Source organism: Rattus norvegicus, chromosome 10 (genome assembly GCF_021556685.1).
Source record: "Rattus norvegicus strain SHRSP/BbbUtx chromosome 10, alternate assembly SHRSP_T2T, whole genome shotgun sequence".
In the NCBI taxonomy this organism is placed as follows: Eukaryota; Metazoa; Chordata; class Mammalia; order Rodentia; family Muridae; genus Rattus; species Rattus norvegicus.
In genome coordinates this window covers 45,080,987-45,145,000 of record NC_141543.1, presented here as the reverse complement: position 1 = coordinate 45,145,000, position 64,014 = coordinate 45,080,987, and the positions used below count along the sequence as shown (strand labels likewise).

Here is a 64,014-nt window from a genome sequence, read left to right as displayed (position 1 = left end):
TAAAGGCCACAGTAGATTTCCAGTCAGATGCTTGCACACACTCACTCCCCACTTGCTGCTTACTATAAAGCCTTGAGCCCCGATAGACTTTCAGGACTCCATCACCAAAACCATCCTGAGTGATAGTGGTGCACTGGGGGAACCCAAGCTAGCTTGAATAGAATAAAGACCCTGCTGTGAGTTGCATCAGATCATCTCTTGTCTGTGTTTTGGGGAGTCACTAACATTTCTCTGGCACTACATATGTTTTCTTTTATATTTTATGGATATGAGTGTTTTGCCTGTGTGTCTATGCATGTATCAAGTGCAGGTTCAGAAGACTTACAGATGCCTGGGGGCCACCATATAGGTGCTCCTTTGCAAGAACTGCCAATGCCCCTAACCACTGAGGCATCTCTCCAGACCACATTCTCTTTTATTGTTGTTGTTTTAGGGTTTTATCTTCTTTGGGGAACAACGTTGATTATAATTATCTTCTTACAACCATGAAAAATCCAAAGGATACCCTAACCCTAACCCTAACCTTATTTTCCCCACCTCTCTTTTATTTATTAGCAGGGGTCAGGGCTCTTGTGTGCCTCAGTGCACACGTGTAAGTCTGAGAACAACTTGTGAGAGTTACTTCTCCCCACCAGGTCGGCCTTGGGAACCAAACTCATGGTGTCAGGCTTGACAGCAAGCACTTCTAATCATCTTGCTTCCCCAACACTGTGTGTGAATGTGTGTGTGTGTGTGTGTGTGTGTGTGTGTGTGTGTGTGTGTGTGTTGGTATTTTTTTGAGATGGATCTCACTATGTAACTCTGGTTGTCCTGAAACTCACTAATGTAGATCAGGCTGGCCTCAAACTCACCCATATCCTCCTACTTCTGCCTCCAAAGTGCTGGGATTAACGTCATGTGTCACCACCCAGTCACACTCTTAGGACAGGGTCTTCTAGGTATCCTAGAAGTCAGTATGTAATTCAAGCTGAAACATGAAGCAATCCCCCTGTCTCAACCTCCCAAGCACTGGGTTATAGGAGTTACCTAATCTTACCTAATCACTTCTGGTTATTTTGTTTCCAGAGTTTCTGTTACATTTGTGTGTGTGTGTGTGTGTGTGTGTGTGTGTGTGTGTGTGTGTGTGTGTAGAAGGAAGTTGGAGTGTAGCTCAGTGGTAGAGCGCCTGCATGGCATGAACAGATCCTGGAGTGTAGTGAGGACTACTAGGATTTATTTTAATGGAATATCCTGTAACTATCCAGTTTTAGAGAAAAAGAAACAGAGATAGGCTTTCCCAGGGCCACTCAGCAGCAGGGCCCAAAGTTCTGGTCTCCTCACCTCAGCCACATCTGGGGGCCACCACAAAGCAGATAGGAGTGTAAACCCCTTATCATCTCAAAAAATGACCTGACCCCTGAGAGCAACTGGAGGCCTGACAGTGCCACTGGGAGCTGGATTGGGACTGGTTGAGTAGGCCAGACAGGGAGGGGAAGGAGCCCTGGAAGCAGTGTCCCTTGGTCTCCTCAGCCATGGTGGGAGGTGTCTGTACCATGGAACACTGCTCTGATTCACAAAGATTCCCATTTCATTAGGGCCTTCCTTGACACCGTCATACGTACTTCAGGCTATACTGGCATCACCTAGAGCCCCAGGCAATTCTTTTGCCCAAGCTGTACCCTGGGGTGGAGATGATAGATTGGCACCTTGACTAATTCCCCTGGAAATTCCAACGGCTTCCTAACCTGAAGATCCACTGTCTACAGAACTAGAGCATGTGCATAGCACCCATGATCTCGTTAAAAACGCATCGAGCCATCAAACAATCTGAATGGAGACCAATAATTTGCATTAAAAAATAAAAATAAAAAAATAAACCTTCCCTGGGCTCAGCCCTGTGGGCAGTGGGTCACACCTATAATCCCTGTAATCCAAACACTTAGGTGGAAACTTGAAGATAGGATCCCAAGTTGAGGACATCCTTGACTACATTTTGAGATTAAGGCCAATCTGGACTACGTGACAGCTTATCTTAAAAAGCCAACAAATCATGCGCAAGGCCCTGGGTTCGGTCCCCAGCTCTGAAAAAAAGAAAAGAAAAAAAAAAGCCAACAAAATGTCATAGAGAGAGAGCCCTCCATCCCCAGGAGCCAGTACTAAATACCAGTTTCGGCTGTGTTTGGACTCAGAGGTAACGCCCCAAGGTATGGCACTTTGAAATGCTGGGCACTTTGAACTGAAGGGCGCTGGACCTGCCGTGATGTTCTCCTGCTCTTCTTCTGCTCAGCATCTTGTCCAAAAAGATGGAGCATAAGAATAACCTTTTACCCAAGGCACTCCCTAGAACTAGAGCCGATCCCCCCCAAAGCGACCCATAAAACCTAGAAATGCAACCGTCTCTTTCTCCTGCCTTCCCGGGGACCAGGTCAGAGAACACACAGTTCTACCACTTACCTTATTTGAGGATCAGAAGATCCTCATTCCAAAATGGTTCTTTCCCCATACTTGGGAGGACAGAAAAAATACAGAGCTGGGGATGGGATGTGTGAGCAGGTCTTGCAGATTGTCCAATCTCTGTCTTGTTACTCATAAGTAACGACGTAGATGGGTCAGACCCGAAGGTCGTGAGGATGGACCCATCCCCTCATGAGCAACTGCTTGTAAAGCCAGGAGCCAACCTGCAGGACTTCCATTGCTGGCCAAATTAATGGAATTTAGGTCCTATCTGCGGATCTGGGTAAAGGCATGACCCTCTAAACAGCCTCCAATGATTACTATCTAACCAAGCATCTCTGGACATAGCATTTGTCCCCTCCCTTGAGATTTATTCCAAATGGAATCACCCAAACAGAAAAACACCCCCAGGAGTACCTGTTCCAAAAACTTCAGTTACAGTTGTCTCTGTGGGTTTGTTTGTTTTTTTTTTTCTATTTGGTCTGTCTGCTCTCGGGTCTTGAAGGTGCCTCTCTTTGGTGTAATAAACTACATATCTTCTACGCCACTATGAGCCACGGCTTTCATCTGAATTCTCTCTACAGACCAAGGAGCCAAAGAGATGCCAGGGCAAGGTCCTGCTGACATTCCAATTAGGTAGGCAGTTCCGTTTCTGTCCAGTCACACCTCTGAATGGCTACCTGGCTCTCCACTCCTTACCCCAGACAAAGGAAAAAAGAAAGGTCCCTTTTTAAAGAGGATGAGGGGGTTTGGTACCAGAGACTGAACCCAGGCCTCGAATACCAGATGAGCACCCCACCACTGAGCTGCACCCCACACTCAGCCCTCTTCTGTGATTTTTGGGTTAAGACAGGGTTTCGTTTTTAAGATTTATTTTTATTGATGTGTGTGTGTGTGTGTGTGTGTGTGTGTGTGTGTGTGTGTGTGTGTGTGTGTGTGTGTGTGCTGGAGTAGGAGTACCATCTGTAGACAGGTGCCCAAGCATACAGAAGAGGTTCTCCAGATCCTCTAAAACTGGAGCTACAGACAGTTGTGAGCCTCACAATATGGATGCCGGGAACTGAATTCTGGGCCGCCAGAAAACATCAGGTGCTCTCAATCACTGAGTCATCACTCCAGCCCTGAGACAGGGTCTTTGCAGAAGGTGTTTTTAGGGCAAGAGCCCCACTCTTGCGGCTCCAACTGCCTAGGCTCTGCCACCTGCCTCACCTATTAAGAAAAAAGTAAGTAACATGCTGGGTGGTGGTGGCACAGGCCTTAAATCCCAGCACTTGAGGAGGCTGAGGCAGGTAGATCTCTAAGTTTGAAGCCAGCCTGATCTACAGAGTGAGTTCCAGGACAGCTGGGGCTATACAGAGAAACCATGTATCAAACAAAAGAAAACAAAACAAAGCAGGAGAGGGGGGGAGGGAGGGAGGGTGGGAGAGAGACAGAGAGAGAGACAGAGAGAGAGAGAGATAGAGAAAGAGAGACAGAGAGAGAGAGAGGTATAATAGTAGAAAACAGATTTAATCAGTGTGTCCATACTCATTAGAGTTAAAAATAGTGGAGTCCAGTTAAATGAACTTTAGGTTTGAGAAGAGGAAGAGAGCTGGGCTGGGTAACATCCTGGGCAAGGTGTTGTCTTGTTCCTCAAGGTGGCCTTGAGGCAGTAGTCTGGCTCCAAGATGACTACTGCTTCTGGGTATGGCCCTGCCTTCATGGAGAGCTGTTCTCGGGCATGCAAGGTGACTTGGAGGGAAGATCAGGACAATGATGTAGTTCTGGGCCCTCAGCCACAGTGAACGAGACAGGCAGGAAAAAGAGGAGATGTCGGGCCGACTGGTCACTATGGCCCTGTGAGGTCACTGCTTCTTAGAGGAACAGATGGTAAGCGCCTGTATGCCCACTCAACTACAATCCAGCCGATGCTTTTCTCTCATTAACATGTCTTTCAATATGGGATCTAAGTTTTTCTTTTGTATGTTGAGATACAGTCTAATGTAGTCCAGGTGGGGTTAGGGTTGTCCTGAGATAGCCCCCTCATCCCCCAACTTTCAACTCTGCTGTGACTGGGAGGTGACAGACCTGTGTGCTTCCTGCACTCCACTCAGAGCAAGGCTTAGGCTCAAACCCAGACCCTCGGGTATGTCATACTGGCCCTCTACCAACTGAGTCACCCGCCTACCATCATCTTTGACATGGGAGTGTAGGCTGTGACTTTTATGGTGGACTAGAACAGTATTCTGACCAGGCAGTAAGTAGCAGATGTCCAAGTTCAACTAGCTGTGACACTCTTGGATGAAATCACTATTTCTTCCCAGAAAAAGCCACTGGGCAACTGTCCCTTCCCCCTCTGCTTATGACAACAGGCAAGAAGGATTATTCCTCAGTCCTTCCCAGGTCTCTGCTTGGTGAGAGGAATGAATTCCTGCTTGCTTCAGAAGGGGTCCAGGTCAGTACTGTTAAATCAGATCAAGAATCTAGCTCTGACAAGTTGCCCAAGAAGAGATGGGGTGCCCAGGAATCTAGCCCCCTCTGTCTCTCTGTCTCTTTCTGTGTGTGTGTGTGTGTGTGTGTGTGTGCACGTGTGTGTGTGTTCACAAGCACACACTCTTGAGCACAAATGTGCTTACTTGTTTGGGGGTGCACATGCCCCTGGGCATTGGTTACCATTTTCCCATTTTTAACTCTCATCTCCCCAGACCCCAGACTCAGCTGTTTTCATAAAAATCTGGGTTGAGCGTTAAGAAGTCCCTTCTTAAGCCTTGAGAGCAGGATACCAAGACAAACCATACCAATTTACCAACCAATAGTAGTAAACCCTTTGCAACTCCTCTACAGTTTCCGGAACAATACACAGCTTGTCTCATTCATTCATTCCTCACGCATTTGCCAGGCAAGGCAATACCAGGGCATCCGGCTCTGAAGTTGCACAACAGACAGTGTCCCAACAACTTCACCTGCTGTTCAGGGATGCAGGGAGTCAAGCCTGCTCACAGCCACCTTCAATGCACATCATTTTCCAGCAGGGGGCGCCAGCGGCCCAACTCTTGTCTTATTGGCTGAAGAACACTATGGCCTAACCAGATTTTCCAAGATTAAGAAGGAAATCTGAATTCTTACCTGAACTCTCCAAACTTAAGGATAAGCAGCTTACTGCAATCGTTACGAAAGACTTCATGAACTAAAATAGGTCCTTGGGACAGACAAACTCTAAAAATCCCAGTGAAGGAGAGAGAGAGGCTCATTCACTCAGGTTTGGGAAGAGACCCTCAACTCCTGACTTAGATCCTGGTCCTCTGGTCGTTTTGCCTGTGTGGTCCTCAAAGGAGACCTGCCTTTACAGCTCCACCAAGCACGGGCTTCAAAGAGCCAGTCCTACTGTGAAACCAGAACAGGAGACACACTGTTAAGGATACCTTATTGCTAAGTCCCATCTCCTACAATAGGTATCTGTCTGGACTGGAGAGATAGCTTTTTGGTGGCTTATCCAGAGGACCTGGGTTCAGTTCCTAGCACCCACAAAGTAGTTCACAATCACCTGTAACTCCAATTCCAGTGGATCCAATTTTGGACCTCCTCAGGCTCCTGCAGATATATGGTGTGTGTGTGTGTGTGTGTGTGTGTGTGTGTGTGTGTGTGTGTGTGTGTGTGTGAGTGTGGGGGGGCATAAACACATAAAAATAAACCAATAGATAATTTTTAAAAAAATATTCTATTTCAGACTGGAGAGATTGCTCAGTGGTTAAAGCACTGACTGCTCTTCCAGAGGTCCTGAGTTCAATTCCCAGCAACCACATGGTAGCTCACAACCATCTGTAATAAGATTCGATACCCCCTTCTGGTGTGTCTGAAGACAGTGACAGTGTACTCATATAAATTTAAAAGAAGTTTAAAATATTCTATTTCTAGTTAAGGGTCTCTGTTTCCTAAATCTGATGTACCCTGCAAAACCTGTTTTTAAGCTAGGCCACTGTAGCACACCCCTTCTATCCCAGCATTTGGGAGGGAGGCAGAGGCAAGCGGATCTCTGTAAGTTCATGGCCATCCTGGTCTCCAGAGGGAGCTACAGACCAGCTAGAATTACATTGCGAAACCCCCTTTCTCCAACAACACCCAACAACAAGCAAACAAACAAACCATGTTTTTTGTAGCTCTGGCTGTCCCGGAAGTTGATCCGTAGACCAGGTTGGCCTCAAACTCACAGAGATCCACCTGCTTCAGCCTCCCAAGTGCTGGGTTTAAAGGTGTATGCTACCACCACCCGGCTATCTTTGCTTTTATTCTTGCTTTTTTTTTTTAATTGTCTTTTTTTTTCCTAACAGCCAACTTATCTCACCCCTGTAAACACACAGTTGTTTTTTCTTTTAACCTTGTGGCTCTTCCCCACAAAAAGGACCTCAAAAACCCAGCCCAAAGCTGTTCTCTTGAATCCTGACTTAGGTTGTATCTCGAAAATAAAGCTTGCTTTCATTGGTCAGTTGTGGAATTGGTCTTTCTCCTTGAATATTTGGGATTAACACCACCACCAGGAGTCCTGTGGGCTGGGGAGGTCGCCAGGCGGGAGGGGGAGCAGAGTTTATTTTTAGCTGCCTACACTGAGCCTCAACCTTATTTAGACATCAGGCAACGGGGTGAGCTGGAGGCGCAGGCTGGAGGGGTCTCCAGCTCTTCTTACCATCACTCTGCCCTGTCCACCCCCGCTTACCATCCTCTCTGGGAGGCTAGAAATAGCAGCCCTTGCTGGCTGTCCTGAGTGGCATGATGTTCTGCAGGCAGGCTTGCCTTTCCACGGACGCTTGGCTATATCCTCTCTCCCACAGGATCCCACAAAGAAACTTTCAGAGGAGCACAGGGTGCTGTCCCTTCTTGTTCTAGTGGTTTAGAGTGCTACTACAGATCTGGGTTCAAATCCCCTGGATGACTGTAAGAGATCTACCCTCTTGAAACCCAAGTACAAGTTGACTCTACCCCCTCCTCTTTTTTTTTTTCTTTCTTTTCTTCTAAGTCTCCTCCTCCTCCCCCTTCTCCTCCTCCTAATTATTAGACAGAGACTACTGGGGATCACACATAGTAAGCTTCACACGTGCTAGGCAAGCCCTCTGCCACTGAGCTATAGCCCCAGGACCCCCAAAGACTTGTGTATTCACACAGCAATGTGCTGAAAAGGGGATCTGGAGGAAGTGATTAGAACATGAGGCCCTGACCTCACCGGTGATAGAATCCACTGATGGATTCTTATTCTGCCTATTGGCAGGCAGCGGGTATGGAAAGTGAGACCTGACTGAAAACCAGTGCTTGGAGGCTGCTATGATTTGAATATGAAATGTCCCTGCTGAATCAATGTTTGAATCCTCATTCCCCAGCTGGTGGTCTTGTTTTGGTCTTGTTTTTGTTGTAGACCATTCAGGATGTGAGGCCTAGAGGGATTGGCTAGCTGGATGATAGGCCTTGAGGGTTATGGCGTGGCTCCACTTGCTGCAGGAACTTTCAAAGCTTCTTGATCAGTCCCCATGTAGGGATTGTAGCCACCGTGAAATCTGCTGTGCCTTCCTTGCCATGATGAATTCCGTCACCATCACTGTCTAACAGGAAAATAAGGGGGAGAGAGAGAAGATTCTGCTGTTAGTAGCAGTGGCTGCTCTTCCAGAGGACCAGGAGCTTGATTTCCAGGACTCATAGGGTGTCTCACGATGCCTCTAACTCCAGTTCCAGGGGATCTGACTCCCTCTTCTGGTCTCTGAGGGCACCAGACATGCACATGGCACACAGAAATACACGTAGGCAAAACACCCACACACATAAAATAAGTTAAGTAAACCTCGAAATTCAAAAGAGAAAAGGAGAAAACGCGCATGTGCATGTTTGTGCATGTATAGTGTGCATTCATGTTCCCATGTGTGCATGTCAATGCGTATGCATGTGGAGGTCAAAGGTGTCATCGGGTGTCTTCCTTGATCAGTCTCCACCTTACGTATTGAAGCAGTGTCTGTCACTTGAACTCAGAGCTCACTGATTCAGAGAGTCTGGCTAGACAGCTTGCTCTGAGGATCCTGTGTCTCCAAGCACTAGAATTTCATGCAGCCGCGATGCTCACCAGGCATTTGTATGTGTGCCAGTTAGTTTTTGTCAAGCTAACAGAAACTCGAGAACCTTGGAAAAGGGAACCTCAATAAAAAAATACGCCTCAGGGTTGGGGATTTAGCTCAGCAGTAGAACACTTGCCTAGCAAGCTCAAGGCCCTGGGTTCGGTCCCCAGCTCCGAAAAAAAGAAAAAAGAAAAAAAAAATACGCCTCCTTCAGATCGGCTTGTAGGCAAGTCAGTGGGGACATAGTTTTGGTTACTGATTGATGTGGGATGGCACAGCCCGATGCAGGTAGTCCTGGGTTGTAGAATAAAGCAAACCAGCAAGCCATGTAAGTAAACAGTTTCCTCCATGACCTCTGCTTCCGTTCCTGCCCCTAGGCTCCTGCCCTGACTTCCCTTTATGACTGTTACCTGGAAATGTAAGCCAAACAAACCCTTTCCTTCCCGGGATGCTTTTGTTACAGCAGTAGAATGCAAACTAGGACAAAGTGAGCATTGGGGAGTCTAAACTCTGGTTCTCACTCTTGCTCCGCAAGAGCTTTCTACACTGAGCCATCTCCTTGGCCCTAAGTGTGCAGTTCTCTGGAAGCCCGATGCTATTCCTGGAATTTCCAACCCCAATAAACCCGTATTAAAAAAAAAAACACTCAATCTGGTTATTATAATTATAAGCTATAAGCCTTGATTGGGTAGATCTAATACTGTACTCACTTATTCCCCGGCTATTAAGACTCCTGGCTACTTGGGGTTTCTCCTTGCCATGTGGTTCTGCTCCACCATGGTTTCCTCTTCCTCCTCGTCCTTCTCTTTTGTCTTCTCTCCTCCCTTCTTGTCCTCCTCTTCCCTCTACCTGCCCCCACTCTCAAAGACCTCCTGTCCTACCTGTCCTCTCTACTGCCCAATCACAGGCCTTTCTTGACCAGTTAAAATGGGGAGAAGGTTCACATGAGATCATCAGTTGACTGCCCGGCCACTCTTGAGGGGTGGGGGTAGAGCTCTTGAAGCAGAATTGACATCAGAATACAAACAGTATCAGGACAACCCACAACACTTTGATGACTCATTTAAGGAGGAATATCTACCCCCTGAAAAGAGACCAAACAAAAAAACCCTGTCCAATCTCAACTAGGTGACTCTGATTATCCATTCCCTGGGGATCCCTCCCCAGGCTGCCCCTTGCATAGTTTTGGAAACAACGCTGTCTTGTATTACCTCTGCTCACACATCTCAGTCTGTACTGTTCTCTGTTACAACACAGCCCTGAGTCAATAACAGGTCGGATAGTCTCAGGCAGCGGGTGGGGTGGGGGTGGGGACTTGGAAAGGGACTCATGCCTAGTCCTGCTACCCTCTGCTCCTAGATCTTCAGACAGTTTGAAAGAGGCTGCATGGTCATCAAATGTCCCCGGCTCAAAGGTGCCTGGTGGTGGTGCATGAATGTTAGCCCTCAGGAGGCAGAGAAAGCCTGGACCAATATAGTGTCTGCCTACTGGCTGCCGTGCTTCCTGCCATGATGATGATGGACTGAACCTCTGAAACTGTAAGCCAGCCCCAATTAAATGTTCATCTTTATAAGAGTTGCCTTGGTCATGGTGTCTCTTCACAGCAATAAAACCCAAACAAAGACAAGTGGGTTATAATATAATCCTAGTACTAGGGGTAAGTGTGGGGCATGGTGGAGATGGGTGGATCTTAAGCCCAGCCTCCTTGGTCAGTTCTAAAACAGTAAGAGACCATGCCTCAAAAAGCAAGATGGGATATGCTTGAAGAACAACACCCAAGGTCGCCCTCTGATTTCCACACATCGGCACACATGGGAACACACACACACATATAAAGTGCCTTGAAAAAAAGCCAATTGAAAAAATTGGGCTTCCTCTCCTTGCAACCCTGCCCAGCTTTCAACTCATACCAGAACTTGGGGTCCCCTGGCTACCAGAGATGCCAGAGGTCCCCCCTTGTAAAATTACTTCATTAAGAATTGCACCCGGTAGGGTTGGTCTCTGCTACTGTCCTTGGATCCTGTCCATGGCCCTGATTTAAGAGATTTTGCGATGGGGTTTTTTTTTTTTTTTTTTTTAAAGTAAACGTGTTGTAACCAGAGGCCCCAGTAACCACAATATCCTGGCTGTCTGTGTCTTCCAGGCTGAAAGCAGAGAGAAGTGCCCTGGCGCCTTGCATTCTGGGAGTGCAGCAACCAAGACAGGGTCTGAGTGGGCCTGGGGGAGGCAGTCCTTCTGTGCCCTTACCAACTCTCTGTAGATCCACTCACAGCCAACACCTTCTGTCCCCTCCTCCCCAGCGACCTTGCATAATACCCATCTGTCCCGTCTTGCCCTTGCCTACAAGATAAAGTCGAACAGCTTGCTCAGAACACCAAGGCCACTGGGAGTCTGCTTGTGTCTTCCTAACATACCTCCTCCACCCGGCTACTCTGGCCACACCAAGCCACTGAGACCCCTAAAGTTGCCTCACAGCAACTGGCTGAGAAATGTTCTTTTCCATACGGACTAGAAGAAGCCATACTCAACTTGCAGAAGCCAGTGTACCCATCACGTGCTGGGGAAGCTGGCCAACCTTCATGCTCCCAGACGGATTTAGCCGTACCCTCTGCTTCCACATCATTTCTCCATACCCAGACCCATCACCTGTCACCTGAACTAGATGCCATGACACTTCCTCCAAGTTTTCTGTTCAGCTTGCATGGTGGGGATAGGGTTAGAGAAAGTGGTGTGCATGCGAAAGACAGGCAGACAGAGAACGTTGTTTCACATTATACATGAAAAACTCCAGGCTTCTGTTGGAAACTAGACTTGGAAGTCAAATGTGATAATGCGCTTCTGTCTGTCAGCACTCAAGAGGAAAGGCAGGAGGAGCAGAAGAAGTTCAAGGTCCTCTTTGGCTACATAGAAATTTTGAAGCCGATCTGGAACGCATGTCTACAAACAAACAAACAAACAAACAAACAGAAAACAAACAAAAACCTGGGCCAGTGAGATGGCTCTCGGGCTAGTGGAGCTTGCCACCAAGCCTGATGGTCTGAGTTCAATCCCCAGAACCCATATGACAGAGGAGAGAATTGACTTGTTCCCTCAAGTTGAACCATGACCTACAGATACACACACACACACACACACACACACACACACCCCAAATAAAATAATAACTCTCATATTTATTAAAAGCATTGCGCTTTCATTATAACTATTATAGTAATTATGATTATGATGATAATTGAAATACTTCTTTAATAGAAAGAAAAGAGATGCTAGAGAGAGGGCTCAGCAGTTAGGAGCACTGGCTGCTCTTGCAAAGGACCTGGAGGGCTTAGCATCCACACGCAGCTCACAACCATTCTTATCTCCAGTTCCAGGGGATCTGATGTCCTCTTCTGACCTCCCCAGGTACCAGTCATGCAAGCAGTACATATACACACATGCAGGTAAAGCACTCATACACATAACAAACATCTAAGAAAGGTTTTTAGGGGCTGGGGATTTAGCTCAGTGGTAGAGCGCTTACCTAGGAAGCGCAAGGCCCTGGGTTCGGTCCCCAGCTCCGGAAAAAAAAAAAAAAAAAAAAAGAAAGGTTTTTAACTAAATAGAAAACAAAGCATGGTGAGGAAGATCAGTCCCTAGGATGTCCTGTATACCATGACATATGTATAGGTCAGAAGATGACTTATGGGGGAGGTCGCTTCTCTCCGTCCATCCTGTGTGTGGGTCCTGGGGATTGAACTGAGTTGTGAACCCTTTAATCCACTGAGCCTTCTCACCTGCCCTAGACTAAGTATTTCTGTGGCGGTTTGAATGAGAATGGCCCCAAAGCTCACATATTAGAATGTTTGGTTTCAGTTGGTGGAACTGCTTAGGAAGGATTAGGAGGTGTGGCCTTCTTGGAGGAGGTGTGTCACTGAGGATGTGTTTTGAGATTTCAAAAGCCCATGCCCAGTCCCCCACCCCCCGGTCCCTCTCTCTGCAGATCAGGATAGCACTGTCAGCTACTGCTCCAGAGCTTCTGCATGCTTCCTGCCATGATGATAATAGACTAAGCCTCTGAAACTGTAAGAAGCCCCCCAGCTAAATGCATTTTTTTTTAAAAGAGTTGCCTTAGTCATGGTGTCTCTTCACAGCAATAAAACAGTGACTAAGACACAGGATTTCATTATGCAGTCCTGGCTCGCCTGGAACTCACAGTGATCCCCTGTTTCAGTTTTCTCACTATTTGGACTACAAGTGTAAGCCATCGTGCCCAGCTCAGTATTTTTTTTTTTTTTAATGCTCTTTGGAGGACCGTTGCCTTGAGAGGTCTTGCGTTATTCATTGCACTGGGTCTCTTTCATCAGTACGGCTTTCAAAGAGTTCGTGGCCCTGACACTGATTTCTAACCTGTGCCCTATACTCTGGAGCGCTGACTTTCAAAGCTGTTATTTTCTCCCCACGTGCAGCTCCCAGTGAGAGCTTGGGAAGACAGATAGGAGTGTCTCGTCCTAGATTCTGACCCTATTGTCCCTATTCCTGCTGTATCTGGCAAGCAAGCTGTGTCTGTCCTGGGGAGAGAAGACTGTGTCTCAGGTCTTGTGAGCTGGGAAAAGCTATTGCCCCAGCCTTGTGGAAGCCTTACATTGAAAGTGGGTGTCATTTATTTGCAGGGGTGTTCCAAAAGCCAGGTCTAGTGGAGCATTCGATCTCGGTCTGGGCCTTACTATCGGCATTGTCGCTCTTTGAAGAATACTTTTAGTCCATTTATTTATTTGTTTAGATAGAGGGGGGAGGGGAAGGGAGAGGGAAAAGGAGAGAGAGAGAGAGAGAGAGAGAGAGAGAGAGAGAGAGAGAGAGAGAGAACGAGAACATATGGCCCACATGTGGAGATCAGAGGACAAATTTCAGGAGTTGGCTTTCTTTTTGCACAATGTGTGTCCTGGGAATTGAACTCAGGTCATCGGCTTAGTAGCAAGTACCTTTACTCACTGAACCAATTAATTTTCTTTGCGACAAGGTCTCACTCTGTAGCCTAGACTGACTTCCAACTTGTGGCTGTCCTTTTACTTCAGCCTCCCAAGTCCTGGAACTACAAATGGATTGACTTTTTCAGCTTAAAAATAGATTTATTCATGTACAGGGAATGATGTGTGTGTGCCTTGGTGTGCATGTACATTTTCTCCTTCTACCGAGTGGGTCCTGGGGATGGAGCTCAGGTCAGATTCAGAGGCAACTGCCTTTCCCCCTGAACCTTTGGCTGGTTTTGTTTTTGAGATAAGGTCTTACTCTGTAGCCTAGGCCTGAAACTCATACTAATTGTTCCAGCCTCAGCCTCCTGAGTTCTGGGGTTATAGACACTCATCCTTAGTGCCTTCAGAGAGTAAAAGCTCTGGAACTGGGGTTGCAGGCATCTGTGAGCCACCTGATGAGGGTGCTTGGAGTTGAACCCTAGATTTCTGGAAGAGCAGAAAAAAACCCTTAACTGCTAAGATCTTTCTCCAACCCGTTTGCTTTGAGTAACAGGTTACCAAGTACCCCAGCCTGGCCTCAACGCCCCCTATATGCCTCAGACTGTCCTCGAACTTGTGATCCTTCTCCCTCCCCCTCCCCAGAACTGGGATTACAGATGTGTGCCACAACGCCTGGTTTAATTGTTTTCGTTCTTTTCCCTCTCAGCTCTTCCTCATCAGAGGGTCCTGAGAACCATCTGTGGCTCCTGGGGATCTCTCCTGCCCAGGCCTCAGGTACTTCTGGTGTGGAGCGCCGCTGGCACCTGCCCTGGCCCGGCCCCGGCTCTGCTCGGGGCCCCGCGCAGGCCCTGCTCTTCCGGCATTTAAGGCGCGCAGCCGGCGCGGCTGCAGCTCCGGGCGATTGAGAGTCACAGCCGGCAGGACGCACGAATCAGGATGGGCTGCAGGCACAGCCGGCACAGCCGCGGCAAGCGCGCGGAGAAGGTACCGGGAGCCCGCACACGGAGGTCTGCCTCGGGGGGCGCTCAGAGGGACGGCAGATGGACAACAGTCGGAGGGGGGCAGGCACGGAGACCGGGGTGCAGGGAAGGGGGGTGCTCTGTCCCCGCCCGTGTCGAGCCAACTCGGCAGCCAGCAGCCAAGTTAACACACTCAGTCCCAGATAAAACTGCAGCTGACCCTGCTGTCCCCGCGGGGAGATGACTGGTGTGTCTGTGGCAGGTGGCCTTCAGTGTAGGGGCCGTCACTGTATGGCGGAGGACGAGACTCTTAACCTTTCTGAGCCTTGAGGTAAGGTCTAAGGCCGGCAGTCTCTGAGTGGTCCACAGCCATACGGCGCCAGCATCACCTGAGACCTGTTGGAGACAAGCACCCCGGTATGCTCAACGGCTACTAGACACAGCTTGCTTCTTTAACAAGTTTCGCCTGGGATCACGGCACCCTGTAGAGCCTAGGAAGAGGGTCAGGGCTTCCTGCGGTCTCAGAACCGTGCGTGGGCTGCTCTTAGGGTAACTGGGAGGGGCCAAAGAGGGAGTCGATTTGTAGTCTCCTGCAGCTCTCTCCTCCCTTCCTGTCCCTCCCCCCAGGGCCCTGAAGCTAGGTTAGAGCCCAAGAGACTGACTCAGGTTTCTGCGCCTTGAGGTCTGAAAAGCGTCAGGAGGTCAGAGCCTGGGAACACTGAGGACAGCAAGAGGCCCAGAGAAGGGAACAGGGACCTTGGAGTTCTAGTCGTTTGTTCTGTCAGTCTCTCTACTCCTGGTGGGGATGAACAGCCCGTGAACTTAATCAGTCCCCACTGTGAAAATGATTAATTTTGCAATGAACTTAAGCTCATTAGTCTCCCTGTTATCTCTGTTTACCTGTCCCTAACTTTGTGTGTGTGTGTGTGTGTGTGTGTGTGTGTGTGTTTTCTCCCCCACCCCCACTTTTTGAGACAGGGTCTTGAGTAGCCCAGGCTGTCCTCAAACTTAATGTGTACCCAAAGCTGCCTTGCACTTGCCTCTCCAATGCTGTGATTACCATGCCCCATCACAGCAGGCTGGATGTTTTTGTCTAGGTTTTTTAGACAAGGTCTCAATATGTAGCCTAGGTTAGCCCCAAACTTTCAATTTTAATTAGCCTCCCCAATGTTGAAATTATAGGCCTGCCTACCATACCTGTCTTCTAGTAACTTCTTGATAGTTGCAAAGCCCTTCACTTTTGCTGCCTCAAACAGTCTAGCATGTCTGCCTTAGACCTGTGTGACTTTGCTCATAGTGTCTGTTAGCAAGGCAATGGGCTGCCTTTTGGCTAAGTTTCCACCTGTTCCTAACCCTCCTAGTTGGTGTTTTTGCTTAATTTCCAATGCAGGTGTCAAGCCATGAGCACCCAGTATATCTTCACAGCCTGCCAATACCCCTGGGAGATGGGACTCTAGAATAGAGGTTCGGGGTCACAAGAGTCAAACCACAATGATGACACTCCCTAAGTATTTTCACTTCCTCTTCTGTGTCAGGAAGGCCCTGGGAACCATATTGAGCTGTGGAATGAAGCTTCCCCCATTACAGGTGCAGACTCTAAGGCTCAGAGAGGATATGAGAGCTGAATGGTAGGATGACTGCCAGGAGAAGGATAAGGGGCTGGAGAGATGGCTTAGTGGTTGAAAGCGTTGGCTGTTCTCCCAGAGGACCCAGGTTCAATTCCCAATACCCACATGACAGCTCACAACCATCTGAAGTTTCAGTACCATGAGAGCCAACACCTTCTGGACTCTGTGCAACCAGCATGCGTGGGACATACAGACACATGCAAGCAAAACACCTATACATATAAATTTTTTAATGTGTTTCTTAATTAAAAAATATAGAAGACTTGCTGTGTATGGTGGCACACAACTTTAATCCCAGAACTCAGGAGGCCAAGGTAGGTGAGTCTTTGTGAGTTTGAGGACAGCCTGGTCTACATACCAAGTACCAGGACAGTCAGGACTACATAGAGAGCATGTGTGTGTGTGTGTGTGTGTGTGTGTGTGTGTGTGTGTGTGTGTGTGTGTGTTTGTGTGTGTGTATGGCCATCTTACCTTCCACTTCCCACTCCGACCCCCCATGTGCATCACATGTAGTGGGTGCTTAGGAATGCAATGAAAGCCAACTGGGAGCCAGGCCAGGGTTTAGCCTGACATGCCACAGAAGAGCCTCTCTGGACTGCGAGGAAGGCTTCTTGGGTGGGGAGTTTGGCAGCAGCCCCCCCCCATAAAAGCTAAGGGCTTAAGGGAAGTCTGGGCTGCAGAAAGGCCAGGATATGAGGCTTGTGCAGAGTGAGGTGGCCAGCAGCAGTGAAGACAGCTGAGCCTTTACAAGAACCACACCCCCAGGCTTGGGACAGTATCTCTAGGTCAAGGATCCCCCTAGTACCTCTATTGCACTGACCCAAGGATCTGATGACCTCTGTGCTCTGTGGCTTGGATAACCAAACACTCTAGACCTTCCCAAGAGGCCTAGCCTGGGGCTAGGTCACTGCTCTCTCAGGACAGGACAGACTGATATCCTGGGGACAGGGGCTGGGGATGTAGCTCAGTGGGTGCTGAGCTAGGATGTAGGATCTTGGTCACTGGGAAAAGCTAAAGGGGAGTCAGATTTCCATTTCTTGTGTGGAAGTAGTTGAAAGACAGACAGACAGACAGACAGACAGAGGAAGGAAGGAAGGAAGGAAGGAAGGAAGGAAGGAAGGAAGGAAGGAAGGAAGGAAGGAAGGGAGGGAGGGAGGGAGGGAGGGAGGGTAGTGAGTTCCTCATTACTAGAGGGGTTCAAGCAGAGGCCAGATGCCATTTGAGTAAGACTAGCAGAGGTTATAGAAGCCCCACATTTACTAGTCCGTTTGGGAAATCTAATCACTGCACTTCAGTAGCAAGTTTAAAAACTTAGAAAGATAGGAAGAAACTTGGAAACTGCTTCTAAGCTCACCAGTCGGAAAGAGCCTCTGCAAAATGCAGTGGATGAAATTCTCAAAGGATTAATAAGAAAGCTTTCTCTTGTTTTGCTTTGCTTTTTAAAAAAGAAACCAACAACCCGGGTGGTAGGGGCACATGCCTTGAATCCCAGCACTCTGCACACACGACTATCAGGTCCCCAGGAGCTGTAGTTATAGAAGACTGTGAGCTGTCCAACATGAATACTGGGAACTGAACTCCAGTTCTCTGGAAAGCCAGCAAGTGCTCTTAACCACTTCGCTGTCTCTGCAACCCTAAATCCGAGACTACATTGCCTATGGCTGTCTTCTGGTGTGTATGGCTCTACAGGCTGCATTTTCCCACATGAAACAACCTGTGGAAACTTTTTTTAATGGCCGCCTAAGGTCCTGGCCATTGTCTTTCCTGTTGAGCCAGTTCGTGTGTGTGCATTGGTCGTTTGTAGCCCTCCACCTTTGACACTTATGAACTTCCTGTGTTTTCCTCCTAACCTGAGTCGCAGTGACTTTGCCCCTAGATCAGAAAGAGTTGAGTAAGCAGTGGTCCCTTGGCTGGGACTCGAAGGGATGAGACTATCGCTGGATAATTGTGTCATGCACGGGGGGTGGGCGTCCCAGGCACATTTGACCTTTTCCCTGGGGTTGCCAAAGACATACTAGTCAGGGAGCGTGAGAAGAGCTGCCTGCCTGATCATGCCGCAGCCGTTGCTGTACCTTCTGCCCCAGCCAGCAGAGACACATCATACTAGGATGCACATGGCCCCTGCTCCAGCCATCACAGTAGCACTGGCCCTCACACGACCTCTGAGCTAATGTTTTTAACCCAGAAAATGATGCTTCATAAGTCATCTCTGGATGGATCCATGCAAGCTCCCATACACAGAGTAATCTGAAAGACTCACGAGGTTCAGCCACATTTCTGCGTTGTACAGTTAAACCTCTCAGCTTAGAATGCACCAGAAAGCTTCCTGGGAGTTAGGGCCTGGGGCTGCAGCTCATCAGAGAGAGTGCTTACTTAGAGCTGACAGGTCTCTGGGTTCCATCCCCAGGACTGCACAGAACTGGATGTGGTGATGCATGGGAGGCAAAGGTCGGTGAATCTCTGAGTTTGAGGCCAGCCTGGAGTACAGAATGAGTTCTAGAACATCCAGGGCTACACAGAGGAAACCCTATCTCGAAAAACAAACAGCCATATAAAAAAGATTTTGAGGGCAGCCTGGGCTATACTGTGTAACAACCTGACTCAGGAAAAAAAATTCCTAAGAATCATTGCCATTGAGACACACACACACACACACACACACACACACACACACACACACACACACACACACACACACCACCTTTGGTGTTATGCCTTCTGAGCTCATACACGTCCTTAGTTTTGCTTCTTAAATTTGTGGTTGAACTTACAGGAAGTTAGAATCTCTCCCTCAGAGCCTACCCCACCCCAGCCTCATGTAAATGCACCCACATTTGCCTTGGTCTGTGGGTGTTATGCTTGAGCCTATGCTTCCTGTCAGCTCGTAGAGTCTGCAACTACAGCCTAACATGCTGTTAGTTGTACAGGAGAGCTGTTTGACCCCAACTTGTGCATCTTTGGGTGTTCGAGACTACCCCTGACATGTGTGTTCATAGATCCTACAATGAAAAGAAACCTGCAATCTGCCTGGAAAGGAGATGTCGGGGAGCCTCAAATTTACAATGGCTGAAGCTCGTGGTGAGCAGGCATGGTGGTATATGGCAATGGTCACAGCACTGGAGGAGTACTAGCGGGCAAGAAGATCAAGAATTCATCCTTACTATAAAGCAAGTTGGCGGCTAGCCTGGTCTACATGAGATACTGTCTCAAAAACAAACAAACAAACAAACAAACAAGCAAACGCTAAGCAAAGCCTACCTTAGAATCGTAGGCTCACATGCTATAACGCTGAGTGACCACCGTTCAGACTGATACCTCATGAGGATTTAGCTTTCCATCCTCAAGGTCCCATCGTCAGCACTGTGAACCGTCTTCCCAGGATGTGTGGAACACCTCTTAGGACCTGGGGTGTGGCCCACTCCTCAACTCTTTCCTTCTGGGCTCTTATGCTCTTCCCACTGTTCAGTGAGTGCGTTGGCCACTGTTATATTCCAAGAGAGTCTCACACACGGAGTCTCACTATGTCACCCCCGTTGTTCTAGAACATGAGACCCTCCTGCCTTGGCTGACACTTCCAGCTCTACTTCTCTAAGATGTGTGCTATCTGCCCATTGGAGTACCATGCCTGTCCTTTGTGCTGGCTTCTACATTTTCCAATTGCAAATGCCCTGCAAAATGATCTTCTTCGTGTTTAATGAAAGGACTTCTCCCTGTGTGCAGGGACCAGGGAGCACACTCATAGGAGGTGGCAGTTGTGCTGGCATCCTCTCCTCCTAGGGGAGGGGTTCTCAACCTGTGGGTCGTAACCCCTCTGGGCACAACCAATGTTTTCACCAGAGACACCTGAGACCATCAGAAAACACTGACATTTACATTACAATTCCTAACTGTAACAAAATTACAGTCATGAAGTGCCAACAAAAAATAATTTTATGGCTGGGGAAGGTCGCCCTGACATGAAGAACTTTAGTAAAGGGTTGCTGCTCCTGTAGATTGCTGTTTGTGTGTTCTACTCCCTCAAGAGTGCCTTGAAATCTTAGTTGGTCGGATAAGGGTAGAGCCTTTGATTGGACAATGGAAGGAGAGACAGAGGAAGAGACAGGAGAGACAAGATGGGACCAGAAGGAGATGCCGAACCAGAACCCCGTGGCCCTAGTAGCCATAAGTAACTGGGGATTTCGTAGATGGGAAATAGAGTAATGTAGGGTACATTTGCCCGATCTAGGTGTCCAGCTTAAATTTATAGCAATTGAGTTTTGTGTTCTTTGTGTGAGCATTTTGGGGTTGGAGATTTAAGGTTATAAATCTGGCTAGTTATTGTGAGTCTCTGGTGCTGTCAAGGGGAAGTGGGAGCAGCAGCTGGCTTTCTACAGGCTACCCACAGGTGATGGATGGCCTGGGAAGTGACAGGGGCTTGGCAGCAGCTCACTGTGAGAACCAGGGCAAGACCTCTGCTTGGGGCTGGCCACTGGGGGTTGGCCAGACCGCCATTACCAGTGCCTAGCTGGTTTAGCATAGACTACACTCTATAGGTTGCAGCGTTAGGAAAGTTGAGAAGCACTGCCCTGGGCATTTGTCTGTCTGTATATTCTGACCTGGGCTGCTGGGAGGCAGGGTGGTATGAAGGATTCCAGATAAGCAAGTACCTCCCCCTATCCTCTACTCCAGACATACTTCTTCTGTGATGCTTGAACATCCAGGTATGTCAAACCTCCAACCCCCTCCCTGTTCAACGCAAACACAGGACAAGATTGATGGTGGATGGGATAATAAGATGACCTCACTTGATCTCCATCTATAACATACCAAGCCCAGGAGGGCTCTTGGGTTTCCTATGGTCCAAATGTCTGCTTCCTAATTTCAGAAGCAATGGAACCATTCGTCCCAGGCTCCTGCCATGGTGCCTTTCTTGCCCAAATGGGCTGTGGCTCTGGAACTCTATCATCCCAATGTTATGTTGCTTCTTGTGTGTGTGTGTGTGTGTGTGTGTGTGTGTGTGTGTGTGTGTGTGTGTGTGTTTTTAGTTACAACAATGAGAAAAGTCACTTAAAAAATGGCTGGACTCTGGGCCTTGCACAATCTCTGCCATTGAACCATGCCCCAGCCTTGCTCAAGCCTTTAAAACCACTGTATTCATAGAACATAATTTGACCATTAAAAATAGAAATAGAGGGGCTGGAGAGATGGCTCAGTGATTGAAAGCATGCACTGCTCTTCCAAGCTCTCAACTGCCTGTAACTCCAGTTAGAGCCAGGAGATCCTTTACCCTCTTCTGGTACCCATGGATACATGCACTCACATCCACATACTAACACACACACACACACACACACACACACACACACACACACACACACTTAAAAATAAAACACATTTAAAAACAAAAACAAAAATAATGTCAGAGGTGGTGGCATTTTATACCCAGCACAAGCAGGTGGATGTCTGTGAGTGAGGCAAACCTGATCTACACAGTGAGTTCCAGGCCAGCCCTAGAAAGAAAGAGAGGAAATAAGAAGAAAAGAAGGAAGAAAATTGGACTTCACAGTTCACACTTGTAATCCCAGCACTTGGGAGGTGGAGGCAGGAGGATCACGTATACAAGTTCATCGTCAGCTACCCAGCAAGTTCAAGGCCAGTCTGAGCTACTCGAGATCCCGCTTTAAAACAAAACAAAGCAAAAAGATCAAAAAACGGGTATAAAGGGCTGAAGAGATAGCTCACTGGTGAGAGCACTCTTCCAGAGAAACCAAGTTTGATTCCTAGCACTTGTCTGGTGGCTTACGACCATCTGTAACTTCAATTTCAGGGCATCCGATGCCCTGTGCTGGCCTCTTTAGGCACCAGACACTTGCATGGTGCACAGACGTCTATGCAGGCAAACACTAATATGCGCATGTTTAAAGGTTTTACATTATTTATTTTATGTATATGGGTGCTTTGCCTGCATGTATGTATGTGTATGTGTGTACATGTTTGCCTGGTGCCCAAAAAGTTGAGAAGAGGATGTTGGCTTCTCCAGGAGATGGAGTTACAAATGGTTGTGAAAAACTATGTGAATGCTAAAAATCAAACCCAGGTCCTCTGGAAGAACAGCCAGTGCTTTAAACTGCTGAGCCATCTCTCCAGCTCCTAGAAAAGAATTTTTAAAGAAAGAAACAACCTAGATGCCTCACATTAAGATTAAAAACTAGGGGTTGGGGATTTAGCTCAGTGGTAGAGCGCTTGCCTAGGAAGCGCCAAGGGCCTGGGTTCGGTCCCCAGCTCCGGGAAAAAAAAAAAAAAAAAAAAAAAGATTAAAAACTAAGTTACCCAGGATATTTTATTTAAGTCACTATAGTTACAACATTTGCAGGCCAATGAATATATAATAAAATATATGAATATATATTATATGCATAATATCTGAGAAATTAAGACATTAGAGACCATACATAATATCCTAGTTCCAAATGTGGTTATGCAGGTAGGTATATCGTATACGCTGCCATATTCCAGGCTTATCCGTGGATCACAGGATCTTACTTTTAACGTTTTTCTGTATTCTCCGTCACTCCCTCAGCAAATGCTGACTCCTGTGTTAACTGGGGAAAAAATTGCACTGTGAATTAATGCTTAAGTATGAGAAAGTGTCAGGGCCCTCAAGTGTGATGTAGTTCAGTGGCAAAGTGCCTGACAATGTACAAGGCTCTGGGCTGAATTCCCAGTGTCCCAGGAATGCAAAGGGGGGGGGGTAGGGGAGGGGGGAGGAACTGACTGTGGGGAACCTGGGTGTCACTCTGCAGAGAGGGAGAATCTGAGGCAGACTGAGAGGTCTGCCACAGCTCTGCAGGGCCTGTTCCTGCCATGTTTCTCAGACACACAGCAAGAACTTCCTGAGCCTGAGGCTAGCTCTTTGGTTGACTGAGCTAGTCAGTGTAGGCGCTTTCTACTGTTCTGAGGGAACTGAGGTCTGGGAGCTCGTGTGGTAACACAGTGCTGAGTTTAGGGTTTGAACTCAGAGCTTGGTGTATCTAGAACCTCAGCCTTCATCATCGCTTAACTCTACACAGTCTTTGTCTTTGTGGATCTGCTCTGACTGGAGCATATGACTATGCCTTTTGTTCTCTCTCTCTCTCTCTCTCTCTCTCTCTCTCTCTCTTCCTTTCTTGTTTGTTTTTTGTTTTGTTTCGTTTTGTGACAGTGTCACTGTGTAGCCCTGGCTGTTCTAGCCTTGAACTCACAGAGGACATCCCCCTGCCTTTGCCTTCCGAGCGCTGGGATTAAAGGCGTGCACCACCACTGCCTGGCTTGTGGGGGTTCATTTTTAAGATTTATTTTTATAAGTGTATGTCTATAGAAGTGAATGCCACATGAGTGCAGGGAACATAGAAACCAGAAGAGAGTGTCAGATTCCCTAGTGCTAGAGTAACGGACAATTGTGAGCCACTCGATGTGGGTACTGGGAACTGAAATCTGGTCCTCCGGAAGAGCAGCAAGTACTCTTAACTGCAAGCCTCTCCCCACCTCTGAGTTCGTCCTGTTTTTGTTTCAAACTCTCCATGTAATTCATGTTGGCCTGGAACCTGCAATTCCCCTACTTTAGCCTCCTGTGTGCTGGGATTATAGGCCTGCAACACCACCCTGTCAAGGTGCAACCTAATTTGAAATGCCTCAGTTTCCTTGTTTGACATAACCAGAGCTTCACAATACTGTTTGTTTATTCTCTGTGTGCGAGTGAGTGTGAGCGTGAGAATGTGTGTGTGAGTGTGTGTGTATATATGTGTACACATGACACTCAAGTGCAGTACGGAAGACATCATATGACAATCAGTTCTCTCCTTCCATCGTGTGGGTCCTGGGAATTGGATTCAGTTGTTCGGTTTGGTAGCAAACTCCTTACCCACTAAGTCATCTCACCTGCCCTACTTTGGCTATTTTTATAAACATCTCACAATCCCTTTACCAAGAAGAAAACCTTTGGGGCTAGAGAGATGGCTCAGTGGTTAAGAGTACTGACTACTCTTCCAGAGGATGTGGGTTCAAGTTCCAGAACCTTCAAAACACTCATACATATTAAATAGATAAATAGGTAAATAAATCACTATTTTAATTAAAAATTTTTTAAGAAAGAAATGAGCCTTTGAGGCTGGTGAGAAGGTTTAGGAGGTAAAGGTGTTTGCCTCCAAAACTAATGACTCCAAGGACCCCTGGTGGAGAGAACTGACTCCCCAAAGTTGTCCTCTGTTCTCCACACATGCACTGTGGCATACACACATGTTCATGCACGCACGCACACACACACACACACACACACACACACACACACACAAATAAAAATAAAAACATGTATTTTTTTTTAAAAAAGAAAGGAGCCCACACCCTTGGGGCATTTGTTTTGGGGCACACTGGCCCATCTCACTAAGAGCAGTAATGACAAGATCCAGTCATTGGTGCCAAGGGATTCAATGCTCTCCACACCCACAGCATGACTGGATTGGCTTGTTGAACTCGAGGATGAACTGCGAGAGAAAGAATCACTTCCAGACACACCACTTCTGGCCCGTTGCCTTCCTGCTAATCTGTAGTAGTTGGTTCAAGACCCTAAAGGTCTCTTAGTGGAAGCAGGGGCCTGGCATGATTTAAAGGCACAGCCACTCCATCTCCCTACCTCACTGCATGACCTATGATGACACCTACACATTTGAAGAAGGCACACAGTGAGTGTTTGGTTTGAAACCCTTTTGCCATGTGGGTATGGCCACACCAATTAATCTCTTCTGGCTGAGACAAAAGATCAGACGTTAAATACAACTACAGTTGAGCCTGGTGGCATTCACCAGTGAAGACCTGAGAGGCAGAGGCAGGAGGATCATGAGTTTCGGACCAACCTGAGCTACAAGAGACCATATCTTTTTTTTTAAATGTATTTGTCTCTCATATATTATATCCAGACTGCAGTTCCCCCTCCCTCCTCTACTCCCAGTCCCTCTTTCCTCTACACCCCCCAATCTATTTCTCCTCTTCAAAAAAGGGCAGGCTCCCATAGATATAAACCAAACATGGCCTATCAAGTTTCAGTAAGAGTAGGCATCTCCCCTCATATTAAAGCTGGGTGAGGCCTTAGGAGGAACCCAGCAGGAGGAAAAGGGCTACAAAGCAGTCTTAAGAGACAAGAGACAGCCCCTGCTCCCACTGTTAGGAATCCCACAAGAAGACCAAGCTATAAAACTATAACATATGTGCAAAGGGTCAGTCCCATGCAGGCTGCCTGGTTGTCAGTTCAGTCTCTGTGAGCCCTATTGGCCCAGGTTCTATGGGTTTTTTTTTTTTTTTCGGAGCTGGGGACCAAACCCAGGGCCTTGCGCTTCCTAGGCAAGCGCTCTACCACTGAGCTAAATCCCCAACCCCCGTTCTGTGGGTTTTCTTGTGTTGTCCTTGACCCCTCTGGCTCCTACAATCCTTCCTCTCCCCGAGCTCTGCCTAATGTGCGGCCGTGAGTCTCTGCATCTGTTTCCATCTGTTACTCAGTGGAGCTTCTCTGATGACAACTGGGCTAGACATCAATCTCTGAGTATGGCAGAATATTATTGTGATCATTAGGAATCAGCTCATTGACTTTTTTTTTTTTTTTGCCAGTCCTGTTTGGTTCTATCCTAGGTCTCTGGGCTATCCAGCCTCTGGGTCCTGTCCCTCCAGGCAGTGTTGGGGTAGACCCCTTCTCATGACAAGGGTCTTGAGCTAGACAAGTCATTGGCTAGCCACCCCCACAATTCGTGTGCCACCTTTATTCCGACATATTTTATAGGCGGGGCAGACTGCAGGTTGAAGCTCTTATAGCTGGAGTGGCGTCCCCAATGTATGTAAACTTCGATTCCACTGCTTAGCTTGTCAGTTTTATGCCAATACCATGTGGGATTTTTTTTTACTATAGAAATCAGGGGTGGTATTACCTTCTAGAAGTTCTTTTTATTATACGGAATTGTTTAATCGTTTTAGCTATCCTGGGTTGGTTTTTTTTTTTTTTTTCTTTCCATATGAAGTTGAGTATTGTTTTTTTCAAGGTCTGTAGGGAAGTGTGTTGGAATTTTTATGGGGATTGCACTGAATCTGTGGGTTGCTTTTGGCAGTTTGGCCACTTTGACTATGTTAATCCTACTGATCCATGAGCATGGGAAGTCTTTCCAGCTTCTGATACCTTCTCCAATTTCTTTCTTCAAAAACTTGAAGTTCTTGTCACACAGGTCTTTCCATTGCTTGGTTAGAGTCACACTACGATTATTTTATATTGTTTGTGTCTATTGTGAAGGGTGTTGTTGCCCTGACTTCTTTCTCAGCCTGTTTCTCTTTTGTATACAGGAAGGCTGCTGATTTTTGTTGTTGTTTTTGTCAGTTCATCTCGTATCCAGCTACTTCACTGAAGGTGTTTATCAGCTAGGAGTTCCAAGTAAAATCTTTGGGGTCACTTCTGCATACTATCATATCATCTGCAAAAGCAATATTTTGACTTCCATTCCAATTTGTATCCTGCGGTCTCCTTTAGTTGCCTTATTGCTCTAGCTAGAACTTCAGGTACAGTATTAAATAGATATGGAGAGAGTGGGCAGCCTTGTCTTGTTCCTGATTTTAGTAGAATTGCTTTGAGTTTCTCTCCATTTAATGTGATGTTGGCTATTGGCTTGCTATATTTTGCCTTTATTGTGTATCCCTTTGTGTCCCTGATTTTTCCAAGACTTTGGTCATGAAGGGATGTTGGATTTTATCAAAGGCTTTTCAGCATCTAATGAGACCATATCTTAAAAAAAATGCATGGGGGCTACAGAGATGATTTGCCAGCTAACATCTGTCAGTAACTCCAGCTCCTGGGAATAAAATACCTTCTTCTGGTCCTAAGAAGCACCCGTATGCATGCAGTTTACACACACACACACACACACACACACACACACACACACACACATTCACACACATAAATAATAAAAATAAACATTCTGGGTATAAGGGCACTTGATGATCTGAGTTCAACCCCTAGGACTCACATAGTGGAGGGAGAGAACTGGCTTGTACAGGTTGACCTCTGGCCTTCACACATGTGTGAGAGAAACACATGCCCACAGTTGCTAAATAAAGTGTCCAGTGATTTTTGCGAAACACTTTTGGGGTGTAGCTCACTGGTAAAAACACTTGTCTGGCATGCCGGGAGATGTTAGGAGGGATTTTTAAGTCTATCCAGAATAGATGATACGTATGAGATCAGAGGTCCTTATGCACTGACAAAGGCTTGAAAAATTATCTAGAAATGAAGCACAAACGAAGTCTCATACAATGATCGGGCTGCGTGAATCAGGGGTCAAGGTCGAGGATCATGAGGAAAAGTGGTACAGGAAATTCAGAGTAAAGCCAACTCAAGCAGCCAGGCCCAGCAATTCCTGTTCCCTCTTCCTAGCTCATTCTCCCGCCCTTTCTCTCCCTTCTGCCTCAGTTTCCTCCCTTGCTGTGGAAGCAGTAAGGAAAAGCTTAGGCAGGTGTACATTTGTTTTCTTAACAGTATCTAGCCTGACGTCTTTAACTGTACATAGGAAATATACCCAGAATCAGTCTTCAAAGTTCTGAAGTTTTGAATCTCTGCAGATGAAGCTGCATAGTTCGAAACCGATTGTTTCATTACATTGGATGGCTTCTGTTTGTTTGTTTGTTTGTTTGTTTGTTGCTTTGAGAGGGTCTCATGTACCCTAGGCTCAAACTCACTGTGCTACCAAAGTTGACTTTGAACTTCTGGACCTCCTGTCTCTACTATCCCAGTACCGGGATTACATATCTGGCTTTAAATGGGTGGCTTTAAAAAATGTTTATTTTTGTTTTTATCTGGGGCGTTGGGCGTGGGAGAGATGCTCTCATGCTTATGGGTGCCCACGGAGGCCAGAAGAGGGCTTCCAATCCCCAGGAATTGCCAAGCAGATGCTAGAAATTGAACTCAGGTTCTCTGGAAGAGCAGTCAGTGCTCTTAACCACTGAGCCATCTCCCTAACTTCCCAGGGTAGCTTTTTGAAAGAATTGTGGGAGCCAATGAGAAAACACAGTGTGTGAAGATTCTGCTGCCAAGGCTGAAGACCTGAGTTTGGTTCCCAGAGGCCAAGGGATAAGGGAAGAAAAGCCATTCCACAAGCTATTTGATTCCTATGTGCACACTCATACGTACACAGGTGCGCACAAATAAATTAAAGTGATTTTATTTTAACGATGTTTTATTTGTGTATGGGAAGGGGTGCATGCTGCACTGCACATGTGAAATCAGACCACGACCTGCAAGAGTCAGGCTTCTCCTTCCTCCATGTGTGGGTCCCGGGGCCAAACTCGGGTTGTCAGGTTTAGAGGCAGGAGACTGTAACCATGGAACCATCTTATAGCCCAGTGAATGATATTTTAAAGTCTAAAGTAAGGGGCTGGGGAAAGGACTCGACGGATAAGGCATCTGCCACGCAATCGTGAGGACCTGAGTTCAGAAACCACATAAGGACAGACTTGGTGGCACACATCTGTCATCTCACCACTCCTATAGTGAGATGAGAGACGACAGGAGAAATTCTGGGATCTTACGGGCCAGCCAGCTTGGAGGATGCAGCAGAGATAAGATAAGACCCTGTCTCAAACCAGGTGGCAGGTGAGGGCTGGCACCTCTGACCTTCACATAACCCGTACACACCAAAAAAAAAAAATAATACTAATAAGATTTATTTTCACACGCGTGCTCCCATGCACGTGCATAGGCAAGAAGAGGGGATCAGATCCCCTGCAGTGGAGATACAGGAGGATTCGAGCTACCAGGGTTGGGTGTTGGGTGCTGGGAATAGAACTCAGGACCTCTGGAAGAGCAGGGAGGACTCTTAGCCACTGAGCCATCTTTCCAGTCCCATGAAGACTCTTAAAAGAATGTCTTTTGGGCTCTGTTGGTTTAGGCAAACACATCTCAGGGAACTGTACACAAGGAGAGAGTGTTGCCTCAGATAGCGCCAGGAAGGCAGGGACTCATGACCTGCAGAATGCATCAAAATATTGTTTGCTTAGATGAACTTACCAGAAGCTCGCTTCTTCTACAATGGTGAGTCAGATGTGCGCCTCTCTAGGACTGCAGTGTGTTTTGATAACATAACTGTCCTGATGTTGCTGGTCCCACCACCGACCTACAGAATCCTTAACTGTGGACTCTCTTGTATGACGGAGCACTAGTGCTGGAGGGGAATGGAGCTCCCCCTGAACACACAGGCTCTTCTGGGACAGTTGTGATAAACTCTATCATCTGACTCTCGCCCTTCTCAGAGTGCAGTGGATCTGCCACACGTCTCAGTTGTGAGACAGTGAGACTAGCTGCAAGTGGTCAGCCTGGAGAGACGGTGCCACTATTCTCCAATCTCTGTAGGCACTCCAGGGACCTGACTCGTGGGACCCCAGATGAGGGACTTGAGAACAAGAGGCAGAAGTGACTTGTAACTTTTAGAACTTGAAGCAGCATGAAAAACAGGGTGCTTCACGTAGACCCGCAGAGGCCAGTCCTGCCCTGTGGAAGAAACATCAGCAATACAAGACTCCTAGGACCTTTCTACCTAGGCAGTCTTCTGGTAACTTCTCTGCACCTTAGGATGACAGGACCTCTTAGGCTTGCTATGTCTCAGATGGCTTCTGCCCTGCCTCACCGTCTTTCCCCTCAGTCATAGAGGAGGTGGGGTACTAATCACCCAGTTCCAAGGAGCCCCAGGCTGTATGTAGTAGGCTGTTGAGAGACGGTGTGCTTTAGCCCGTCCGATCTCAAGCCTGACCTACTCTTCACTCTAGGTGGAAGAGACACAGACAGAACTTCTGGAGACACTGGACAAAGAGGGAAGGATCCTGGAAGGAAGGCATGAGGAGACTGGGCAAGGTGAGAAGTGGAGAGGCCCCGGCAGCTCCTTTCGGATTCAGAGGGGGTGATGGAATTTTCCTTGGGATGTGCCTTTGACATTCTGTCACCATGCCTTGCTTTCCTTTATTTGAGCATCCTCCCCCTCACACCCATTCTTCTTTCCTTTTAAAAGCATCTTGAGGAAGTCTACCCACCTTACGTGGGGCATACCAGCATACATCGATAATCCCAGGAGCTGGGAAATGGTAGCAACAGGAGAGTCAGGAACTCAAGGCAAATCTATTTTACACACAAAGCGCAGGTCAGTTTAGGCTACCCCAAACCATGTCTCAAAAAGGGAAGGGATCAGGATCTAGAAAACCTATACAAATGTTCACTTTCTTACAACCACCTTCAGTTCATACAATGATGGTACCTAAAAGTTATGGCTAGGATGAGGCTGGGAAGGCAGTTCAGTGGGTAAAATGTGTGTAGCACAAGTGCCAGGACTGGAGTTCAGATCCCCAGAACCCATGTAAAGATGGGCCACAGTGTGTGCGTCCATTCTGCTCTCATATGGTGAGATGGGGGCGGAGACAAGAGAATCCCCAGAATCTCACTGGCCAGCTAACCTACTGTATGCAGTGGCACACAAGGTCAGCATCTGGTTAGTCTCTGACCTCTGCGTGTGTCTGTGCTCAACACATACACATATACATGCACACACTACACTCACCATGTACACACACAAACATAAACGAAATTATGTCTAGGATAGTCAGGCATGGCTCATGACCATGTGATTCCATTACACACGAGGCTAAAGGTAAGAGGCCAGTGAAGTTTGAAGCCAGTCTGGGCAACATGGTGAGTTACAAGCCAACTGAGAGACACAGCAAAAACTGGTCTTTAAAACAATGAAGCAAAACCTGGAGTGATGGCTCAGCAGTTGATACTGTATCTTACTCTCCCAGAGGACCTGAGTACCCACATCTGTAAGTTTACAACCACCTGTAACTCCAATTCTGAGGGCCCTCTTGTGGCTTCCACAGGTATTGCAGTTATATACATAAACCCACACACAGACAGACAGATGGACGGACGGACACACACACACACACACACACACACACACACACACACATACACACACACATACACACACAGACACTAAAAACTAAGGGTTTTTTTTAATTAAATAGAGTTTTTGTCACATTAATAGTTTTTAAATAACTTACAATTAAAATGACCAAGTTCATGTATACTTATTTTTCCAGATTGGCAAAACACACATACAACATTGGTATGTGTGACACTGGTGACATTAAGCACACTTACAATCCACTAAGTGCATTGCAAATGCAATCATTACTACTACTACTCAGTTCAAGAACATTCTCCTCCTCACCCCAAAAAGAAACACCCAGCAGTAGTCACTCCTCATCTTCCCACCAGCCTTTGGCAACTGCTAACCTGTTCTCTGATTTCATGGCATCAGACTCATATAAATGACATTAGACAGCCTAGCTTACTTCACCCAACAAGATGCTTTCATGTTACAACATACATCTGGACTCCATTTCTTTTTTATGGCTGACTAATACTCCACTGAATGGATGTACCATACTTTACTTATTCATCATAGATATTCAAGCTGTCTTTACCTCCAGCCACTATGAATGGTACCACTAGCTCAAGTACTTACTTCAACGGGTGTTTTTTTAATTTCATCTCTCTTTACATGTAGAAGGAAAATGTGATATTTCTATACTTAACCTTCAGAGAAACTCCCAAACTATTTTCCCATAGCAGCTATCCTACTTCATGCTCTTCCCAGTAAGGTGTAAAGGTCCCAGTGGCTCCCCAGCCTTGTGAATGTGTATTGTTTGCCCATTTCTGTCATCACTGTGGTGAGCACAAAGTGGCATCTCATTATGCGTGTCTTGTTTGGTTTGGTTTTCTTGTTCGTTTGCTATTGTTTGAGACATTAATCTCACTGTGTAACCCTGGCTGGCCTGGAACTTACTAATTGCCCAGCCTGACTTGCAGCTTGCAATGATTCTCCTGCCTCAGCCTCCTGAGTGTTGGAATTAAAGGCATGTGCTACCACACCCAGCCAATGTGTTTGCTTTTAAGACTGGATATCACTAAGCCAACCAGCCTAGTTTCAGCCTCCTAAGTATTGGAGTGACAGAAGCATAACACCATGCCTAGTTTATTGAACTTTTGATCTGCATTTCTATAACTACTAATTGGTTGACATATTTTTGTATACTGTTAGCATTTATATAGATACTTTAGGAAAGTTATGTATGTTTTAACAGCATTAAAATTGACATTGAAAATATACAGAATAATAATTCCAGAATTATTATTTTTGTTTTTTTTTCAAGACAAGGTCTTGCTATGTAGCTCTGGCTACATAGTAACTGGAAACATTGTAACTAGGACAGAAGTCTAAACAAGTCCTAGAACTCACTATGTAGACCAGGCTAGCCTTGAACTGGCAGAGATCTGCCTGCCACATACCTGGCTCCAAATTGCTTCCTTTGTAAACTTTCGTGGTCATACAGCATCCGTGTATAAATTTTATATCTTGTTCTTTAAAATATTTGTGTATATGTATGTGTGTAGACCCATGTGCATGCAGTACCCTCAGAGGCAAAAAGAGGGCATCAGATTCCCTGCAGCTGGAATTACAGAAGATTGTGACTTGTGCTCACTGAACTCTGGTCCTCTGTAAGAGCAGCAGATGCTCTTGACCCTGAGCCTCCCTCTAGCCCTTGTTTTTTTTCATTTAACAATGTAGCAAGCATGTTACCAAGAATAGCTACAAAAATGAAGGCTACCATAATCCAGCACTCAGGAAGCTGAAGCCGAAGGATGACAGGGAAATTAAAGCCAGCATGGCTACAAGGTAAGGCCATGTCTGATGGGAAAAGCAAGTTTAGACAATAACCCCTGTGTGTTTGCTCAGTTCAGGAAGTCTAGAAATCTAGATTTGGTCCTTAAAAGTGGACCTTTTCATGAAGATTTGCTTCCCCTTTGGCATTCAATCCTTCTTCCCAGAAACATAGTAACTAGGACAGAGGTCTGAACAAGTTTCAAACCCTTGAAACATTGTAATATTGCCACAGAATGTTTGGCAATAGAATTTGAACCCCTGGAGGGCAGCTGAACATTAAGTTCAGCATCTGGTCAGTGTCTAAGATCCACCTTCTCTACCTACATGGGAAAATCTGTGGACACTGGTTTAATAATATTTAGTACAATAAATATACAGATGCCAAGTGACCCACTATGAAACCAGGAGCATGCCAATTTAATCTTCCTGGTAGTCAGAATTTCGTCCTATTTTTCTGCTTTCTTTCCCCCCCCCATAAAGTAGTGTGTGTGTGTGTGTGTGTGTGTGTGTGTGTGTGTGTGTGTGTGTAGGTGAGTGCATACCACAGCACATGTGTTATGTGGAGGTCCGAGGACTCCTTGTGGGAGTCAGTTCTTGGGTCTTGGGTATCAAACTAAGATCATCATAGGGAGGCCTTACTTAACCCAAGCAATGGCATTTTTTGTTGCTGTTGGTTGGTATCATTGTTTGAGGTGGATCTCACTGTGTAGCCTTAGCTGACCTGGAACTTCTATGTAAACCAGGCTAGCCTCAAACTCCTTGAGAACCTCCTGACTTACCCTCCTAAGCACTGGGATAAAAGATGGGTGTTACTACCTGGTTTTGGTTTTTTTTGTTTGGTTGATTGGTTGGGTTAGGTTTGGGTTCGTTTGGGGTCTGTTTCATTTTGTTTTGTTTTTTTGAGACAAGGTTTCTGTCTTAGTTTGGGTTTTACTGCTGTGAACAGACACCATCACCAAGGCAAGTCTTATAAATGACAACATTTAATTGGGGCTAGCTCACAGGTTCAAAGGTTCAGTCCGTTATCACCAAGGTGAAAGTGTAGCAGCATCCAGGCAGGCACGGTGCAGGCTGTGCTAAGAATTCTCCATCTTCATCCGAATGAAGCCAGGAACAGACTGGGCATCCTCAGGCAGCTCGGAGGAGGGTCTCCAAACCCACCCCCACAGTGACACACCTACTCCAACAAGGCCCCACCTTCTAATAATGCCACTCCCTTGGCTAAACATATGCAAACCATTACAGTCTCTACAACCTAGGCTAGCTTTGAACTTCTGGTGATCCCCCTATCTCAGCCTTCCAACTACTGGGATTATAGGTATGAGCCACCGTATCTGGCTATGAGCTCTCTCTCCTATGATGCGGCTCTCTATGGCCCAGGCCTTGGGCTGTAATTAATTCCCTCTTCCCATCACCTCTGTTACATTTCACTGCCTGGTCATTGATTGGCTATTTCTGAACGATCAGTCAGATTAAGATGGGGTCCCAATGGGGTCTGTGGGAAAGGGGAGTGGTAAGTCTTAACCAGACCCATTGTGGGATGGGCTGATCTCCAGCACTCTGTGCTGCCTACCTGAGAAGACCCAGTCTCTTTCCCCTGGATCCTGCCCTTACAGACAACCAGGTAGAACTTCTTCGTCCCACTTCACAGCTGAGGGTAATGACTTTGAGTCACTTGCTATCATCCTCTAACAGTCTCTCCGTCTTGAAGAAGAGGAGGCAGAACTTTGGGGATTCCTGCCACAGGTGCTCTGTCCTTTTTGTGATTCCATGACCCAGCCTCAAGTGTACACCTTTCCCCTGGCCTGCTGCAGCAGGATGCCATTATGCCTGCTACAGGGTCTTTGCACCTGAGCTTCAGGAGTATAGTGCCCTCCTGCTCTGGTGGGGATCACTCTCTCCCAGGAGGAGATGTTTCTGTTTCCCAGGGATTTGTTAAGCACTACAAATGTTTTCTCTATCTCCAGTCCTGCGTTCTTTCCATAGCTGGGATGAAATGCTTTCACCAGGAGCAGATTGGAGAGAAAGGGGTTTATATTGGCTTAAATTTCTAGGTCACACTCCCATCATTGAGAGAAGTCAGGCAGGAACTCAAGGCAGGAACCTGGAGACAGGATCTCTGGAAAAATGCTGATTGCTAGCCTGCTCACTGGCCCTCACTTACCTGTGCTTAGCTAATTTCTTACCACCTGCCCTACCACAGTGGGCTGAACCCTCCCACATCGATTGGAAGTCAGTGCTCTGCAGATTTACTCACAAGCCAATGTGATCCTGCCAATTCCTCATTTGAGGCTCGCTCTCTCTCTCTCTCTCTCTCTCTCTCTCTCTCTCTCTCTCTTAAAGATTTATTTATTTTATATAAGCACACTGTCACCGTCCTCAGCTACACCAGAAGAGGGCATCTGATCCCATTACAGATGGTTGTGAGCCACCATGTGGTTGCTGGGAATTGAACTCAGGACCTCTAGAAGAGCAGTCAGTGCTCTTAACTGCTGAGCTCTCTTTCCAGCCCCAGGTTCCCCCTTCTTAAGTGGCTCTGGACTGTATCCAGTTGACAATAAACTCTAGCCAGCACAGCTCATGAGCCAGCGTGGGAAAGAGAAAGATGAAGAAGACGATTGCTCAGCTCCTGGGTCCTGTGAGCCCTCTGTGATCATCAGAACCTTCTATACTAGAAGAACTAGGCAGAGGCTTTGGGGGAAAGTGAGTTTATAGAGCTCTCCTTTCTTCACAGTCCAGCAGACATCGAATGCACAGGAGAAAGATGCTCTTAGTGACTGCGTCCTAGAGGCCAAAGCCTCATTGCAGGTGAGAAGGGTCTGGCCATTTGGGTGTGGGAGATGGAGAAATGACAAGGAAGCCATGTATGCCACACACACACACACACCCCAAGTAACCAAAAATGATGCCTAGATTATAGGGAACTGAAGCACTTGCTTTCCATGTGTCCTGGCCCTTTGATGTGATGACCAGATAGTTGGTTAAGGGGCCTTGGCTTGCAAGTAAGATTGGCCTCCTTCTCTGTGGTGGTTATCTGCTTTGGGTGTTTTGGGGGAGGGGTTACTAATTAATTTTATCATTATGTCATTTTATGTTTATGTTTTTGTCTGTAAGTATGTCCATGCATCACTTGTCTGTCTGGAAAGAGCTATAGGCAGCCATCATGTGAGTGCCGGGAACTGAACTGAGGTCCTCTGGAAGAGAAGGCGGTGTTGAGCCATATCTCCAACCCATCAGCTTTCTTCTTAATTGTCAACTTGACATAACCTAGAATAGCGTGGGAAGGAAGTCTTTTTTTTTTTAATTTATTTATTTATTATATATAAGTACACTGTAGCTGTCTTCAGATACACCAGAAGAGGGCATCAGATCTCTTTACAGATGGTTGTGAGCCACCATGTGGTTGCTGGGAATTGAACTCATGACCTCTGGAAGAGCGGTCGGACGCTCTTAACCGCTGAGCCATCTCTCCAGCCCGGGAAGGAAGTCTTAATGAGTAATTGTCTGCACTGACAATTGTCCTGTCGGGTATTGTCTCAATTAAGCTAACTGGGAAGACCAGCCTGTTGTGGACAACACCCAACCCCCAGGGAATTCAGAGGGGTCCAGAACTATGCCAGGGTGGGGAGGTCACACTGAGCACAACCAAGCAAGCAAGTGACCAAGTATACACTCATTTCTCTGTGTGTCCATTTATTTACTGTGATTGTGGTGTGGCTGTTTAAAGTTCCTGCCTGTGGGGAGGTTGGCTTCCCCACAATGATGGACAGGACTCCAGCTGAAATGAGTCCTCTTTTGCCCCTGAGTTGCTTTGTGTTGGGGTGTTTTATCCCATAGCAACAGAGAGGGAAGTAGAGCACTTTCCAAGGACTGTCAGGAGGATTTTGGAGATGGCACGGACTGAAGGCATTTTGAGACTTCCCAGAGGGGTGAAGTCTACCTGGAAGATGCTTGGGATGCTTCAGTGAGGAATCACAGAAAGAAAGTCCTAAGCAGTATCAAGCGACTTGCTCAAAAGCATGGAGGAAGGGGAAGAAACAAGTTGTCTAAGGAAGGCCAGGAGGCCAGGGGTGTGGAAGGGGGGAGTGTGTGTGGCAAGGGCCATATGGTAGGACTGAGCCTGGGAGCATAGGAAGAGGTAGGACTCTGCCACAAGGAGAATGGCTGAGGAGATCTCTGTCAGAGGAAAGGCATAGAGAGAGAGCATGCCCTGAGATTGGGGTAGGGTGTGATGCTGAGCCACTGCATAGACAAGTAGAGCTTGACATGACTGGGCTTTGGATATAAGTTGACATTGGTCACCCCAAGAGTTTAGGGATCAGTATTAGTTAGAGTTAACTTTTCTTACTACTCCAATTAAATACCTAACCAAAAGCACCTTTAGGAAGGAAGTGTTCATGTTGGCTCATGGTTTGAGTAATTTCATTATGGTGGGAAGATGTGGCAGCTGGTCGAGTTGCACCCAGCAGAGAGTGACAAACACTGGTGCACAGCTTGCTCTGCCCTCTTTATTCAGTCCTTGATGCTGGCCCATGGCATGGTGCCACTCAGATTCAAAAAAAAAAAAATTAAAAAGTGGTTCTTCCATCTCAGTTAACCTGATCTAGAAACATTCTTAAAGGCATGCCCAGAGGTTTGTCTCTTGTTGACTCTAGATCTTGTAAAGTCATCAATCAGTATCAACCATCACATGTGCCATTAAAAGCTCTACAGTGAGAGGTGGTCCAGGAGTGTTTCAAGACTTAGATGCAATGGATTCAGCCTGCTCTGCTGTGCAGTATATGGTGTAGGCCAGAATCACAATGAAGAATTTTAGCCCTCCTGTTTTTTACTGGTATAGTAAGAATTACCTTGACAGGCCAGACTCTTTGCTATCTCCCTCCTGCTCCCTTCCCCAGAACACGTGTGCAATTCATGTCCCACCACAAGAGGCCAGACAAGCCAAGATGAACAAGGTGGACGGGTCCATCCTTAGCCGACTCTATAGAAACCACATCCAGGTAGGTATAGAACACTGGCAGACCTTTATTCTTGATGCTATGGGAAGGTCATGGGCAGGCACAACCCTAGAGGGCAAGCCTCAAACCTGACAACTTCCCTTTCGCAAGAGCCCAGAAGCATGAGGTTCCTCAATTCACACTAAGAGAGGCAGACAGATGGTAGAGCACACAGCTCTATATAGGGTCCAGAGAGAACTTGGGGCAACTAGCCAACCTGACACAGGGGGGTAGCATGTCAGCCTCCCAAACTACAGCTGTGTGCCCACCAGGCACATGCCTCAGAGAGTGTCCCTGGGAGGAGATCCGAGAAATAAATGCAGCATGTCCATGAAATCACACAAGACCAATGCAGTGAGCTTCTGGGAGGTTGGGGAACAGAGAGGACCCAGGTCACTCCACACTGATTGATGGGGCCCTTTGGTGTCCTTCTCTAGGATTATGGGAGCCCTGGCCCGTTCTGGGAGCAAGAGCTGGAGAGTCTGCACCATGTTATTGAGATGAAGAATGAGCGAATTCATGAGCTCGAGAAGCAGCTCTTCCTCCTGGAGATGCTGGTCAGTGCTGGGGCCCCCCACCCCACCCCCATCCCTCATCCCTCCCCTGCCAGCTTGGCTCTGCCACTCCTGAAGGAGTCAGTCACCTGACTCCTGTCATTTCTTGGGCCCTCAGGTTGCTGCAACTAGAGCAGTACTGGGCGCCAGCAGCCTAGCTCCTCAGGAAGGGTGGCAGCCATCACACTGCAGGCAGAGGCTAAGAAAGGAGGTGAGGCCCACAGGCCAGGCAGACAAAGAGGCTAGACTTAGTAACGGTGAACTGGGGAGCTAGGGTTCCATTTGAAGACCCAGAAATGAGGTCTCAGAACCCTGGGCCAGCATTACTCTTAGGATCTGTCAAATGTGGATTTGGTTTGTTTGGGTTTTTATTTAGTTGGTTGGTAGATAGATAGATAGGTAGGTAGATAGATAGATAGATAGATAGATAGATAGATAGATAGATAGATAGATAGATAGATAGATTGATAGATTGATTGATAGACTTTGTGTATGTATGAGTGGGTGTGTGTTTGCCATGGCATACATGTAGAGGAAGTCAGATGACAACTTGCAGGAGTAACTTTTCTCCTTTCACCATGCTAGTTGCTGGGATTGAACTCAGATTGTCCAGCTTGGCAAGAAACACCCTTTGTCCCCAGCCACCTCTTTTTAAAACCCTTTTTAAAGAATTATTTAAGGTTTATTTTTATTTTGTGTGTGTGAACACTTTGCCCACATGTATGTCTGTGCGCCACATGAACCCGGGGTCCTCTTCATGAGTAGCCAGCATTCTTAGCCACTGAGCCATCTCTCCAGGTCTGATTGAGCCATCTCACCAGCCCTGGTTTTTTTTTTGCTTTTAACCCTCTACAGTAGCAAAAGCCAAGTGGACAGTCCATCTTAACTCTGACCTTGTTTCCAGTTGGCTTCTTGCTCCATAAAGTGGAATGCTCATCTGGAATGAATCAGTGTCCAGGGGAGAGGTGGTAACGCCCACTGTGCCGAGAGTGAGTGAGCCACTCCATTCCAAGCTCCTTGGTTTGTTACAGAAAGAAAAAAATCTGATCTTAGCGCTGAAAAACACCACCCTGCAGCAGGAGGTTGAGGACCTACAATTCCAAGCTAGGAACAGGTTGGCCATGTCAAGGTAGCTGTCTGCCTTCCTCCCATCCCATTCCTTTGGCCAAAACTTCCAGCTGGGAGGGACCTGGTAGAGTCTGGGGGCTGGATCGACAAGTGGCCCCAGGACCTGTCTTGGGAACGTGACTCCTCTTTCCTTGGGAGTCGGGAAGCCCAGTGTTTCAACATGAGAAACAGGAAACAGGAAACAGTCTACCTAAGCAGGCATGCGCGGAACAAATCGGTCCTGAGGATTTGTAAGTTGATTATCCCGTGTCATGGGCTGTTGAATGCGTGACATATTTTCTGGTGGAATCCTCCTCTGGATGCCCATTTGCTAGTGAAGAAACCGAAACTCCGTGCCACCCAAGGTGACCCAGCTAGGCAGGGAGGCTCAACCTGGAGCCACCCAGAGCTCTGACCTGTGAGGAGTTGACACTTGAACCACAGAGAAAATCACCCCTCACATACAGACAGGCAGCTGGGGTTGGGGGAAACACCTTGGAGAGAGAGAGATGATGATGACTCCCCCTCAGGAAGGCTTCCTGAGGGAACCGGTTAGTTCAAGTAATAGTTGCTCCATCAGGCAACCCTTGCTCTGTCTGTACCACAGGCAGCTCCGGAAAGACCTACTTCAGGACCTCGAAAAGGAGTCACAGAATGGCCACTGCTGCAACAGACGGAGAAGCCACTGAATATCTGAGTACTAGAGGCCAGCACCTCCTCCATCTTACCTCGCCCTCTGATACACTTCAAAGGCCTCTGCCCTCAGTGTAAAGGAAGGAGCAGGGACTGGGCCTACCATGGTTCTGAGACTCACTGCTCCCTCCAAAGACTCTGTGGAAAAGAGAGCAAAAGCCACTCCATTCTTCTCCCAGGATGGATGAGGTGGGGGGTGGGGGTGGGGAGAGCTCCTACAAAGCTGGTGGGGAAGCTTGGGGCACCAAGACCACCCCTCAAAGTGCCTTTCCTTAGTCGGCCCAGGGAACAAGCAGGTAGTTATCTCCGTCCCTTTGCTCTGTCCTCATGAGAGCATTCAAGACGTCTCCCATGGCAGCTGGAGCCATTTGTACCATGGGACAAAGAGGGGCAGTCCCAATCCCAGACCATCACCTTTGCTGACAAATCACCAACCTATCAAGTTCTTAGTGCCACACCCATAACTCTGACTCAGAGAAAAAACGGTAAAAGACACAATCCAAGAAAAAGGAACACAGTATTGTTTTTAATGAGAGGGGTCTTAACACATAGCCTAATCTTGAACTCAAAGTCACTCTGCCTCAGCCTCCTGAGTGCTGGGAACATGGGCATGTACTACCACACCCATAAGGGGTTGAATCTGCTATAGAGCTAAGCACTGTTACTATATTTAAGTATATTTATCTAAGGTTTTAATGTGAAAATTAATTTTTTTTTGTTAAAATAAAACTCTATTTTTCATGTCCTTTTCAGTGAGGGTATATTTCATTCTCTGTTGTCTTGGTTACTTTCCCCTTGCTGTAATAAAACGCTCTGATAAAAACAGTGTAAGGGAAGAGGGGCTTGTTTCAGCTTGGGGTTCTCCAGGGATAGAGTTCATCAAGGTGGCAGGAACATGAGGCCTCCTAGTCACATGACATCAGCAATCAGGAAGTCAAGGACAAGGCTATTAAGCCTCAGGGCCCACCCCCATCAACATACTTCCTTCTGCAAGGAAGTAGCCTAAAGATTCCTAAGCTTTCTTAAACAGCGCCACCAGCTGGGGACCGTGTGTTTAACACATGTGATCTATGGGGGGCATGTCCTATTCAAACTACCTATGTCAAGACATGCTAGTCCTCTTCTGTGGTATGTTCTTAGAAGGTATGTCTTACAGTTTCCTCAGTGTAGGGCAGTGGTTCACAACATGTGGGTTGAGACCCCTTTGCGGCAGTCACACATCAGATATCCTGCATATCAGATATTTACATTACAATTTATAACAGCAAAATTACAGTTATGAAGTAGCAACAAAATGATTTTATGGCTGGAGGTCACTGCCACATGAGGAACTGTATTAAAGGGTCACAGCACTAGGAAGGTTGAGAATCACTGGTGTAGGGTTGGGGATTTAGCTCAGTGGTAGAGCGCTTGCCTAGGAAGCGCAAGGCCCTGGGTTCGGTCCCCAGCTCCGAAAAAAAAAAAAAAAGAACCAAAAAAAAAAAAAAAAAAAAAGAATCACTGGTGTAAGGGATTTAGGTAGTTTTCTGTTCTGAGCACCCCCTAAAAGAATTCTAATTGGAATAGCTCGGGTAGCCATCTTTGAATAGATCACTTTTTTTATACTGAATTTGTCAGAAGAGTCACCTCTGGTGGGCTGCAGAAGAGGTCTTACACACTTTTTTAAAAGAAGGTTTGTTTTTGTTTATGTGCACGTGTGTGTGAGGGTGTGCCATGTGTGTGCAGGTGCCTGCGGAAGCCAGAACTGGGTGTCAGATTCCCCTGGAGCTGGAGTCAAAAATGGTGAGTCATCTGACACGGGTGCTAGTCCTTTGGAAGAGCATCAGGTGCTCTTAATATGTGTGTGTGTGTGTGTGTGTGTGTGTGTGTGTGTGTGTGTGTGTGCGCGTGCGCACATGCACGCTATGGAAAGGAAGAGGCTTTGTAGAAATGGCCAACCAAAGTTTCTAGTCTTGACTCTCCAGGACACAGGGAAAGTCCCTTTGGGTTCCCCTGCCATCAAGAGTGGGGCCTTTCAGAGTCCTGCTCAGAAAAGAAACAGGGGTATAGCCCAGAAAGAAGAGTCTGGGAGGGAGCACTAGGGTCACAGAATGGTCACAGGGAGTGGCTGGGACAAAAATAAGTGAGTGTAGCTGTGGGAGGAGGTGAGATTTGTGTGGCTGTCACAATTCCTCTGCATAGTTTTTTAAAAAATCATTTTAGGTGTATGGGTTTTTTGTCTGCTGGGCGTTCTTGATGGCTGCGAGCTAACAATGTGTGAGTGCTTGGGTCCTCTAGAAGAGCGGCTAGTGCACTTAAATGCTGAGCCATCTTTCCAGCCCCTCTGCATAATCTTTGAGGGAAGAAAGCCTTTAAATTTGTCATTTGTTGTTGTTTCATTGAGGCAGAAACCCCGCTCAGTCCAAGCTGATCTCAAACGCATTATGTAGCTCAGACTAGCCTTCAACTTCTGATCCTCCTGCCTTGGTCTCCTTCCAGTGCCCATAGAGTCCAGAGGAAGGCATTGGATTTCCTCAAGCTGAAGCTAGAGGTGGTTGTAGGTTTCCCAACATGAGTGCTGGGAATAGAACCCTTCTGATAGAGCTAGAAAGACTCTTAACCACTGAGCCATCTCTCCAATCCTCCTAACCTTTTTTTGAGACAAGATTCTCACTATGTATCCTTGGCTGGCCTGAAACTAACTGTATAGATGAGGCTACATAGAGATCTGCCTGTCTCTGCCTCCTGAGTGCTGGGATTAAAGGCACGACCATCCCCAACCAATGTCTTTAAATGAAAAATAGTATTTGGTACCAAGTGATCTGAAATCTGCGTTTCAGTGTCCATCAGTGACATCTTGGAACACAGCCACAAGTCTGGTCTGTGGCTGTGTTTGCGCTACAGCAGAAGCTTGGCTCAGCCAGTCTAAGAGAGTGACCATCTAACTTCATTCAGAAAAAGACAACTGATACTTGGCCTTTGCTTTCAATGTTCAAGTCCTTTGAAGTATTTCCACTTAAATGACATAGAGCCTTCTCAAAGAGCAAACCCCACTGGGTGAAAGAGACAATTACAGGAAAAGCTTAAATACCTAAGACTGGGATGTAGGGCTTGCCTTGCATACACAAAAGCCATGAGTTCAGTCCCCGGCACCACATAACCCAGCAAGAGAGACAAAACTGTAATCTCAAGCACTACAAAGGTGGAGGCAGGAGGGTCAGAAGTTCAAGGTCACCATTGATTACATAATGAATGTAAGGTCAGCCTGGGCAACATGAAGCGTCATCTCAAACAAGTAAATGGGGTTGGGGATTTAGCTCAGCGGTACAGCTCTTGCCTAGCAAGCACAAGGCCCTGGGTTCGGTCCCCAGCTCCAAAAAAAAAAAAAAAAAGAAAAAAAAAAAAGAAAAAAACAAGTAAATGGGGAGGAGCCTATGACATAGTTGAGTTTATTTTTCTTCTTACAGCTTTATACTTTGCATATTTTTAATGTTTTGGGGTTTGGCTTTTTGTTTTTAGACTTGGATTTTTTGTTTCTTTGCACCTAAGGATGCCTTGTTCCTCCAGCATTCTTGGGAGACAGAATTCCTTCAGGGCTCTGCAGAATGTGACCATCAGCCTAGTGAAGACCAGCCTCAGCCAGATGAGCTTGGGCCCCATCGCTTGCCCTGTCACCTGCTGGTTTACCATGCCTGGCTAAGCCCAGGTTCCCTACACATCCTGAGGAAGACTCTGGTCTCCCCAGGCTCTCTGGTTCTTCCGTAACTGATCCCACAAGGTTGAAAGCAGCTTTGGAAAGCTGCAGTTTGGCTTCTTGCCTTGGACTCAACAGTCTCAATGGGGTGCTGAGATTTTTCCAGACCACAAAGTCTACCTGATAGTTTCCAGGGGATAAACATCACGTGCACAGGGCCCATGTCTCCCAGATGTCCAGTATATAGGATCTGTTCAAGGCCCTGGGAGTGCATTAGAAGTCCTAGATCTAGCCTGTGAACTGGCGAAGGCTCTCGGAACACCTCTTCCTCTCCATACCACTGTACTTTTCACAGTGTACAACTACTCAAGAACCTGTGTGATTACTCTGAGACCATTTGCCTCTATTCCTCCTGGAAAGAGCATGTGTCCCTCAAAGCTGGACCAAGCCTAGATTACCCTTACTTGATTCTCAGAGCCTTAGCAGGCACCTGGCACTTTCTGGCCTTAGTCTATATGGATGGATGGATGGATGGATGGATGGATGGATGGATGAATAGATAGATAGATAGATAGTTGGAACAATGGTTAGATAGATGTGTATGTAGTTGGATGGATGGAATTGGTGAATAGATATAAAGATGTATGGGTGAGTTTATTTATGGATGGATATGGTCATGGATGGATGGATGGATGGGTGAGTAAATGCAAGGACGTGTGGATGAGAGGATGAATAGATGAGCACCCACAACTATTTTTAGCAGCAGGGACATAGTGTCACCTTCTTCTCTAGTCCAAGGGTTCCCAAAGAGACAAAGAATAGATGAGGACAAAAGAACATGGCACAAGTGGTCCAGGCTACATCGTAAAACTGGAAACGTCACTCCCTTCCTGGTGTCTGGTCTAGGGTGAGTCAAGGGGTGGGGAACATGTGTCTGGAGTAGACAGCCTTGGAAATCATCTATCTTGGAATGTCCGAGTTCTAGAAGCCATATGTCACTTAGTTTTCATTGGTCATGTATTTGTTGAGTGTATCATGAATGACATCAGGAATGAAATCATTGTGGGCGTGGTGACACACACCTTTATTCCCAGCATTCAGGAAGCAAAGGCAGATAAATTTCCATGAGTTGGAGGCTAACCTGGTCTACATAATGATTTCTAGACAAGGCAGGGCTACCTTGTCTTGTCTCAAAAAGAGGCAAAACCAACAACAATGAAGAAACAATGGATCACAAAGAAAACAAACAGTAATAATAAAAGCAATAATAAAAAACGAGCTGCATCCAGGCTTAGAAGAACAAACACTCTCTCTCTCTCTCTGTGTGTGTGTGTCTCTCTGTCTCTCTGTCTCTCTCTGTCTCTCTGTCTCTCTCTGTGTGTGTGTGTGTGTGTGTGTGTGTGTGTGTGTGTGTGTGTGTGCGTGTGTATTGTCTGTCTGAGAACAACTTTTGAGTCTCATCCTCAGGAATGCTTCTCTCTATTGAGACAGAGTCTCTGATTAGCTTGAAGCTCGCAGTTAGGCTAGACTGGTTGTCCATCTAATCCCTAGGGTTCCCCCGACTCCTGCCTCCCCTACACTGGGATTATAGGTTCATGCCACCATGTATGGATTGCTTTACCCACCAACCTGTCTCCCACCATGGAAGAACTTTCACCCCCACACAGGACGGTTTAGGAAGGACCCTTGAGTGTGTTGTGATGTCATTCCCATTCTGCTCTTCCTCCCTTATTTCTTTTTTTTTTTTCTTTTCTTTTTTTTTTTTTTTTTCGGAGCTGGGGACCGAACCCAGGGCCTTGTGCTCGCTAGACAAGCGCTCCACCGCTGAGCTAAATACCCAACCCTCTTCCTCCCTTATTGGCATGATCACCCGAGATCAGACCACGGGTCCAAGAGGGAAATCGAGGCAGGAACTGCTGGGGATGATGGAGACACCAGGGCGCAGTGAGTGAGACAAGAAACAGACTTCCGGGGAGGCAAGCTTCATTGAGCAGGTAGGGGGAACAAAGGCTATTTTTTTAAAGGTTTATTTTATGTATTTGAGTACACTGTAGCTATCTTCAGACACACCAGAAGAGGGCATCAGATCTCATTACAGATGGTTGTGAGCCACCATGTGGTTGCTGGGAATTGAACTCAGGACCTCTAGAAGAGCAGGCAGTGCTCTTAACCGCTGAGCCATCTCTCCAGCCCCCATAAAGGCTATTTAAACCTTTGGTGAGTGGGTAGAGGCTTCCAGGATGAGTGTACATCATTGGCCAGAGCCAAGGTGCTAAGAACGCCTCATTTGCATAAAGAAGAATTCTGTGTATTGCTAGGCATGATCTTATAACCTGTAACCTGGACACCAGGCTATGTGACTGCCTCAAGGGCGGCAAAGGTTGGGGGTTGTAAGACTACATGCTCCAGGACATGCAGGCCCAGAACATGGAGGGAGGAGTCTTACTTCTGCCAGTCACAGGACAAGATTTGCAGAATTTGGACATACCTGGATCTCACTCTTGCTCCAGACTGGATCCCCCAGCTGCATGGCTCCTCAACCCCATGTCGTAGTATCCCAGAGAAGAAATCTATGAATCATAGGTTCTCCAAGGAGTAAATGAGACCTTAGAATGTTCAAAACTCCAGCCTTATCATAGAAAACAAGATGTACCTTAAGATAGAACCCATCCTGTTCTCTGACTATGTAGATAAATCACAGAACCCAGCAGAACTCTCACCTCCCAGAAAGAGACAAGACCTCTACTCAGTAAACAAAAGCAGCAATCCATCCAGGCATGGTGGGGCCCACCTGCACTTGGGAGGCAGGAGCAGCAGGAGCAGGATTCATTGCTTATACTCAGTCTCATTCCCAAGAGCTACTTGGTGCTGGGTGGGTGGTGCCACTGTATTCTCAAAAAAAAAAATCCGTTAACAAGTGTTCTAGGGTCACTCAGTGTCTTAGTAACTGTTCTGTTGCTGTCGAGAGACACTGTACCCAAGGCAGCTCTTCTTAATCCCCCTCTAAGACAAAAATCCACCTGTCTCTGCCTCTTGATCACTGAGATTAAAGGCATAAGCCTCCATGGCCAGGCCAGAGGCATTTAATTGGGAGCTTGCTTACAGTTTTAGAATTTTAGGGGGTTAGTCCATGATCATCATGGTGGGTAGTAGCTGAAAGCTTTACATCCTGATTCACAGGCACAGGCAGAGGGGGAAGGCAGGGACTGGACTTGGCTTTTGTAAACCCATAAACCTTCTCCAGTAAAGCCACACCCCCTAATCCTTCCCAAACAGTTCCACTAACTAGGGACCAAGCATTCAAACATACAAGCCTATGGGGGGTGGCATTCTCATTCAAACTGCCACATTTGGCTAGACTGTGGTAAAACCAGAAACCCAGAGTTTTTCTTTTCTTTTCTTTTCTTTTTTTTTTTTTTACTTCAAAGAATACCACCCCTTGGCCCCACCTCCACCCCCTTGTTTTTGAGACAGGGTCTCACATACACCACAACCTCAAACTTACTATATAGCTGAGGATGACCTTGAACTATTAATTCTCTGCCTTCGCCTTTCCAGTGGTAGCCCTAGGAGCCCATGCTACCATGTCTCATTTGTGCTGAGGATCCAACCCACAGCCTTCTGCAGGTTAGTCAAGCATACCAACTGAGCTACATTCTGCCTCCAGCAGAAGTCTTGGAACCATATTGCAAACTTCAGGTCCAAGCCTTTTGTGATCTGGCACAGGGAGAAGCCAGAGCCTTCAAGGCTGTCAGTCAGTCAACACGTTGCCAGCCCACTACAGGGACAGTAAGGACTCTGACTTCACCCAGCTCCTCTGCTAAGACACTCTCCCAGATTTCTATAGGACTGGGTGGCAAGCAGATGTTTCCAGATGTCCTCACTGTTGACAACTCTCCCACACATCCTTCCTTTATGGGTGATCTTCTGCTTTATATTTTGACTCAGGATCTCCTGCAACCCAGGCTGACATTTAACTTCCTTTGCAGGAGATATCCTGAAACTCTTGCTCCTTCTACCTCCCCCTCCCATGTGCTAGGGTTACAGGTAGGTGCCACCATACCCTGTTCATGTCAGTGCTGGGGACCAAGCCCAGGGCTTCAGCGAGCTGGACGAGCACTGTCCAGACTGAGCCCCATCTTGGCATTTCTCTCCACCGTCACAACTATGATTCCACCTATCGATGGGGCTTCCACTGCACCCTTGAAGGGCACTCCTTTTAGAGGACCATTGCCACGCTGCTGCTGCAGTGAGTGGCAGGAGCCCCAGTGCATCTCTGGAAGGATTCCCACACACCAGAAATTGCATCCAGAACCTTGCTATGGCTCCAGTGACGTCACTAAGCAGGGCAAGGATGACATCTGGGAGAAGACACTCAAGGATGTCTTCAGAAGGTTTGCCAAAGTGGGGAGACACTAAACAAATCAGCGAGCTGTGCTGAGCTGGCAAGTGAACAAATGACTTCACCCTGGGTGGGGATGAGGCTGGCCCTGCCAAGCCCCCTTAACATGGCTCCTGAGGAACTAACACATAAGAGCTTAATAATTCCAGAACAGGAGCACATAACTGAAGAAGCAGCAAAGGAAAGAACCACGGAGAAAATCCCTCTCTGGGTGGGTGGCCTGTGCCTCACCACTTCAGAAGGCTGAGGCAAGGGAATCATTGTGAGGACCAGGCCAACCTGAGCTATAGAGCAAGAATACGATTCTGTCTCAAGAGAAATAACAGAGGAAGGAAATTCACAAGGAAGGGTACAGCAGATCCCAGCCAGACTCCAAAAGTGTGGGAACCTGATGGTACTCAGAAGGCATGGTGACACAGTCTTGTCATCTCAGACGTGGGTCAGTGGAAGGAGGATGGCAAGTTAAGGTTGGCCTGAGCTACACAGCTGATGCCCTGCCTGAAAACAAACAACAAGCAAACAAAAGCCACAGGGCTGGAGAAGTGACTAAGCAGTTAAGAGCATTGGCTGATCTTCCAGAGGACCCAGGTTCCATATTCCCAGGACCCACAAACATCTCTTAACTCCAGTTCCAGGTAATCCAATGCTCCTCTTCTGGCCACATAGTGCACAGTCACTCATTCATGCAACACACACACACACGTAAAATAAAAATAAATCTGGAAGTTGGAGGGGGCAGTTGCATGCCATTAACCCCAGCACTCGGGAGGCAGAGGCAGGAGGATCTCTGTGTGTTCAAGACCACTCCGGTATACAAAGCGACAACCAGGTCTGTTACATGGAGGAACACTGTCTCAAATGAGTGAATGAATGAGTGAAAGAATGAAGAGTGTGGAGACATAGATCCTGAAGTACCAGTAACTCCCCTTAAGAGGGAAAGTTCACAGAGCAGCTTACAGTAATTCTGTTATTCAGTTTTATTAGAGGGCATTTCACACACACCACGACAGGTGTGTGGAGGCGAGAGAACAAACTCTGGGGAGTCAGTTCTCTCCTGCCGCTATGGAACCCCAGGATGGCGCTCAGCTCACCAAGTTTGTGCAAGCAGAGATTTTACTCAGTGAGCCGTCCCCAAAGCCCACCAAGATCAAACGTCAGTGAAGACTCTTCCTTAGGAGGACCTTCGAGCTCCTCAGGAATATTCCAGAAGGCGCATCATAGCAGGTGACAGCTCCCCACTGTCCTGAAGATCTTCCAGGTGAGATGGTAGCTTCCCTGGCTGGCCTTGAATTTCTGACCCTTCCGCCTCCGTCTCCTGAGTATTACAGTGTAAGCCGTCACACCTGGCAAAATGTATTGTATAAGCAGCATAGTCCAAGAATGTTCATAAAGTCCACAGTAGGGCACCGTAATACTCTGGGCCCAGACACTCACATCTGCTTTCTGACACCCAAGAACCTGTAGACCTGTTTGTTCTACAGTCCCCCCTCATAGGGTGTTCCCTGTATAGATGACATCATCATCACCATCATCATCATCACTACCATCATCACCATCATCATCATCATCATCATCATCATCATTTTAAGATAGGGTCTCTCAATACAGCCCTGGCTGACCTGGAACTCACAATGTAGACCAAGCTGGCCTTGAACTGCTGAGATTAAAAGCATGTGTCAGCACACCCAGCTCCGACATTATCATTTGGGTTGTTGGGGAATTTGGGAGGATGCCATTCTGTTTTAAAACAGGCTCTCGGGGCTGGGGATTTAGCTCAGTGGTAGAGCGCTTACCTAGGAAGCGCAAGGCCCTGGGTTCTGTCCCCAGCTCCGAAAAAAAGAACCAAAAACAAACAAACAAACAAAAAAAAAACAAAAAACAAAAAACAAAAAACAGGCTCTCAGTGTGTATTCCTGGCTGGCCTAGAACTCATGGAGATCTGTAATTCTCTGCCTCCAGATTAGAATTCCATTTTTAAAAATTTTATAGCATTTTAAAATGATCTGTTTAGTTATATGTATGAGTGTTTTCCCTGCCTCTGTGCATATCGACCTCATGATTGCCTGTTGTTGGAGGAAGCCAGAAGAAGGCACCATAACCCCTGGGATTAGAATTACAGATATTGTGAGCCATATGTGGGTGCTGGGAATTGAACCCAGGTCCTCTGGAAGAGCAACCAGAGCTCTTCACCACTGAGCCATCTCTCCAGCCCCAACTACCATATTTTCATCATACTGTTATACTCTTCATTGTCACCTTCACTGAATTTACAGTTTCCTCCTCTTCTTCCTCCTCCTCCTCCCTCTCCTCCTCCTTCTCTTAAAGATTCTTAACTTTTATGCAGACCCTGAGAGGGAGCTTGAGGGCGTTCCCTGTTACCATCACAGAGGATTCCTAGGGCCACCTCTAGGTGGGGAGCCTGCAGGAAGGCACCGCATTGTCTGGCCGCTATCCAGCAACTAGCCAGCAGGTGGCAGTATCTATCCACTTCTCCAGGTAGTGCGTGCCCAAAGATTCTCTTTCTACAAGGAGAGTTTGAATTAAAGTCCAAAGAAGAGAGTTGAGGAAATCCCCAATTCCGATGCGTCGTTCTGGTTTGAGTCATGCATCTCACCCTCGTCCGTACAGACCCCTCTGGACGTGCCAGTCCAGAGGAAAGGCCTGGGAGAACACCGCAAACACGATTCCATCCGGCAGCTTGCTTCCTTCCAGTGTTTGTTTCCATCAGCCTGTGAGGCTGCAACACTGGCCTTAAAAAGTCACAGCTGAGGGGCCTTCCTCTTCGTACTTAAAAAAATACAGTCTTGCCCTCAATTCCCCAGATCTCAAATTGTTTTCTCAGGACTGATTCCAAGAAGCAAAAACAATGAGCTCAGCCAAATTAATTAGCCTTCATTCTTGCTCGGTGCCTTTTTTTTTTTTTTTTTTTGAGACAGGGTTCTGAACTCACTCTGTATTCCAGGCTGGCCTCGAACTCAGAAATCCACTTGCCTCTGTCTCCCACACACTGGGATTAAGAGGATGCTCCACCACCAGGTGACTAAGGAGTTTTTAATTCTGCCACGGCCCCTTCAGCTGACTTTTGCCTATCATCCAACACTGGATGATGAAGGCAAGAGGGTCAGGCAACCAAGGTTATTGTCAGCTACATAGAATTTGAAGCCATTCTGGGATACAGGAAAACCTACCTTAAAAGATCAAATCAAGGTTGTCAATTACAATACAATACACTCCGTGCTGCCAAGGTGTTTGGGAGGCTGTCACAGGAGGGCCATAGTTCAGTGACAGCCCAGGCTGAACTCAGTCTCTATGGCATCACTCCAGTCCTTACCCCTCCTAGCCTCTTCTCCATCAATCACCTGCCCCTCTCTACAGTCTGTATCCCTGGCTGGCTTTGAACTCACGATATAGCCGAGGATGGCCCTGAACTCCCAATCCTCCTACTTGTACTTCTGGAATGCTGAAATTACTGCTGTAGGTGTAGATGCCACATCCAACCTTCACGTTTTGGTTTTTAAAGATTCAAGACATAAAAGGCCATTTGTGTGCTGATGGGAGCAATCACAGAGAAAATCTGTGTCTCAGCAGGTGATAGAGGGCTTGCCTAGTCTGCACAAAGACGTAGGTGACATCCCCACCCCCTACATAAATCAAGCATGGTGATGCAGATCAGACCTGTAATCCTGGGACTCAGGAGATGGAGGCAGGTCTGGAGATCAAGGTCTTCCTCAGCTACACTGCAAACCTAAGGCCAGCCTGGGCTACATGAGATCCGGACATACAAAAAAAAAAACTTAATAAGTCAGGCATTCGGCAGGAATAGGAGTAACTAACAGATGCCAGATCCATGGTTCTATCCCCAGAAACACATACACACACACACACACACACACACACACACACACACACACACACCTCATACCCCACACCCCACACACAAACACACACACCCCATACCCCACACCACACACACACACACACACACACACACACACACACACACACACACACACAATGTTGACAAAGACATAGAGAAACCTGGAATCTGAACACTATATATTGCTGTGGGAATATCAGATGGTGCAGCCACTGTGGAAATCAGTCACGTGGTTCCTCAGCAAGCTAAACATGGAAGGAGTGTTGCCTACCACACGTAAGGGCCTGCCTTCATTGTCCGATGCTGTGAGGAGATGTGTGTGTGTGTGTGTGTGTGTGTGTGTGTGTGTGTGTGTGTGTGAGAGAGAGAGAGAGAGAGAGAGAGAGAGAGAGAGAGAGAGAGAGAGAGATAAGTGTCCCCAGTTCTTAATAATGTTCAATCACAATAGCCAGAGAGTTGAAATGAGTTAAATCCCACCAGCAGAAGAACCGAAAAGCTGAATTGTACAGACTCCTACATCAGAACATTATTCAGCCATAAAAAGGAAGAACTGACACATGCTGCACTGTAGATGAACAAAAGTTGGGGGGAAATCCACCAGAGAAGACTGCTCAGGCGTGGGCTTAAGCCAACAGAAAAACCCTAGTGGGCTGGTGACCACACTGGGTGTTCTCCATCCCAGTGAGCCTTTCTCGGGATGAGTTTTTAAGCACACACACACACACACACACACACACACACACACACACACACACCCACACACAATTCTGCCCTAACATACTTCAGTAAACAAGAACAGTTAACCAGAGTGAAACTACAGAAGTCAAAAGGCCAGGTTAGAACATTTAGAGGCTTTCTCAGCAATATATGGACGTTGGTGGATTAGTTTTTCTTTTCCATCTGTAGGTGATACTGCATGTGTGTGTGATGAGTGTACAGCCTGAATGGCACGTCCATCATGGAGTCAGTGGTGCTAAGGTCTGGGTTCATTACTCTAAAGCATGCCCGAGGAGGTCAGACCTCAAATCATTCTGTTTATATGAAGAGGCAAAAGAAAATCCACAGAGATAAAAATCAGATCTGTGGGTGTGGGGTGGGGACGGTGTGGTGGCTCACAACTGTAGTCAGAGCCCTTGGGAGGGAGAAGGAGGATAAGGAGTTCAAGGTCATTGTCAGCTACAGATGGAGCTCATGGCCAGCCTCAAACACAGGAGAACCTTGTCTCAAAAGACCAAAAATGGGGGAGGAGAGAGGACATGAAAGGAAAGGAGAAGAAAGACAAGGAAGGGTTGAGGAAGAGAAAGCAAACTGGTGCTTGCTCAGACAGGGTTGGGTAACTGCTGAGAAGATACTGGCTTTTTGCAGTCAGGCACTGCCCAGAGTGAGACACAGCATTCACGTAGCTCTCGAACCCTCACCCTGCAGCAGCCCCCAAGGACTCCGGGCCCTGCATGAGTTGATCCCCTTCCGCCCCCACCTCTTGCTGGCTCAACACCCTGGACCCCTCTGCCCTCCAAGCACTGTATCCCTGTTCCCACAGCTGTTTCCTGGCCTCGGACACTTCCAGCATATGTTGGAAGTTCTGCTGACTTCATCTCCTCCGAGTCTTTCTCAAACCTCTCTAAACACCCTACTAAGTGCTACGCCTATCCACCAGCCCATGTCCCTTTTTTGTGTCCACAGTTTTTGTCCCTGTTCACATGTTGTCACGTTTGCCATGGTGTATCCATCCCCTCTGGGCTGGGATGCAGGCTTGACGATGACTGAGATACTGGTTTGTTGATAAACCTTCTGAAATAGGGCCCGGCACATAGTAGGTGCTGAATAAATAGTTATAAACATCCAATCGATGAAGCCCTGGGATTAGATATGACAGTGTACTTAGAGGGTATACAGGGATGGCAGGATGGCTCAGCAGCTAAAGGAGCTGGCCCCCAAACCTGACAACCTGAGTTCTATTACCAGGACCCACCCGGGGGAAGGAGAGGGCCAAGTCCCTCAAGTTGTCATCTGACCTCTGTATGGATGTGATGGCACTTGTGCTCAAAGACAAGTGCATGTACACGCAGGAACGTGAGCACACACACACACACACACACACACACACACACACACACACGTACACACAAGTACATTAATTTAAAACAAGGGTGGAATATACAACCTTATGACTCATGGAAAATGCCCAGTAAATGACAGCAGTTACAACTGTGTGCAGGGAGACCCCATCTTGGCAGGTAGGGCCAGCCCTCTCCTGTCTTCCACCCCTCTCATTTCCTTATTTACTTATTTGATTTTCTGAGAGAATTTCAAATAGCCCAGGCTGACCTTGAACTTGCTATGTGGTTGAAGATGGCCTCGAACTTCTGATCCTTCTGAGCACCAGGATTACAGGTATGAACCACTAAGCCTGACTTTAGGTGGTGCTGGCTATCCAACCCAGGGCTTCGTGCATGCCAAACACTCTACAAACTGAGCCACAACCCCCAGACCGTTATCATTGCGTGTTTTTGAGACAGTCTCATAGAGCCCAGGCTGGCCTTGAAGATGTTTGTAGCCAGTGGTGACCTTGAACTCCTGATCCTCCTGCTCCAGCCTCTCAGTGTTGGGATGCAGGCTCTGCTGATAATGTTTCCCACTTGAGCCTGCTCCTCTCAAAAGTTGTAAATGCCTCATTCTCGTTCTGAAGGTGACAGTACCCCACTTGCTTTGCCCTGTGCTTCCTCTACCTTAGCCCCAGGCTTCCCATAGATCAATCCAAACCTCTGTCTGTTGGCAGATCCCGAGGGTGGGGCAGGGCAGCAGCGCCCACCTGGTCAGTTTGCTCTAGTATGGAGTAATTGTCCGCTGGGTGAAATGAAAACAAAAAACAAAATCGGAAGACACGTTTTTCAACTAGATCTTGGTAAATGCTTTCTACTCTCTGAGCTAGTGACAGACTCCGAAGATATTCTTTGACCTTTTTTTTTTTTTCTCTTTTTTTTCTTTTTTTTTTTTTTTTTTTTTTTTTTTTCCGGAGCTGGGGACCGAACCCAGGCCTTGCGCTTGCTAGGCAAGTGCTCTACCACTGAGCTAAATCCCCAACCCCATTCTTTGACCTTTTAAAGTTACATTTTATTTATTGGAGTGAGAAAATATGTGGGTGACCCCCACCTGTGGGGGTCAAACTCAGTTTTGGCAGCAAGCACCTTTGCCTTCTGCGCCAGCTAGTTGGCTCCTGAGGATGACCTTTTAAAGAAACTCAAAGAACTTGTTGACAAACAGAAGTCTGCTGTCTGCTCTGTGGCCACCAGGCAGCAGGACCGTCCTTCCCTGTCAAAATTGGGCTATCTGTTTCCCAGTGACTCCCAAAGATTGTGCCCCTTTTCTTTTCTTTTTCTTTCTTTCTTTCTTTTTTTTTTTTTTTTTTTTTTTTTTTTTTTTTTGGAGCTGGGGACTGAACCCAGGGCCTTGTGCTCTACCACTGAGCTAAATCCCCAACCCGCGATTGTGCCCCTTTTCCACACAGACCTGGATGACAACTTCTGATCTATCAGTCCCTCTTCGACCAGAACTCACTCCCCAAGACAAGAGACTCCCATGCAGCCACCTGCCCTAAGTTAGATTCCCAGCCCTACAATCTGCAAGCTGAGTGACCCTGGGCGAGGCATGGTCTCCTCTGGCCTTTCCTTGCTTGCAAAGTAGGTGACTATGCTTGTGACCCGATAGGGCAGGAAGGCGTGAAATCCGATCAGTCCGGTAAGGTCTCAACTTCAGTTTTGGCAAGATTCAAATTTCTCAACAAAGCTTTGGTGAGTGGCAGGAATGTGGGAGAAAGTGTCCAGAACAGGACATTAACTTGACTTCTAATTCTGGATGGCAGCGTGACCTTCGCCAAGCCCCCTTCCCTCTGGAGGCGTCAGGGCTGGAGTCAGAACCGACCCAGGTAGAAGGTGGCAGGTTCCCCCCCCCCCCGAGGGGTGCCCTCCCCCATGCCCTTCCCTTGCAGCGGGCGGCACCCAGATTCCAAAAATGAAGCACTCGGGGTGGGGCGGGGCGGGGCGGGGCGGGCAGCGTGCGAACCCGATTGGCCCCCGAGCGCCACGTGTCCCCCCGCCACCGTGAGCCCAGCCTGCGCTGCGGCTGCTGCTAGGCTAACGGGCTTCCAGCTGCGTCTATCTGTCTGCCCTGATCCGAGGCCTCCCCAGAGCGGTGAGTGTGCAGAGTCGCTGCAGGGCACGGAGTCCAGGGCTGAAGAGACCCGGGACGAGCACCAGGCTGGGTCCTTGCTGGGGTGCGGCCATCCAGGGGTGTCACGGCTGGGTGTGTCCCGGGAGGGAGCCCGAGGTGCTGCGCTGGATGACAGCACCCTGAGGGGGAGGGGAGCGGGTGGACCCCCGGCCCCGCGGAGGGTGTGGTCCAAGACCCGTGCGCCTAGTTGTCTAAAGTGGTGGGAAAACTTGGGGACCCTCGCGGAAGGCTGTGAGTTGCCCAACTTGGAGAGCTTGAGGAATTGAACCATCTGCTGAGCACCAGACGGTTTGTGGTTTGGTCCGGGAGAAAGGCTCCCTAATGCCCGCCAGAGGAAGGATCAGCTGTCCGACCCGAGCTGCTCACCTTTCCGGGAGCCGCAGAGGCTCTTAGCAAGATACAGGGGCCCCACTCTGTCTTTTGCTTCTCCTAAGCCAACCCAGTTCCTTCCCAGTTTTTCAGGGCCTTAGATGCTTTCTGCTGACCTCGAATGCAGATCCACCACCAACTTGCAGTGTGCCCTTGAGCCTTGAGCCTCTAAGCCTCCCTCTCCCAAGTGCTGATAACCCCCGCTTTCAGCCCTCTGAAAGTGGGTTGATTTGGCTGCTGGTTGAGTACAGGTGTGGGCGATGAACCACTCCTTTAGGAGAGAGATTCTGGCTTGTGCTCCCCCCCCCGCGCCCCCATCCGGCCCCCTTTTGTCTAAACTCTGGTGGGTCTTACTAGACACTTCCAAATTTGGGCATATGACTCCGGGCTTTGTAGGGGATTGTGGTGCCCCCTTAGAATCTATCCTCCTTTCTCCTCTCCTGGCCAGATCACATCTTGGAGCTGCTGAGCCCATCCCCAGACAGGAGAGCCCAACTCTCCAGTCTTTCTTATCCCCCCAGTAACTAGCTCAGCTCCTGTACGCCCTGATGTTTGCGCTGCAGGCCCTAAGCCCTGCAGAAAACCCTGGGCAATCTTCTCTCATATCCATGAGTTGCAGCTTGCCCGGGACCCTTGGAGGGACCTCTTTTCTCTCTGGGCCCTTGTTCCCCATAGCAGTCTGCGGAGGTGGCCACCACTTCCGGTGCTCCCCCTTTGGCCAATTCAACTGTTCTCAGATTTGAGAGTGGGGTGTGGCTGGGCATGGAGGGAAGAACAGGCCTTCATCCCTTTGCAGCTGCGACTGTCGCTCACCATGTCCCTTTACTTCCTGTCCTTTGTTTGTGAGCCTCTCTCTGCTGGGATACTGAACCTATTTGCTGTTTCTGGCCAGGGGATGCAGCTGTTGCTGGACAGAACATGGATTTGCCCTGAGAATGGAGATGCTGGGTTGGGGGTGGGGCTGGGAGTGGGGGGACTGCAGCACTGGAAAGCTTCCCGAGACCATACATACATCTGCACTGCAGCTCCCAGAGGAGTCCTGGACACGAGGCCTGGCCCCGCCCCATCTCTGCCCCTCCACCCACAAAGCTGGGCACCTCCCCACCTTGATTCATTCCTCCCTGGAGGAGGAGACCAGTACCCAGGCCCCCCAACTGGTAAGATGTGTTGGGTGTGGGTGGTGGCTCTTTAAGGTGCTATTCAGGCTCAGTGGTGATAACCACGAGCTCCTAGCCAAGCTTCTTCAAGAGAGATTTCCTGGGTGGGGTTAATGCTGAGGATGTGGTCTCCACAGATTGCCCATATGGAGGATGGGAGATGAGGGTTGTATCCTAGCTTGCTGCTTCTTGGCTTAGAATCCGGCCTTTTCTATTTACATTGTGCATTCCATTTGCACTGGGAATGCTCTCTCTGGAGGACTGAGAAGCCCCCTACGGAGGCTGGCCCTGCAGAGCTGTGGTGGCATCAGCATTCTGTGAGCCCAGATTCCCCCATCTGTAAAAGAAAGGCTGATATCTTCTTGTGGTATCGAGCCCACAGATATGAAAGTGTCATGTAAATTGTAGAGTGCTCTCCATAGAGAAGCTAGAGCTGCTGTGGTAACCTCAGAAGGGTGTGGTACTCAGGAGGCTACCTGAGCTCCAGGTTTCTCTTTCTCAAGACTGCTGTCCTGATGCTTCTTAAAGCGGTCCTTGTCACTGATGGAACCCTTCCGGCTGAGCAGACTCCGGGACTCCTTGCTCTGGTAGATTCTGGTATCGGACCATTTCAGAGATAAAGATGTTGTGACCCTCATGTAGAGAAGTGGCTAGAAATGTGTTCCCCTGCACAGGGGAAGCCCCGGTTCCTTCCCTATGGAGGTCTAAACTGTGAGCATCTGCAATCCTAGCACTCAGAGGTGGAGGCTGCAGGATTCGGAAGTTCAAAGTTCAAAGTCACCCTGAGCTACATAGTAAGTTGGATACAGGAGGCCCCATCTCAAAAAAAAAAAAAGGTAAAGAATAACCGTTGTAAGGTCTTGTACAGCACTCCTGTGTGCAAGGTCCTCTGGTGCGTACTTGCCTAAATTCTTTCTAGGTGTAGTAGTCCAGGCCTTGGCCTTTAATTCCAGCACCTGCGAGGCTGAGGCCGTTGGCTCTCTGAGTTTGATGCCAGCCTGGTGTGCTACAGAGAGAGACACTTCCTTGTAAAAAACAAAACAAAACAAAACAAAACAAAAAACCACTCAGTTTATCTTTATCCTTTACACCTTGACCTTAACTGTTATGAGTTATTTTTAAAATATTTTTATTCACATTTATTTATTTATTGTGTATGTCCCTCTAGGCCATGGTATGCATGTGGAGATCAGAGGACATCTTGTGGAACTTGGTTCTCTCCTTCCGTGTTGGGGTTCCGGGATGCAACTCGCATCATCTGAGTTGCATGCTGAGTTGATCATGCTGAGCTGTCTCACAGCTGCTTTTGCCCCCATTTTCCGTCTGAGACAGGGTCTCTCTCTTTTATTTGCTGATGGTCCGTGAGCTATCACGGATTCTCTCGTCTCTCCCTCTCATCGCGCAGTAGGATGGTAGACTTGACCACTGTGCAGGGCTTTACCTGTAGATTTAACTTCAGCCCTTCCCAGCTTACCACACAGCTTCTAAATAACTGTGGGGCTTCCATCTCGGGACTCCTGGTCCCCGAGAGATGCTAGACCTTAGGGCCATTCACAAAGTAGCCTTGGACGGGATTCAAACGTCGGCCATTTCTGATTCTGAGGCAGCCAGATGGACGCCTGGGGCCCTGTTCAGCTAGGGATCAATGACTGCGGGTCAGGAGTTAGAAAAAACTGCTCTCGAAGAAACCTAAGTGTCTGGGGGTGAGGGGTGGGGGCAAGAGAGGGGTGCTGTATCCTGCTGCGTCGGGGAAGAATTGGGAGCTGCTCCTTCTGACTAAGGGAAGTCCATAAGGAAAGGAGAGTTTTCTAGATTTACCTTTTCTTGGTGGTAGGGATGGAACCCAAGAACCTACAGATGCTAGATGAGTAATCTAGACTAATCTGAATACCCAGTCTAAAAGGCATTTTTAAAGACCACAGCTTTCAAGTAGTAGACTTACCCCAGAAGATACCAAAACTGTATGGGGTACAGAAAATCCTCAGACTCTGTTATTAAAATTGTTTTAGAGACAGGGTCCCGTGTAGCCCCAGCGGGCATTGAACTTGTGTGCCTGGTGATGAATTCCTAGTCCCCCAGCCTCCAGCTCCCACGTGCCGGGATTGCTTGCGTGTACGTAACTATCATGCCTGGTTTATGCAGTGCGAGGGATCAAACCCAGGGCCTTGAATGTGCTGGACAGGTACTCCACTGAATGAGCTGCATCCTGACCTACACCATGCTCTTTTCGATGTTATAGTAAAGAGGATTGAAGGGGGAAAGGGGATGAACAGTAAAAATGCCTCAGCAGGTAAAGATGTTGCCAACCAAGCCCGATGACCTGACTGAGCTCAAGCTGCAGGGCTCGCAATGGTAGAAGGAAAGAACCAACTCTCCTAACCCACGTGTCAGGCTGTCGTTGCCCAGGAGACTTGTCTGTCCCACTTTCTGTCCTAGCCCCAGCTACCACCAGTGAGCCTAGATCGCTAGTACGTTTGTTTCCTTTTGCTTTCTCACGAGTCCTCAGTTAATCAGTAATTTTCTCTATGGACCTGGACAAGTTGCCCAACTTCAGGTCATTTCCCCTCTGGCTACAGCTTGGGGATCAAAGCAGCTTGGTTCAATGGTTCCATTTTTTTTTTCCTCGGGTGTGACTTTTCAAGGGTGACACTAAAGAAACCTCTCATGGCTGTAACTGGAGTTTTTGTCCTGGAAGCCTGAAGTCCTAAGCTAGAAAAGCTCAGCCACCTGATCCCAATAAACCAGTTAGAGACCTGGAATGGTGATGGGGGGAAATGCTAAAAGGAAGTTTATTCAATGTGACCAAGGTAGGAGGAAGAATGAACTGAGGGAGGGAGAGGCACCAAGCCTGTTACCCCTCGACTACCTTGGGTCTGAACAGAGGAAGAACCAGAGATATGCATGGTTGACCAGTCTGGTCCTCTTGACCTCCACTCTCACTCTTCTGAGAGGTTCTTAGAAGCCCTCACCTCTGTCAGCAATACCAATGCCTTCACTTTAGGAGCTCACTCTGGTTCCTCCTGGCTGACCACTCCTGCCCGAGGAGCAGCTCACCCTCACAGACCCGTCCTCTTTCATAGGGTGATGCATTCTACGTACCTTCATTCTGGAATCTATGGTGACACCAGAGGAACAGTTCAGGGTGGTACTTAGCTCTGTGCTTTCAGCCAAAGTAAACGAGACAGACAGACTGTGGATGAAGATGGAGATACCAAGAGATAGCTTGGATTTAGTTTCCTTGTGAGCAGAGTGAGGGGTTTGTGCTTTTGAGGAAAAGCATCCTCGAAGGATTGGATTCTTAACCTCTCCATCATGCAAGACAACCAGCCTTTAGGAAGTGCCACCCTGGCTGGAGGCAGAGGTTAACCTCCCCAGAGGGTTACAGCAGGCACAATAGTTATGCAGTAATGGCTCAGCCGTGAGTCACATGCAATAAAATAAAAATGGTCATTTGCCTAAGATTTTATTCTATTTAGAACCAATGACTAGTCCAAGCAGATATTAGTAACCAGCTCAAAATGGAATCAATCGCTGCCTTTATATTTAAAGGAATATGCACTTAGAAGCAAAACTGGTTTTTCCACCCGAGGGGGAGGGGAGAGATCATGAATGATATTAGAACTACTACGTATGAGCATTAGTCATCTATCACTTGCTGAGCTATGCAAGAGCCTGAGCCTGAAGACAGAAAAACTAGAATCAGAAAACCCAGAGGTTTTCTGTGAAGACAGATTCTTCTCCCCTGCCCCCAGTCCCCGCAATGCATGCAAAATCAGTGACCTCCAGCTACACAGAAATGGCAAATCCCCAACGGCTGACCGCAAGCCAGTCTAGCTTGTGGTGTGCAGCCTGTGGGGATTCCAAAGAGGGGAGACCTCCCTGGTTTCCCAGTCAAGGTAATGGCTGGATCCAGCAGAAACCAATCAGTTTGTTGGCTGCACTGGCCCTGAAATGTTTTCACTCTCTAGTGTTAGACTTTGGACATTTGGGGGGCAAAAAAGTCCTCAGGTTGTATTAATAACGCTGGAATGGAGAAACATGGGTCTAGGTTCTAGAAGGCTGGGTAGAAAAGTGATAGAGGAGGACACTTAGGAAGGGAGACTGGTTATAATCAACCCTTCAAGCTGCCTCACACACCGAGGGGTGTGTGTGTGTGTGTGGAGCCTAGAGGACAGCTTCGTGGAGTCTGTTTCCTCCTTCCATCTTAACATGGTCCTAGGAACCAAACTCAAGTCACCAGGCTTGCATGGCAAGTGCCTTCACCTGTGAAGCCGTCTTATTGGCCAGGTTTTATTTTGTTTTGAGACAGAGTCAAGCTGCATAGCCTGGGCTATCGTGGAACCCACTATGTAGACCAGACTGGCCTTGAACTTACAGAGATCCACCTGCCTCTGCTTCCCCAGTTCTGGGATTAAAGATGAACATGGCTACTCCTGCTTCTGCCTGCCAGTTCTGATTATTTTCATCTTTGAAATGAGTCAAAATTATACACTTTGGGATGGAAGCACCATGACCATACACTTAGGCATTAATATGCATAGGCACTAAGGCCAGGCACTCTCAGAGAGGCAAGGGAGCTGCCCGGGGTGCACACCTCTAATCCCAGCTCTCAGGAAGCCAAGGGAGGACAGAGTCCTGTTCCAGACCAGCCTGGACCATAGCATGAAGCCCTGTTTCAAAACAACAACAAAAATCAAGAAGTGGGGCAGGATGATGGACTGCATCATGGTAAACAAAGGACGGGGTTGGGTTTCTAGGGGAAAAGAAGTGGCAAGTCTTATAATGCAGATGAAGCCTCTCAGGTCAGGGTGACCTGTGGTCATTTCCATCGGGGCCAATCAGACCTTCAATGTCTTCCTGTAGGCAAGACCTTTCCTACACACACACACACACACACAGAGGGGAGGATGGGCGGAAGTATGAGAAATACCCTGTACCCACTGTCTACTGAAGTGAACGGCTTCCTGCAGAAAAACAACCCCTAGGAAGCCATGTTCTGTGTGCAAAGGCCTGCAGTTCCTCTGAATAGCCAGCTTGACATATGCCACAGAAATACATTTGCTTGGCTGTGGGTGTGGCTCAGCTGGCAGACTCCTTGCTAGCACCCTGGAAGCCAGCCTGGGTTCAGTCTCTGGCACTGTATAAACTGTGCGAGGAGGGGCCAACATGAAATCCCAGCACTTGGGAGGTGGAAGGTTGAGGTGGAAGATACTTAGTAAGTTCAAGGCTGGCCTGGCCTACAAGAGACCCTGTCTCAATAAAAAACAAAGCAAAACTAACCTAAAAAACATTCAATCTGAGGCCAGAGAGATGGCTCCGTGGTTTAAGAGCACTTACAAGTCTTCCAGAGGACCCAGGTTTGGTTCCCAACACCCAGGTCATTTGGCTCACAACTTTTAAAACTCGAAGCCCTAGGACATAACCTGTAGGTTATGACCCCTTTGGAGGTCTACCAACCCTTCCACGGGGGTCACCTAAGACTATTGGAAAACACAGATATTTACATTACAATTCACAACAGTCGCAAAATTACAGTTATGAAGTAGCAGTGAAAATAATTTTATGGTTGGGAGGGCCCTAGCCTGATCTTCTAGACACCGGCTCGTGTGTGGCATACATTCATCCGGATAGCTATATTTACATAAGCATAAATAAAAAGAAATGTTTTAAAAGTTACTTTTGCAGGCAGCTCAGTGGTTAAGACCACTTGTTGCCTGTGCAGGGGACACAGCATCCACATGGTGGCTCACAACCATCTGTAACTCCAGTTTCAGGGATCTGATATCCTCTTTCTGACCTCTGTAAGCACAGACACATATGTGGTGCACATATATACCACAGGCAGGCAAACTGTTTATATATATGATATATATAAACAAAAATCTAAAATTTAATTTCCGGTGGGCTACTTTAAACTCCCACAAGTCGGGTGGTTTTTACACACTATCTTGCAATAGCCTAAGAAAACCTTATAGTTTTGCCATTTCTGAGATAAACTGAGGCAGAGAGAAGTGACACAATCAGATGTTTGCAGTGACAGGATTTGAACCTGGGGACTTCAGACAAAGCCTTCATTTACTGCCATGTTACCCCCAATAAAAATGACCACTTATTGCTGACTGTGTGTCAGACAGTCTTTTTTTTTTTTTTTTTTTTTT

The 64,014-nt window shown here is 47.5% G+C and overlaps 2 protein-coding genes and 1 long non-coding RNA gene across 27 annotated transcripts in view; 2 read left to right on the top strand and 1 right to left on the bottom strand.

The window, feature by feature from the left end:
• Window positions 1-14,311: 14,311 nt before the first annotated feature.
• Window positions 14,312-40,900, top strand: Ccdc69 (coiled-coil domain containing 69). 20 transcript variants are annotated; one of them, XM_087573600.1, is made up of 8 exons: window positions 14,312-14,437; window positions 29,847-29,931; window positions 35,532-35,605; window positions 37,696-37,797; window positions 38,232-38,351; window positions 38,467-38,559; window positions 39,380-39,462; window positions 40,063-40,900. In XM_087573600.1, the coding sequence occupies exons 1-8, from the start codon at window positions 14,390-14,392 to the stop codon at window positions 40,142-40,144; spliced, it is 687 nt and encodes a 228-aa protein (XP_087429726.1). In that variant the 5' UTR covers window positions 14,312-14,389; the 3' UTR covers window positions 40,145-40,900. The 20 variants fall into 20 exon arrangements, 15 of the variants coding, with proteins under 15 accessions (XP_087429726.1, XP_087429725.1, XP_087429729.1 ...); XM_087573599.1 differs by having other exon boundaries at window positions 39,380-39,477; XM_087573603.1 differs by lacking the exon at window positions 38,467-38,559 and adding an exon at window positions 28,053-28,219 and having other exon boundaries at window positions 14,312-14,460; window positions 39,380-39,477.
• A 15,311-nt stretch (window positions 40,901-56,211) lies between these two features.
• Window positions 56,212-64,014, top strand: part of Anxa6 (annexin A6) — a 55,110-nt gene continuing 47,307 nt past the window's right edge. For 2 of the 6 annotated variants that reach the window (XM_087574575.1, XM_087574573.1), the window contains exons 1-2: window positions 56,219-56,373; window positions 57,725-57,856. The gene's annotated coding sequence lies outside the window, so the exon portion shown is untranslated. 6 annotated transcript variants of the gene reach the window in all.
• LOC120095102 (uncharacterized) overlaps window positions 58,969-64,014 on the bottom strand; it is a 6,370-nt gene continuing 1,324 nt past the window's right edge. Inside the window, exons 3-4 of the long non-coding RNA XR_015631628.1 lie at window positions 60,956-61,046; window positions 58,969-59,491 (exon numbers count right to left, since the gene is read on the bottom strand). This is a non-coding gene — a long non-coding RNA (uncharacterized LOC120095102). The remainder of the gene's footprint in view (window positions 59,492-60,955; window positions 61,047-64,014) is intronic.

Bases quoted from the DNA above. Each gene is read 5' to 3' on its own strand.
- Ccdc69 (XM_087573599.1), top strand. From the start codon at position 14,390: ATGGGCTGCAGGCACAGCCGGCACAGCCGCGGCAAGCGCGCGGAGAAG. The intron at 14,438-29,846 runs GTACCGGGAGCC...TCTTCACTCTAG, and splicing joins GCGGCAAGCGCGCGGAGAAG to GTGGAAGAGACACAGACAGA. The intron at 38,352-38,466 runs GTCAGTGCTGGG...TTGGGCCCTCAG, and splicing joins TCTTCCTCCTGGAGATGCTG to GTTGCTGCAACTAGAGCAGT.